Raw genomic sequence first — 72,089 nt, forward strand, 5'->3', positions numbered from 1 at the left:
GTATTCCTTGAAGCCTCCTGTTGACGGTGCAACACACACATTGCGTCGCGAGTTAATAATGCACTCTCCAGATGACTTCTCACAAAGCGACTAACGTGGCTATGGTCACCGCATGAAAGTCCTCCAGGGAGATAAGTTAATTGCTTTCGACGATCAATTCACAGTTTACTGTATTCCTTGAAGCCTCCTGTTGACGGTGAAACACACAAATTGCGTCACGAGTTAATATTGCACTCTCCAGATGACTTCTCACAAAGCGACTAACGTGGCTGTGGTCACCTTATGAAAGTCCTCCTGGGAGATAAGTTAATTGCTTTCGAAGCGCAATTCACAGTTTACTGTATTCCTTGAAGCCTCCTGTTGATGGTGGAACACACAAATTGCGTCGCGAGTTAATAATGCACTCTCCAGATGACTTCTCACAAAGCGACTAACTTGGCTGTGGTCACCTTATGAAAGTCCTCCTGGGAGATAAGTTAATTGCTTTCGACGCGCATTTCACAGTTTACTGTATTCCTTGAGGCCTCCTGTTGACGGTGGAACACACAAATTGCGTCGCGAGTTAATAATGCACTCTCCAGATGACTTCACACAAAGCGACTAACGTGGCTATGGTCACCTTATGAAAGTCCTCCTGGGAGATAAGTTAATTGCTTTCGACGAGCAATTCACAGTTTACTGCATTCCTTGAAGCCTTCTCATGAGGGTGGAACACACAAATTGCGTCGCGAGTCAATAATGCACTCTCCAGATGACATCTCACATAGCGACTAACGTGCCAATGGTCACCTTATGAAAGCCCTCCTGGGAGATAATTTAATTGCTTTCGACGCGCTATTACAGTTTACTGTATTCCTTGAAGTCTCCTGTTGACGGTGGAACACACACATTGCGTCGCGAGTCAATAATGCACTCTCCAGATGACTTCTCACAAAGCGACTAACGTGGCTGTGGTCACCTTATGAAAGTCCTCATGGGATATAAGTTAATTGCCTTCAACGCGCAATTCACAGTTTACTGTATTCCTTGAAGCCTCGTGTTGTCAGTGGAATACACAAATTGCGTCGCGAGTCAATAATGCAGTCCCCAGATACTTCTTAGAAAGCGACTAACGTGGCTATGGTGACGTATGGAAGTCCTCCTGGAAGTTAAATGCTTCCGATGCGCAATTCACAGTTTACCGTGTTCCTTGGAGCCTTCTGTTCATGGCGGAACCCACAAATTGCGTCGCGAGTCAATAATGCACTCTCCAGATGACTTCTCACAAAGCGACTAACGTGGCTATGTTCACTGTATGAAAGTCCTCCTGGGAGATAAGTTAATTGCTTTCCACGCGCAATTCACATTTTACTGTATTCCTTGAAGCCTCCTGTTGACAGTGGAACACAGAATTTGCGTCGCGAGTTAATAATGCACTCTCCAGATGACTTCTCACAAAGCGACTAACGTGGCTACGGTCACCTTATGAAAGTCCTCATGGGAGATAAGTTAATTGCTTTCCACGCGCAATTCACAGTTTACTGTATTCCTTGAAGCCTCATGTTGACAGTGGAACACACAAATTGCGTCGCGAGTTAATAATGCACTCTCGAGATGAGTTCTCACAAAGCGACTAACGTGGCTATGTTCACTGTATGAAAGTCCTCCTGGGAGATAAGTTAATTGCTTTCCACGCGCAATTCACATTTTACTGTATTCCTTGAAGCCTCCTGTTGACAGTGGAACACACAATTTGCGTCGCGAGTTAATAATGCACTCTCCAGATGACTTCTCACAAAGCGACTAACGTGGCTACGGTCACCTTATGAAAGTCCTCCTGGGAGATAAGTTAATTGCTTTCGACGCGCAATTCACAGTTTACTGAATTGCTTGAAGCCTCCTGTTGACAGTGGAACACACAAATTGCGTCGCGTGTTAATAATGCACTCTCGAGATGACTTCACACAAAGCGACTAACGTGGCTACGGTCACCTTATGAAAGTCCTCCTGGGAGATAAGTTAATTGCTTTCGACACGCAATTCACAGTTTACTGAAATCCTTGGAGCCTCCTGTTGACAGTTGAACACACATATTGTGCCGCGAGTTAATAATGCACTCTCCAGATGACTTCTCACATAGCGACTAACGTGGCTATGTTCACTGTATGAAAATCCTCATGGGAGATAAGTTAATTGCTTTCCACGCGAAATTCACAGTTTACTGTATTCCTTGAAGCCTCCTGTTGACAGTGGAACACACAAATTGCGTCGCGTGTTAATAATGCACTCTCGAGATGACTTCACACAAAGCGACTAACGTGGCTATGGTCACCTTATGAAAGTCCTCCTAGGAGATAAGTTATTTGCTTTCCACGCGCAATTCACAGTTTACTGTATTCCTCGAAGCCTCCTGTTGACAGTGGAACACACAAATTGCGTCGCGAGTTAATAATGCACTCTCCAGATGACTTCTCACAAAGCGACTAACGTGGCTATATTCACTGTATGAAAATCCTCATGGGAGATAAGTTAATTGCTTTCCACGCGCAATTCACAGTTTACTGTATTCCTTGAAGCCTCATGTTGACAGTGGAACACACAAATTGCGTCGCGAGTTAATAATGCACTCTCCAGATGACTTCTCACAAAGCGACTAACGTGGCTATGTTCACTGTATGAAAGTCCTCCTGGGAGATAAGTTAATTGCTTTCCACGCGCAATTCACAATTTACTGTATTCCTTGAAGCCTCCTGTTGACAGTGGAACACACAATTTGCGTCACGAGTTAATAATGCACTCTCCAGATGACTTCTCTCAAAGCGACTAACGTGGCTACGGTCACCTTATGAAAGTCCTCCTGGGAGATAAGTTAATTGCTTTCGACGCGCAATTCACAGTTTACTGAATTCCTTGAAGCCTCCTGTTGAGAGTGGAACACACAAATTGCGTCGCGTGTTAATAATGCACTCTCGAGATGACTTCACACAATGCGACTAACGTGGCTACGGTCACCTTATGACAGTCCTCCTGGGAGATAAGTTAATTGCTTTCGACACGCAATTCACAGTTTACTGAAATCCTTGAAGCCTCCTGTTGACAGTGGAACACACAAATTGCGTCGCGAGTCAATAATGCAGTCCCCAGATACTTCTTACAAAGCGACTAATGTGGCAATGGTCACGTATGGAAGTCCTCCAGGAAGTTAAATGCTTCCGATGCGCAATTAACAGTTTACCGTGTTCCTAGAAGCCTTCTGTTCACGGCGGAACCCACAAATTGCGTCGCGAGTCAATAATGCACTCACCAGATGACTTCACACAAAGCGACTAACGTGGCTATGGTCACCTTATGAAAGTCCTCCTGGGAGATAAGTTAATTGCTTTCGACGCGCATTTCACAGTTTACTGCATTCCTTGAAGCCTTCTCATGACGGTGGAACACACAAATTGCGTCGCGATTCAATAATGCACTCTCCAGATGAATTCACACAAAGCGACTAACGTGGCTATGGTCACCTTATGAAAGTCATCCTGGGAGATAAGTTAATTGCTTTCGACACGCAATTCACAGTTTACTGTATTCCTTGAAGCCTCCTGTTGACGGTGGAACACACCAATTGCGTCGCGAGTTAATAATGCACTCTCCAGATGACTTCTCACAAAGCGACTAACTTGGCTGTGGTCACCTTATGAAAGTCCTCCTGGGAGATAAGTTAATTGCTTTCGACGCGCAATTCACAGTTTACTGTATTCCTTGAGGCCTCCTGTTGACGGTGGAACACACAAATTGCGTCGCGAGTTAATAATGCACTCTCCAGATGACTTCACACAAAGCGACTAACGTGGCTATGGTCACCTTATGAAAGTCCTCCTGGGAGATAAGTTAATTGCTTTCGACGCGCAATTCACAGTTTACTGCATTCCTTGAAGCCTTCTCATGACGGTGGAACACACAAATTGCGTCGCGAGTTAATAATGCACTCTCCAGACGACATCTCACATAGCGACTAACGTGGCTATGGTCACCTTATGAAAGCCCTCCTGGGAGATAATTTAATTGCTTTCGACGCGCAATTACAGTTTACTGTATTCCTTGAAGTCTCCTGTTGACGGTGGAACACACACATTGCGTCGCGAGTTAATAATGCACTCTCCAGATGACTTCTCACAAAGCGACTAACGTGGCTGTGGTCACCTTATGAAAGTCCTCATGGGATATAAGTTAATTGCCTTCGACGCGCAATTCACAGTTTACTGTATTCCTTGAAGCCTCGTGTTGACAGTGGAATACACAAACTGCGTCGCGAGTCAATAATGCAGTCCCCAGATACTTCTTACAAAGCGACTAACGTGGCTATGGTGACGTATGGAAGTCCTCCTGGAAGTTAAATGCTTCCGATGCGCAATTCACAGTTTACCGTGTTCCTTGGAGCCTTCTGTTCATGGCGGAACCCACAAATTGCGTCGCGAGTCAATAATGCACTCTCCAGATGACTTCTCACAAAGCGACTAACGTGGCTGTGGTCACCTTATGAAAGTCCTCCTGGGAGATAAGTTAATTGCTTTCGAAGCGCAATTCACAGTTTACTGTATTCCTTGAAGCCTCCTGTTGATGGTGGAACACACAAATTGCGTCGCGAGTTAATAATGCACTCTCCAGATGACTTCTCACAAAGAGACTAACTTGGCTGTGGTCACCTTATGAAAGTCCTCCTGGGAGATAAGTTAATTGCTTTCGACGCGCAATTCACAGTTTACTGTATTCCTTGAGGCCTCCTGTTGACGGTGGAACACACAAATTGCGTCGCGAGTTAATAATGCACTCTCCAGATGACTTCACACAAAGCGACTAACGTGGCTATGGTCACCTTATGAAAGTCCTCCTGGGAGATAAGTTAATTGCTTTCGACGCGCAGTTCACAGTTTACTGCATTCCTTGAAGCCTTCTCATGACGGTGGAACACACAAATTGCGTCGCGAGTCAGTAATGCACTCTCCAGATGACATCTCACATAGCGACTAACGTGGCTATGGTCACCTTATGAAAGCCCTCCTGGGAGATAATTTAATTGCTTTCGACGCGCAATTACAGTTTACTGTATTCCTTGAAGTCCCGTGTTGACGGTGGAACACACACATTGCGTCGCGAGTTAATAATGCACTCTCCAGATGACTTCTCACAAAGCGACTAACGTGGCTGTGGTCTCCTTATGAAAGTCCTCATGGGATATAAGTTAATTGCCTTCGACGCGCAATTCACAGTTTACTGTATTCCTTGAAGCCTCGTGTAGACAGTGGAATACACAAATTGCGTCGCGAGTCAATAATGCAGTCCCCAGATACTTCTTACAAAGCGACTAACGTGGCTATGGTGACGTATGGAAGTCCTCCTGGAAGTTAAATGCTTCCGATGCGCAATTCACAGTTTACCGTGTTCCTTGGAGCCTTCTGTTCATGGCGGAATTCACAAATTGCGTCGCGAGTCAATAATGTACTCTCCAGATGACTTCTCACAAAGCGACTAACATGGCTGTGGTCACCTTATGAATGTCCTCCTGGGAGATAAGTTAATTGCTTTCGAAGCGCAATTCACAGTTTACTGTATTCCTTGAAGCCTCCTGTTGTTGGTGGAACACACAAATTGCGTCGCGAGTTAATAATGCACTCTCCAGATGACTTCTCACAAAGCGACTAACGTAGCTGTGGTCACCTTATGAAAGTCCTCCTGGGAGATAAGTTATTTGCTTTCGACGCGCAATTCACAGTTTACTGTATTTATTGAAGCGTCCTGTTTACGGTGGAACACACAAATTGCATCGCGAGTCAATAATGCACTCTCCAGATGACTTCTCACAAAGCGACTAATGTGGCTGTGGTCATCTTATGAAAGTCATCCTGGGAGATAAGTTAATTGCTTTCGACGCGCAATTCACAGTTTACTGTATTCCTTGAAGCCTCCTGTTGATGGTGGAACACATAAATTGCGTCGCGAGTTAATAATGCTCTCTCCAGATGACTTCACACAAAGCGACTAACGTGGTTATGGTCACCTTATGAAAGCCCTCCTGGGAGATCAGATAATTGCTTTCGACGCGCAATTCACAGTTTACTGCATTCCTTGAAGCTTTCTCATGACGGTGGAACACAAAAATTGCTTCGCGAGTCAATAATGCACTCTCCAGATGACTTCTCACAAAGGGACTAACGTGGCTATGGCCACCGTATGAGAGTCCTCCTGGGAGATACGTTGATTGCTTTCGACGCTCAATTCACAGTTTACTGTATTGCTTGATGCCTCCTGTTGACAATGGAACACAGAAATTGCGTCGCGAGTTAATAATGCAGTCCCCAGATAATTCTCACAAAGCGACTAACGTGGCTATGGTCACCGTATGAAAGTCCTCCTGGGAGATAAGTTAATTGCTTTCGACGCGCAATTCACAGTTTACTGTATTCCTTGAAGCCTCCTGTTGACGGTGGAACACACAAATTGCGTCGGGAGTTAGTAATGCACACTCCAGGTGACTTCTCACAAAACGACTAACGTGGCTATGGTCACCTTATGAAAGTCAACCTGGGAGATAAGTTAATTGCTTTCGACGCGCAATTCACAGTTTACTGTATTCCTTGAAGCCTCCTGTTGACGGTGGAACACACAAATTGCGTCGCGAGTTAATAATGCACTCTCCAGATGACTTCTCACAAAGCGACTAACGTGGCTATGGTCACCTTATGAAAGTCCTTCTGGGAGATAAGTTAATTGCTTTCGACGCGCAATTCGCTGTTTACTGTATTCCTTGAACACTCCTGTTGACGGTGGAACACACAAATTGCGTCGCGAGTTAATTATGGACCCTCCAGATGACTTCTCACAAAGCGACTAACGTGGCATTGGTCACCTTATGAAAGTCCTACTGGGAGATAAGTTCATTGCTTTCGACGCGCAATTCACAGTTTACTGTATTACTTGAAGCCTCCTGTTGACGGTGGAACACACAAATTGCGTCGCGAGTTAATAATGCAATCTCCAGACGACTTCTCACAAAGCGACTAATGTGGCTATGGTCACCTTATGAAAGTCCTCCTGGGAGATAATTTAATTGCTTTTGACGCGCAATTACAGTTTACTGTATTCCTTGAAGCCTCCTGTTGACGGTGGAACACACAAATTGCGTCGCGAGTTAATAATGCACTCTCCAGATGACTTCTCACAAAGCGACTAACGTGGCTATGGTCACCTTATGAAAGTCCTCCTGTGAGGTTAGTTAATTGGTTACGACGCGCAATTCACAGATTACTGTATTCCTTGAAACCTCCTGTTGACGGTGGAACACACAAATTGCGTCGCAGTTAATGATGCACTCCCCAGATGACTTCTCACAAAGCGACTAACATGGCTGTGGTCACCTTATGAAAGTCCTCTTGGGAGATAATTGCTTTCGACGCGCAATTCTCAGTTTACTGTATTCCTTGAAGCCTCCTGATGACGGTGGGACACACAAATTGCGTCGCGAGTTAATAATACACTCTCCAGATGACTTCTCACAAAGCGATTATCGTGGCTGTGGTCACCTTATGAAAATCCTCCTGGGAGATAAGTTAATTGCTTTCGACGCGCAATTCACAGTTTACTGTATTCCACGAAGCCTCCTGTTGACGGTGGAACACACAAATTGCGTCGCGAGTTAATAATGCACTCACCAGATGACTTCTCCCAAAGCGATTAACGTGGCTGTGGTCACCTTATGAAAGTCCTCCTGGGACATAATTGCTTTCGTCGCGCAATTCACAGTTTACTGTATCCCTTGAAGCCTCCTGTTGACGGGGGAACACTCAAATTGCGTCGCGAGTTAATAATGCACTCTCCAGATGACTTCTCACAAAGCGACTAATGTGGCTATGGTCACCTTATGAACGTTGGCGGGGTCAGGGATTTTTCCCTGCCTCGAGATGACTGGGTGTTTGTGTTGTCCTCATCATTTCATCATCATCCAGGAAAGTGGCGAAATTGGACTGAGCAAAGATTGGGTAATTGTACGGGCGCTGATAACCACGCAGTTGAGCGCCCCACAGATCAAACATCATCATCATCACCCTAGAACAAGATAGCGAACCTTATGAACGTCCTCCTGGGAGATAAGTTAATTGCTTTCGACGCGCAATTCACAGTTTACTGTATTCCTTGAAGCCTCCTGTTGACGGTGGAACACACAAATTGCGTCCCGAGTTAATAATGCACTCACCAGATGACTTCTTACAAAGCGACTAACGTTGCTGTGGTCACCTTATGAAAGTCCTCCTGGGAGATAATTTAATTGCTTTCGACGCGCAATTCACAGTTTACTGTGTTCCTTGAGGCCTCCTGTTGATGGTGGAACACACAAATTGCGTCGCGAGTTAAAATGCACTCTCCAGATGACTTCTCACAAAGCGACTAACGTGGCTGTGGTAACCTTATGAAAGTCCTCCTGGGAGATAAGTTAATCGCTTTCGACGCGCAATTCACAGTTTACTGTAATATTTGAAGCCTCCTGTTGACGCTGGAACACACAAATTGCGTCGCGAGTCAATAATGCAGTCCCCAGGTACTTCTCACAAAGCGACTAACGTGGCTATGGTCACGTATGGAAGTCCTCCTGGAAGTTAAATGCTTCCAATGCGCAATTCACAGTTTACTGTGTTCCTTGAAGCCTTCTGTTGATGGTGAAACACACAAATTGCGTCGCAAGTCAATAATGCACTCTCCAGATGATTTCTCACAAAGCGACTAACGTGGCTGTGGTCACCTTATGAAAGTCCTCCTGTGAGATAAGTTAATTGCTTTCGATTCGCAATTCACAGTTTACTGTATTCCACGAAGCCTCCTGTTGACGGTGGAACACACAAATTGCGTCGCTAGTTAATATTGCACTCTCCAGATGACTTCTCACAAAGCGACTAACGTGGCTATGGTCACTTTAAGAAAGTTCTCCTGTGAGATAAGTTAATTGGTTTCGACGCGCAATTCACAGTTTACTGTATTCCTTGAAGCTTCCTGTTGACGGTGAAACACACAAATTGCGTCGCGAGTTAATAATGCACTCTCCAGATGACTTCTCACAAAGCGACTAACATGGCTGTGGTCACCTTATGAAAGTCCTCTTGGGAGATAATTGCTTTCGACGCGCAATTCTCAGTTTACTGTATTCCTTGAAGCCTCCTGATGACGGTGGAACACACAAATTGCGTCGCGAGTTAATAATGCACTCTCCAGATGACTTCTCACAAAGCGATTAACGTGGCTGTGGTCACCTTATGAAAGTCCTCCTGGGAGATAAGTTAATTGCTTTCGACGCGCAATTCACAGTTTACTGTAATATTTGAAGCCTCCTGTTGACGGTGGAACACACAAATTGCGTCGCGAGTTAATAATGCACTCTCCAGATGACTTTTCACAAAGAGACTAACGTGGCTGTGGTCACCTTATGAAAGTAGTCCTGGGAGATAAGTTAATTGCTTTCGACACGCAATTCACAGTTTACTGTATTCCTTGAAGCCTCCTGTTGACGGTGGAACACACAAATTGCGTCGCGAGTTAGTAATGCACTCTTTAGATGACTTCTCACAAAACGATTAACGTGGCTATGGTCACATTATGAAAGTCGTCCTGGGAGATAATTAAATTGCTTTCGACGCGCAATTCACAGTTTACTGTATTCCTTGAAGCCTCCTGTTGACGGTGGAACACTTAAAATGAGTCGCAAGTCAATAGTGCACTCTCCAGATGACTTCTCACAAAGCGACTAACGTGGCTATGGTCACCGTATGAAACTCCTCCTGGGAGATAAGTTAATTGCTTTCGACGCGCAATTCACAGTTTACTGTATTCCTTGAAAGCTCCTGTTGACAGTAGAACACAAAAATTGCGTCGCGAGTCAATAATGCACTCTCCAGATGACTTCTCACAAAGCGACTAACGTGGCTGTGGTCACCTTATGAAAGTCCTCCTGGGACATAATTGCTTTCGACGCGCAATTCACAGTTTTCTGTATCCCTTGAAGCCTCCTGTTGACAGTGGAACACACAAATTGCGTCGCGAGTTAATAATGCACTCTCCAGATGACTTCTCACAAAGCGACTAACGTTGCTATGGTCACCTTATGAAAGTCCTCCTGGGAGATAAGTTAATTGCTTTCGACGCGCAATTCACAATTTACTGTATTCCTTGAAGCCTCCTGTTGACGGTGGAACACACAAATTGCGTCGCGAGTTAATAATGCACTCTCCAGATGACTTCTCACAAAGCGACTCACGTGGCTATGGTCACCTTATGAAAGTCCTCCTGGGAGAAAAGTTAATTGATTTCGACGCGCAATTCACACTTTACTGTATTCCTTGAAGCCTCCTGTTGACGGTGGAACACACAAATTACACCGCGAGTTAATAATGCGCTCTCCAGATGACTTCTCACAAAGCGACTAACGTGGCTATGGTCACCTTATGAAAGTCCTCCTGGGAGAAAAGTTAATTGCTTTCGACGCGCAATTCACACTTTACTGTATTCCTTGAAGCCTCCTGTTGACGGTGGAACACATATATTGCGTCGCGAGTTAATAATGCACTCACCAGATGACTTCTCACAAAGCAACTAACGTGGCTATGGTCACCTTATGAAAGTCCTCCTGGGAGAAAAGTTAATTGCTTTCGACGCGCAATTCACACTTTACTGTATTCCTTGAAGCCTCCTGTTGACGGTGGAACACACAAATTGCGTCGCGAGTTAATAATGCACTCTCCAGATGACTTTTCACAAAGAGACTAACGTGGCTGTGGTCAACTTATGAAAGTAGTCCTGGGAGATAAGTTAATTGCTTTCGACACGCAATTCACAGTTTACTGTATTCCTTGAAGCCTCCTGTTGACGGTGGAACACACAAATTGCGTCGCGAGTTAGTAATGCACTCTTTAGATGACTTCTCACAAAACAATTAACGTGGCTATGGTCACATGATGAAAGTCCTCCTGGGAGATAAGTAAATTGCTTTCCACGCGCAACTCACAGTTCACTGTATTCCTTGAAGCCTCCTGTTGACGGAGGAACACTTAAATTGAGTCGCAAGTCAATAGTGCACTCTCCAGATGACTTCTCACAAAGTGACTAACGTGGCTATGGTCACCGTATGAAAGTCCTCCTGGGAGATAAGTTAATTGCTTTCGACGCGCAATTCACAGTTTACTGTATTCCTTGAAACCTCCTGTTGACAGTAGAACACAAAAATTGCGTCGCGAGTCAATAATGCACTCTCCAGATGACTTCTCACAAAGCGACTAACGTGGCTGTGGTCACCTTATGAAAGTCCTCCTGGGACATAATTGCTTTCGACGCGCAATTCACAGTTAACTGTATCCCTTGAAGCCTCCTGTTGACGGTGGAACACACAAATTGCGTCGCGAGATAATAATGCACTCTCCAGATGACTTCTCACAAAGCGACTAACGTGGCTATGGTCACCTTATGAAAGTCCTCCTGGGAGAAAAGTTAATTGCTTTCGACGCGCAATTCACACTTCACTGTATTCCTTGAAGCCTCCTGTTGACGGTGGAACACATATATTGCGTCGCGAGTTAATAATGCACTCACCAGATGAATTCTCACAAAGCGACTAACGTGGCTATGGTCACCTTATGAAAGTCCTCCTGGGAGATAAGTTAATTGCTTTCGACGCGCAATTCTCAGTTTACTGTATTCCTTGAAGCCTCCTGATGACGGTGGGACACACAAATTGCGTCGCGAGTTAATAATGCACTCTCCAGATGACTTCTCACAAAGCGATTATCGTGGCTGTGGTCACCTTATGAAAATCCTCCTGGGAGATAAGTTAATTGCTTTCGACGCGCAATTCACAGTTTACTGTATTCCACGAAGCCTCCTGTTGACGGTGGAACACACAAATTGCGTCGCGAGTTAATAATGCACTCACCAGATGACTTCTCCCAAAGCGATTAACGTGGCTGTGGTCACCTTATGAAAGTCCTCCTGGGACATAATTGCTTTCGTCGCGCAATTCACAGTTTACTGTATCCCTTGAAGCCTCCTGTTGACGGGGGAACACTCAAATTGCGTCGCGAGTTAATAATGCACTCTCCAGATGACTTCTCACAAAGCGACTAATGTGGCTATGGTCACCTTATGAACGTTGGCGGGGTCAGGGATTTTTCCCTGCCTCGAGATGACTGGGTGTTTGTGTTGTCCTCATCATTTCATCATCATCCAGGAAAGTGGCGAAATTGGACTGAGCAAAGATTGGGTAGTTGTACGGGCGCTGATAACCACGCAGTTGAGCGCCCCACAGATCAAACATCATCATCATCACCCTAGAACAAGATAGCGAACCTTATGAACGTCCTCCTGGGAGATAAGTTAATTGCTTTCGACGCGCAATTCACAGTTTACTGTATTCCTTGAAGCCTCCTGTTGACGGTGGAACACACAAATTGCGTCGCGAGTTAATAATGCACTCACCAGATGACTTCTTACAAAGCGACTAACGTTGCTGTGGTCACCTTATGAAAGTCCTCCTGGGAGATAATTTAATTGCTTTCGACGCGCAATTCACAGTTTACTGTGTTCCTTGAGGCCTCCTGTTGATGGTGGAACACACAAATTGCGTCGCGAGTTAAAATGCACTCTCCAGATGACTTCTCACAAAGCGACTAACGTGGCTGTGGTAACCTTATGAAAGTCCTCCTGGGAGATAAGTTAATCGCTTTCGACGCGCAATTCACAGTTTACTGTAATATTTGAAGCCTCCTGTTGACGCTGGAACACACAAATTGCGTCGCGAGTCAATAATGCAGTCCCCAGGTACTTCTCACAAAGCGACTAACGTGGCTATGGTCACGTATGGAAGTCCTCCTGGAAGTTAAATGCTTCCAATGCGCAATTCACAGTTTACTGTGTTCCTTGAAGCCTTCTGTTGATGGTGAAACACACAAATTGCGTCGCAAGTCAATAATGCACTCTCCAGATGATTTCTCACAAAGCGACTAACGTGGCTGTGGTCACCTTATGAAAGTCCTCCTGTGAGATAAGTTAATTGCTTTCGATTCGCAATTCACAGTTTACTGTATTCCACGAAGCCTCCTGTTGACGGTGGAACACACAAATTGCGTCGCTAGTTAATATTGCACTCTCCAGATGACTTCTCACAAAGCGACTAACGTGGCTATGGTCACTTTAAGAAAGTTCTCCTGTGAGATAAGTTAATTGGTTTCGACGCGCAATTCACAGTTTACTGTATTCCTTGAAGCTTCCTGTTGACGGTGAAACACACAAATTGCGTCGCGAGTTAATAATGCACTCTCCAGATGACTTCTCACAAAGCGACTAACATGGCTGTGGTCACCTTATGAAAGTCCTCCTGGGAGATAAGTTAATTGCTTTCGACGCGCAATTCACAGTTTACTGTAATATTTGAAGCCTCCTGTTGACGGTGGAACACACAAATTGCGTCGCGAGTTAATAATGCACTCTCCAGATGACTTTTCACAAAGAGACTAACGTGGCTGTGGTCACCTTATGAAAGTAGTCCTGGGAGATAAGTTAATTGCTTTCGACACGCAATTCACAGTTTACTGTATTCCTTGAAGCCTCCTGTTGACGGTGGAACACACAAATTGCGTCGCGAGTTAGTAATGCACTCTTTAGATGACTTCTCACAAAACGATTAACGTGGCTATGGTCACATTATGAAAGTCGTCCTGGGAGATAATTAAATTGCTTTCGACGCGCAATTCACAGTTTACTGTATTCCTTGAAGCCTCCTGTTGACGGTGGAACACTTAAAATGAGTCGCAAGTCAATAGTGCACTCTCCAGATGACTTCTCACAAAGCGACTAACGTGGCTATGGTCACCGTATGAAACTCCTCCTGGGAGATAAGTTAATTGCTTTCGACGCGCAATTCACAGTTTACTGTATTCCTTGAAAGCTCCTGTTGACAGTAGAACACAAAAATTGCGTCGCGAGTCAATAATGCACTCTCCAGATGACTTCTCACAAAGCGACTAACGTGGCTGTGGTCACCTTATGAAAGTCCTCCTGGGACATAATTGCTTTCGACGCGCAATTCACAGTTTTCTGTATCCCTTGAAGCCTCCTGTTGACAGTGGAACACATAAATTGCGTCGCGAGTTAATAATGCACTCTCCAGATGACTTCTCACAAAGTGACTAACGTTGCTATGGTCACCTTATGAAAGTCCTCCTGGGAGATAAGTTAATTGCTTTCGACGCGCAATTCACAATTTACTGTATTCCTTGAAGCCTCCTGTTGACGGTGGAACACACAAATTGCGTCGCGAGTTAATAATGCACTCTCCAGATGACTTCTCACAAAGCGACTAACGTGGCTATGGTCACCTTATGAAAGTCCTCCTGGGAGAAAAGTTAATTGATTTCGACGCGCAATTCACACTTTACTGTATTCCTTGAAGCCTCCTGTTGACGGTGGAACACACAAATTACACCGCGAGTTAATAATGCGCTCTCCAGATGACTTCTCACAAAGCGACTAACGTGGCTATGGTCACCTTATGAAAGTCCTCCTGGGAGAAAAGTTAATTGCTTTCGACGCGCAATTCACACTTTACTGTATTCCTTGAAGCCTCCTGTTGACGGTGGAACACATATATTGCGTCGCGAGTTAATAATGCACTCACCAGATGACTTCTCACAAAGCGACTAACGTGGCTATGGTCACCTTATGAAAGTCCTCCTGGGAGAAAAGTTAATTGCTTTCGACGCGCAATTCACACTTTACTGTATTCCTTGAAGCCTCCTGTTGACGGTGGAACACACAAATTGCGTCGCGAGTTAATAATGCACTCTCCAGATGACTTTTCACAAAGAGACTAACGTGGCTGTGGTCAACTTATGAAAGTAGTCCTGGGAGATAAGTTAATTGCTTTCGACACGCAATTCACAGTTTACTGTATTCCTTGAAGCCTCCTGTTGACGGTGGAACACACAAATTGCGTCGCGAGTTAGTAATGCACTCTTTAGATGACTTCTCACAAAACAATTAACGTGGCTATGGTCACATGATGATAATCCTCCTGGGAGATAAGTAAATTGCTTTCCACGCGCAACTCACAGTTCACTGTATTCCTTGAAGCCTCCTGTTGACGGAGGAACACTTAAATTGAGTCGCAAGTCAATAGTGCACTCTCCAGATGACTTCTCACAAAGTGACTAACGTGGCTATGGTCACCGTATGAAAGTCCTCCTGGGAGATAAGTTAATTGCTTTCGACGCGCAATTCACAGTTTACTGTATTCCTTGAAACCTCCTGTTGACAGTAGAACACAAAAATTGCGTCGCGAGTCAATAATGCACTCTCCAGATGACTTCTCACAAAGCGACTAACGTGGCTGTGGTCACCTTATGAAAGTCCTCCTGGGACATAATTGCTTTCGACGCGCAATTCACAGTTAACTGTATCCCTTGAAGCCTCCTGTTGACGGTGGAACACACAAATTGCGTCGCGAGATAATAATGCACTCTCCAGATGACTTCTCACAAAGCGACTAACGTGGCTATGGTCACCTTATGAAAGTCCTCCTGGGAGAAAAGTTAATTGCTTTCGACGCGCAATTCACACTTCACTGTATTCCTTGAAGCCTCCTGTTGACGGTGGAACACATATATTGCGTCGCGAGTTAATAATGCACTCACCAGATGAATTCTCACAAAGCGACTAACGTGGCTATGGTCACCTTATGAAAGTCCTCCTGGGAGATAAGTTAATTGCTTTCGACGCGCAATTCACACTTTACTGTATTCCTTGAAGCCTCCTGTTGACGGTGGAACACACATATTGCGTCGCGAGTTAATAATGCACTCTCCTGATGACTTCTCACAAAGCGACTAACGTGGCTGTGGTAACCCTATGAAAGTCCTCCTGGGAGATAAGTTAATTGCTTTCGACGCGCAATTCACAGTTTACTGTATCCCTGAAGCCTCCTGTTGACGGTGGAACACACAAATTGCGTCGCGAGTTAATAATGCACTCTCCAGATGACTTCTCACAAAGCGACTAACGTTGCTATGGTCACCTTATGAAAGTCCTCCTGGGAGATAAGTTAATTGCTTTCGACGCGCAATTCACAATTTACTGTATTCCTTGAAGCGTCCTGTTGACGGTGGAACACACAAATTGCGTCGCGAGTTAATAATGCACTCTCCAGATGACTTCTCACAAAGCGACTAACGTGGCTGTGGTCACCTTATGAAATTTCTCCTGGGAGATAAGTTAATTGTTTCCGACGTGAAGTTCTAAGTTTACTGTATTCCTTGAAGCCTCTTGTTGACGGTGGAACACACAAATTACACCGCGAGTTAATAATGCACTCTCCAGATGACTTCTCACAAAGCGACTAACGTGGCTATGGTCACCTTATGAAAGTCCTCCTGGGAGAAAAGTTAATTGCTTTCGACGCGCAAATCACACTTTACTGTATTCCTTGAAGCCTCCTGTTGACGGTGGAACACATATATTGCGTCGCGAGTTAATAATGCACTCACCAGATGACTTCTCACAAAGCGACTAACGTGGCTATGGTCACCTTATGAAAGTCCTCCTGGGAGAAAAGTTATTTGCTTTCGACGCGCAATTCACACTTTACTGTATTCCTTGAAGCCTCCTGTTGACGGTGGAACACACATATTGCGTCGCGAGTTAATAATGCACTCTCCAGATGACTTCTCACAAAGCGACTAACGTGGCTGTGGTAACCTTATGAAAGTCCTCCTGGGAGATAAGTTAATTGCTTTCGACGCGCAATTCACACTTTACTGTATTCCTTGAAGCCTCCTGTTGACGGTGGAACACACAAATTGCGTCGCGAGTTAATAATGCACTCTCCAGATGACTTTTCACAAAGAGACTAACGTGGCTGTGGTCAACTTATGAAAGTAGTCCTGGGAGATAAGTTAATTGCTTTCGACACGCAATTCACAGTTTACTGTATTCCTTGAAGCCTCCTGTTGACGGTGGAACACACAATTTGCGTCGCGAGTTAGTAATGCACTCTTTAGATGACTTCTCACAAAACAATTAACGTGGCTATGGTCACATTATGAAAGTCCTCCTGGGAGATAAGTAAATTGCTTTCCACGCGCAATTCACAGTTTACTGTATTCCTTGAAGCCTCCTGTTGACGGAGGAACACTTAAATTGAGTCGCAAGTCAATAGTGCACTCTCCAGATGACTTCTCACAAAGTGACTAACGTGGCTATGGTCACCGTATGAAAGTCCTCCTGGGAGATAAGTTAATTGCTTTCGACGCGCAATTCACAGTTTACTGTATTCCTTGGAACCTCCTGTTGACAGTAGAACACACAAATTGCGTCGCGAGTCAATAATGCACTCTCCAGATGACTTCTTACAAAGCGACTAACGTGGCTATGGTCAGCTTATGAAAGTCCTCCTGGGAGATAAGTTAATTGCCTTCGACGCGCAATTCACAGTTTACTGTATTCCTTGAAGCCTCCTGTTGACGGTGGAACACACATATTGCGTCTCGAGTTAATAATGCACTCACCAGATGACTTCACACAAAGCGACTAACGTGGCTGTGGTAACCTTATGAAAGCCCTCCTGGGAGATAAGTTAATTGCTTTCGACGCGCAATTCACAGTTTACTGTAATCCTTGAAGCCTCCTGTTGATGGTGGAACACACAAATTGCGTCGCGAGTCAATAATGCAGTCCCCAGATACTTCTCACAAAGCGACTAACGTGGCTATGGTCATCTTATGAAAGTCCTCCTGGGAGATAAGTTAATTGCTTTCGACGCGCAATTCACAGTTTACTGTAATATTTGAAGCCTCCTGTTGACGGTGGAACACACAAATTGCGTCGCGAGTCAATAATGCAGTCTCCAGGTACTTCTCACAAAGCGACTAACGTGGCTATGGTCACGTATGGAAGTCCTCCTGGAAGTTAAATGCTTCCAATACGCAATTCACAGTTTACTGTGTTCCTTGAAGCCTTCTGTTGATGGTGGAACACACAAATTGCGTCGCAAGTCAATAATGCACTCTCCAGATGATTTCTCACAAAGCGACTAACGTGGCTGTGGTCACCTTATGAAAGTCCTCCTGTGAGATAAGTTAATTGCTTTCGACGCGCAATTCACAGTTTACTGTATTCCACGAAGCCTCCTGTTGACGGTGGAACACACAAATTGCGTCGCGAGTTAATAATGCACTCTCCAGATGACCTCTCACAAAGCGACTAACGTGGCTATGGTCACCTTATGAAAGTCTTTCTGTGAGATAAGTTAATTGGTTTCGACGCGCAATTCACAGTTTACTGTATTCCTTGAAGCCTCCTGTTGATGGTGGAACACACAAATTGCGTCGCGAGTTAATAATGCACTCTCCAGATGACTTCTCAATAAGCGACTAACATGGCTGTGGTCACCTTATGAAAGTCCTCTTGGGAGATAATTGCTTTCGACGCGCAATTCTGAGTTTACTGTATTCCTTGAAGCCTCCTGATGACGGTGGAACACACAAATTGCGTCGCGAGTTAATAATGCACTCTCCAGATGACTTCTCACAAAGCGATTAACGTGGCTGTGGTCACCTTATGAAAGTCCTCCTGGGAGATAAGTTAATTGCTTTCGACGCGCAATTCACAGTTTACTGTATTCCTTGAAGCCTCCTGTTGACGGTGGAACACACAAATTGCGTCGCGAGTTAATAATGCACTCTCCAGATGACTTTTCACAAAGAGACTAACGCGGCTGTGGTCACCTTATGAAAGTAGTCCTGGGAGATAAGTTAATTGCTTTCGACACGCAATTCACAGTTTACTGTATTCCTTGAAGCCTCCTGTTGACGGTGGAACACACAAATTGCGTCGCGAGTTAGTAATGCACTCTTTAGATGACTTTTCACAAAACGATTAACGTGGCTATGGTCACATTATGAAAGTCCTCCTGGGAGATAATTAAATTGCTTTCGACGCGCAATTCACAGTTTACTGTATTCCTTGAAGCCTCCTGTTGACGGTGGAACACTTAAATTGAGTCGCAAGTCAATAGTGCACTCTCCAGATGACTTCTCACAAAGCGACTAACGTGGCTATGGTCACCGTATGAAAGTCCTCCTGGGAGATAAGTTAATTGCTTTCGACGCGCAATTCACAGTTTACTGTATTCCTTGAAAGCTCCTGTTGACAGTAGAACACAAAAATTGCGTCGCGAGTCAATAATGCACTCTCCAGATGACTTCTCACAAAGCGACTAACGTGGCTGTGGTCACCTTATGAAAGTCCTCCTGGGACATAATTGCTTTCGACGCGCAATTCACAGTTTACTGTATCCCTTGAAGCCTCCTGTTGACGGTGGAACACACAAATTGCGTCGCGAGTTAATAATGCACTCTCCAGATGACTTCTCACAAAGCGAATAACGTTGCTATGGTCACCTTATGAAAGTCCTCCTGGGAGATAAGTTAATTGCTTTCGACGCGCAATTCACAATTTACTGTATTCCTTGAAGCCTCCTGTTGACGGTGGAACACACAAATTGCGTCGCGAGTTAATAATGCACTCTCCAGATGACTTCTCACAAAGCGACTAACGTGGCTGTGGTCACCTTATGAAATTCCTCCTGGGAGATAAGTTAATTGTTTCCGACGTGGAGTTCTAAATTTACTGTATTCCTTGAAGCCTCCTGTTGACGGTGGAACACACGAATTACACCGCGAGTTAATAATGCACTCTCCAGATGACTTCTCACAAAGCGACTAACGTGGCTATGGTCACCTTATGAAAGTCCTCCTGGGAGAAAAGTTAATTGCTTTCGACGCGCAATTCACACTTTACTGTATTCCTTGAAGCCTCCTGTTGACGGTGGAACACATATATTGCGTCGCGAGTTAATAATGCACTCACCAGATGACTTCTCACAAAGCGACTAACGTGGCTATGGTCACCTTATGAAAGTCCTCCTGGGAGAAAAGTTAATTGCTTTCGACGCGCAATTCACACTTTACTGTATTCCTTGAAGCCTCCTGTTGACGGTGGAACACACATATTGCGTCGCGAGTTAATAATGCACTCTCCAGATGACTTCTCATAAAGCGACTAACGAGGCTGTGGTAACCTTATGAAAGTCCTCCTGGGAGATAAGTTAATTGATTTCGACGCGCAATTCACAGTTTACTGTATTCCTTGAAGCCTCCTGTTGACGGAGGAACACACAAATTGCGTCGCGAGTTAATAATGCACTCTCCAGATGACTTTTCACAAAGGGACTAACGTGGCTGTGGTCACCTTATGAAAGTAGTCCTGGGAGATAAGTTAATTGTTTTCGACACGCAATTCACAGTTTACTGTATTCCTTGAAGCCTCCTGTTGACGGTGGAACACACAAATTGCGTCGCGAGTTAGTAATGCACTCTTTAGATGACTTCTCACAAAACAATTAACGTGGCTATGGTCACATTATGAAAGTCCTCCTCGGAGATAAGTAAATTGCTTTCCACGCGCAATTCACAGTTTACTGTATTCCTCGAAGCCTCCTGATGACGGTGGAACACTTAAATTGAGTCGCAAGTCAATAGTGCACTCTCCCGATGACTTCTCACAAAGTGACTAACGTGGCTATGGTCACCGTATGAAAGTCCTCTTGGGAGATAAGTTAATTGCTTTCGACGCGCAATTCACAGTTTACTGTATTCGTTGAAACCTCCTGTTGACAGTAGAACACAAAAATTGCGTCGCGAGTCAATAATGCACTCTCCAGATGACTTCTCACAAAGCGACTAACGTGGCTGTGGTCACCTTATGAAAGTCCTCCTGGGGCATAATTGCTTTCGACGCGCAATTCACAGTTTACTGTATCCCTTGAAGCCTCCTGTTGACGGTGGAACACACAAATTGCGTCGCGAGATAATAATGCACTCTCCAGATGACTTCTCACAAAGCGACTAACGTGGCTATGGTCACCTTATGAAAGTCCTCCTGGGAGATAAGTTAATTGCTTTCGACGCGCAATTCACAGTTTATTGTATTCCTTGAAGCCTCCTGTTGACGGTGGAACACACAAATTGCGTCGCGAGTTAATAATGCACTCTCCAGATGACTTCTCACAAAGCGACTAACGTGGCTGTGGTCACCTTATGAAATTCCTCCTGGGAGATAAGTTAATTGTTTCCGACGTGGAGTTCTAAGTTTACTGTATTCCTTGAAGCCTCATGTTGATGGTGGAACAGACAAATTACACCGCGAGTTAATAATGCACTCTCCAGATGACTTCTCACAAAGCGACTAACGTGGCTATGGTCACCTTATGAAAGTCCTCCTGGGAGAAAAGTTAATTGCCTTCGACGCGCAATTCACAGTTTACTGTATTCCTTGAAGCCTCCTGTTGACGGTGGAACACACATATTGCGTCGCGAGTTAATAATGCACTCACCAGATGACTTCTCACAAAGCGACTAACGTGGCTGTGGTAACCTTATGAAAGTCCTCCTGGGAGATTAGTTAATTGCTTTCGACGCGCAATTCACAGTTTACTGTAATCCTTGAAGCCTCCTGTTGATGGTGGGACACACAAATTGCGTCGCGAGTCAATAATGCAGTCCCCAGATACTTCTCACAAAGCGACTAACGTGGCTATGGTCACGTATGGAAGTCCTCCTGGAAGATAATTGCTTTCGACGCGCAATTCACAGTTTACTGTGTTCCTTGAAGCCTCCTGTTGACGGTGGAACACACAAATTGCGTCGCGAGTTAATAATGCACTCTCCAGATGACTTCTCACAATGGGGCTAACGTGGCTATGGTCACCCTACGAAAGTCCACCTGGGTCATAAGTTAATTGTTCTCGACGCGCAATTCACAGTTTACTGTATTCCTTGAAGCCTACTGTTGACAATGGAACACAAAAATTGCGTCGCGAGACAATAATGCACTCTGCAGATGACTTCTCACAAAGCCACTAACGTGGCTATGGTCACCTTATGAAAGTCCTCCTGGGAGATTAGTTAATTGCTTTCGACGGGCAATTCACAGTTTACTGTATTCCTTGAAGCCTCCTGTTGATGGTGGCCCACACAAATTGCGTCGCGAGTTAATAATGCACTCTCCAGATGACTTCTCACAAAGCGGCTAACGTGGTTATGGCCACCTTATGAAAGTCCTCCTGGGATATAAGTTAATTGCTTTCGACGCGCAAATCACAGTTTACTGTATTCCTTGAAACCTCCTGTTGACAGTGGACCACACAAATTGCGTCGCGAGTCAATAATGCACTCTCCAGACGATTCTCACAAAGCGACTAACGTGGCTATGGTCACCGTATGAAAGTCCTCCTGGGAGATTAGTTAATTCCTTTCGACGCGCAATTCACAGTTTACTGTATTCATTGAAGCCTCCTGTTGACGGTGGAACAGACAAATTACACCGCGAGTTAATAATGCACTCTCCAGATGACTTCTCACAAAGCGACTAACGTGGCTATGGTCACCTTATGAAAGTCCTCCTGGGAGAAAAGTTAATTGCCTTCGACGCGCAATTCACAGTTTACTGTATTCCTTGAAGCCTCCTGTTGACGGTGGAACACACATATTGCGTCGCGAGTTAATAATGCACTCACCAGATGACTTCTCACAAAGCGACTAACGTGGCTGTGGTAACCTTATGAAAGTCCTCCTGGGAGATTAGTTAATTGCTTTCGACGCGCAATTCACAGTTTACTGTATTCCTTGAAGCCTCCTGCTGACGGAGGAACTCACAAATTGCGTCGCGAGTTGATAATGAACCCTCCAGATGACTTCTCACAAAGCGACCAACGTGGCTATGTTCACCTTATGGAAGTTCTCCTAGGAGATAAGTTAATTGCTTTCGACGCGCAATTGCAGTTTACTCTATTCCTTGAAGCCTCCTGTTGACGGTGGAACACACAAATTGCGTCGCGAGTTAATAATGCACAATCCAGATGACTTCTCACGAAGCGACTAACGTGGCTGTGGTCACCTTATGAAAGTCCTCCTAGGAGATAAGTTAATTGCTTCCGACGCGCATTCACAATTTACTGTATTCCTTGAAGCCTCCTGTTGACGGTGGAACACAAAAATTGCGGCGCGAGTTAATAATGCACTCTCGAGATGATTTCTCACAAAGCGACTAACGTGGCTGTGGTCACCTTATGAAAGTCCTCCTGGAAGATAAGTGAATTGCTTTCGACGCGCAATTCACAGTTTACTGTATTCCTTGAAACCTCCTGTTGACGGTGGAACACACAAATTGCGTCGCGAGTTAATAATGCACTCTCCAGATGACTTCTCACAAAGCGACTAACGTGTGTATGGTCACCTTATGAAAGTCCTCCTGTGAGATAAGTTAATTGCTTTCGACGCGCAATTCACAGGTTACTGTATTCTACGAAGCCTCCTGTCGACGGTGGAACACACAAATTGCGTCGCGAGTTAATAATGCACTCTCCAGATGACTTCTCCCAAAGCGACTAACGTGGCTGTGGTCACCTTATGAAAGTCCTCCTGGGACATAATTGCTTTCGACGCGCAATTCACAGTTTACTGTATCCCTTGAAGCCTTCTGTTGACGGTGGAACACACAAATTGCGTCGCGAGTTAATAATGCACTCTCCAGATGACTTCTCACAAAGAGATTAACGTGGCTATGGTCACCTTATGAAAGTCCTCCTGGGAGATACGTTAATTGCTTTCGACGCGCAATTCACAGTTTACTGTATTCCTTGAAGCCTCCTGTTGACGGTGGAACACACAAATTGCGTCGCGAGTTAATAATGCACTCTCCAGATGACTTCCCACAAAGCGACTAACGTCTCTGTGGTCACCTTATGAAAGTCCTCCTGGGAGATAAGTTAATTGCTTTCGACGCGCAATTCACAGTTTAAAGTAATCCTTGAAGCCTCCTGTTGACGGTGGAACACACAAATTGCGTCGCGAGTCAATGATGCAGTCCCCAGATACTTCTCACAAAGCGACTAACGTGGCTATGGTCACGTATGGAAGTCCTCCTGGAAGTTAAATGCTTCCGATGCGCAGTTCACAGTTTACTGTGTTCCTTGATGCCTTCTGTTGATGGTGGAACACACAAATTGCGTCGCGAGTTAATAATGCCTTCCCCAGATGACTTCACACAATGCGGCTAACGTGGCTATGGTCACCCTACGAAAGTCCTCCTGGGTCATAAGTTAATTGTTCTCGACGCGCAATTCACAGTCTACTGTATTCCTTGAAGCCTACTGTTGACAATGGAACACAAAAATTGCGTCGCGAGTTAATAATGCACTCTCCAGATGATTTCTCACAAAGCGACGAACGTGGCTGTGGTCACTTTATGAAAGTCCTCCTGGGAGATAAGTTATTTGCTTTCGACGCGCAATTCACAGTTTACTGTGTTCCTTGAGGCCCCCTGTTGATGGTGGCCCACACAAATTGCGTCGCGAGTTAATAATGCACTCTCCAGATGACTTCTCACAAAGCGGCTAACGTGGCTATGGCCACCTTATGAATGTCCTCCTGGGAGATAAATTAATTGCTTTCCACGCGCAATTCTCAGTTTACTGTATTCCTTGAAACCTCCTGTTGACAGTGGAACACACAAATTGCGTCGCGAGTCAATCATGCACTCTCCAGACGACTTCTCACAAAGCGACTAACATGGCTATGGTCAACGTATGAAAGTCCACCTGGGAGATGAGATAATTGCTTTCGACGCGCAATTCAAAGTTTACTGTATTCCTTGAAGCCTCGTGTTGAAAGTGCAACACACAAATTGTGTCGCGAGTCAATAGTGCAGTCCCCAGGTACTTCTCACAAAGAGACTAACGTGGCTATGGTCACGTATGGAAGTCCTCCTGGAAGTTAAATGCTGCCAATGCGCAATTCACAGTTTACTGTGTTCCTCGAAGCCTCCTGTTGACGGTGGAACAAACAAATTGCGTCGCGAGTCAATAATGCACTCTCCAGATGACTTCTCACAAAGCGACTAACGTGGCTGTGGTCACCTTATGAAAGTCCTCCTGGGAGATAAGTTAATTGCTTTCGACGCGCAATTCACAGTTTACTGTATTCCTTGAAGCCTCCTGTTGACGGAGGAACACACAAATTGCGTCGGGAGTTAATAATGCAATCTCCAGATGACTTCTGACAAAGCGACTAACGTGGCTATGTTCACCTTATGGAAGTCCTCCTAGGAGATAAGTTAATAGCTTTCGACGCGCAATTGCAGTTTACTCTATTCCTTGAAGCCTCCTGTTGACGGTGGAACACACAAATTGCGTCGCGAGTCAATAATGCACTCTCCAGACGATTCTCACAAAGCGACTAACGTGGCTATGGTCACCGTATGAAAGTCCTCCTGGGAGATTAGTTAATTGCTTTCGACGCGCAATTCACAGTTTACTGTATTCCTTGAAGCCTCCTGTTGACGGTGGAACACACAAATTGCGTCTCGAGTTAATAATGCACTCTCCAGATGATTTCTCACAAAGCGACGAACGTGGCTGTGGTCACTTTATGAAAGTCCTCCTGGGAGATAAGTTATTTGCTTTCGACGCGCAATTCACAGTTTACTGTATTCCTTGAAACCTCCTGTTGACAGTGGACCACACAAATTGCGTCGCGAGTCAATAATGCACTCTCCAGACGATTCTCACAAAGCGACTAACGTGGCTATGGTCACCGTATGAAAGTCCTCCTGGGAGATTAGTTAATTGCTTTCGACGCGCTATTCACAGTTTACTGTATTCCTTGAAGCCTCCTGTTGACGGTGGAACACACAAATTGCGTCGCGAGTTAATAATGCACTCTCCAGATGATTTCTCACAAAGCGACGAACGTGGCTGTGGTCACTTTATGAAAGTCCTCCTGGGAGATAAGTTATTTGCTTTCGACGCGCAATTCACAGTTTACTGTGTTCCTTGAAGCCTTCTGTTGACGGTGGAACACACAAATTGCGTCGCCGGTCAATTATGCAATCTCCAGATGACTTCTCACAAAGCGACTAACGTGGCTGTGGTCACCTTATGAAAGTCCTCCTGGGAGATAAGTTAATTGCTTTCGACGCGCAATTCACAGTTTACTGTATTCCTTGAAGCCTCCTGCAGACGGAGGAACTCACAAATTGCGTCGCGAGTTGATAAAGAACCCTCCAGATGACTTCTCACAAAGCGACCAACGTGGCTATGTTCACCTTATGGAAGTTCTCCTAGGAGATAAGTTAATTGCTTTCGACGCGCAATTGCAGTTTACTCTATTCCTTGAAGCCTCCTGTTGACGGTGGAACACACAAATTGCGTCGCGAGTTAATAATGCACAATCCAGATGACTTCTCACGAAGCGACTAACGTGGCTGTGGTCACCTTATGAAAGTCCTCCTAGGAGATAAGTTAATTGCTTTCGACGCGCATTCACAATTTACTGTATTCCTTGAAGCCTCCTGTTGACGGTGGAACACAAAAATTGCGGCGCGAGTTAATAATGCACTCTCGAGATGATTTCTCACAAAGCGACTAACGTGGCTGTGGTCACCTTATGAAAGTCCTCCTGGAAGATAAGTGAATTGCTTTCGACGCGCAATTCACAGTTTACTGTATTCCTTGAAACCTCCTGTTGACGGTGGAACACACAAATTGCGTCGCGAGTTAATAATGCACTCTCCAGATGACTTCTCACAAAGCGACTAACGTGTGTATGGTCACCTTATGAAAGTCCTCCTGGGAGATAAGTTAATTGTTTTCGACGCGCAATTCACAGTTTACTGTATTCCTTGAAGCCACCTGTTGACGGTGGAACACACAAATTGCGTCGCGACTCAATAATGCATTCTCCAGATGACTTCTCACAAAGCGACTAACGTAGCTGTGGTCACCTTATGAAAGTCCTCCTGGGAGACAAGTAAATTGCTTTCGACGCGCAATTCACAGTTTACTGTATTCCTTGAAGCCTCCTGTTGACGGTGGTACACTTAAATTGAGTCGCAAGTCAATAGTGCACTCTCCAGATGACTTTTCACAAAGAGACTAACGTGGCTGTGGTCACCTTATGAAAGTAGTCCTGGGAGATAAGTTAATGGCTTTCGACACGCAATTCACAGTTTACTGTATTCCTTGAAGCCTCCTGTTGACGGTGGAACACACAAATTGCGTCGCGAGTTAGTAATTCACTCTTTAGATGACTTCTCACAAAACGACTAACGTGGTTTTGGGCACCTTATGAAAGTCCTCCTGGGAGATAAGTTAATTGCTTTCGACGCGCAATTCACAGTTTACTGTATTCCTTGAAGCCTCCTGTTGACGGTGGAACACTTAAATTGAGTCGCAAGTCAATAGTGCAATCTCCAGATGACTTCTCACAAAGCGACTAACGTGGCTATGGTCACCGTATGAAAGTCCTCCTGGGAGATAAGTTAATTGCTTTCGACGCGCAATTCACAGTTTACTGTATTCCTTGAATGCTCCTGTTGACAGTAGAACATAAAAAATGCGTCTCGAGTCAATAATGCACTCTCCAGATGACTTCTCACAAAGCGACTAACGTGGCTATTGTCAGCGTATGAAAGTCCAAATGGGAGATGAGTAAATTGCTTTCGACGCGCAATTCACAGTTTACTGTATCCCTTGAAGCCTCGTGTTGACAGTGGAACACACAAATTGCGTCGCGAGTCAATAATGCAGTCCCCAGGTACTTCTCACAAAGCGACTAACGTGGCTATGGTCACGTATGGAAGTCCTCCTGGAAGTTAAATGCTTCCAATGCGCAATTCACAGTTTACTGTGTTCCTTGAAGCCTTCTGTTGATGGTGGAACACACAAATTGCGTCGCGAGTTAATAATGCCTTCCCCAGATGACTTCTCACAATGGGGCTAACGTGGCTATGGTCACCCTACGAAAGTCCTCCTGCGTCATAAGTTAATTGTTCTCGACGCGCAAGTCACAGTCTACTGTATTCCTTGAAGCCTACTGTTGACAATGGAACACAAAAATTGCGTCGCGAGACAATAATGCACTCTGCAGATGACTTCTCACAAAGCGACTAACGTGGCTATGGTCACCTTATGAAAGTCCTCCTGGGACATAATTGCTTTCGACGCGCAATTCACAGTTTACTGTATCCCTTGAAGCCCTCTGTTGACGGTGGAACACACAAATTGCGTCGCGAGTTAATAATGCACTCTCCAGATGACTTCTCACAAAGCGACTAACGTGGCTATGGTCACCTTATGAAAGTCCTCCTGGGAGATACGTTAATTCCTTTCGACGCGCAATTCACAGTTTACTGTATTCCTTGAAGCCTCCTGTTGACGGTGGAACACACAAATTGCGTCGCGAGTTAATAATGCACTCTCCAGATGACTTCTCACAAGGCGACTAACGTCTCTGTGGTCACCTTATGAAAGTCCTCCTGGGAGATAAGTTAATTGCTTTCGACGCGCAATTCACAGTTTACTGTAATCCTTGAAGCCTCCTGTTGACGGTGGAACACACATATTGCGTCGCGAGTCAATGATGCAGTCCCCAGATACTTCTCACAAAGCGACTAACGTGGCTATGGTCACGTATGGAAGTCCTCCTGGAAGATAAATGCTTCCGATGCGCAGTTCACAGTTTACTGTGTTCCTTGAAGCCTTCTGTTGATGGTGGAACACACAAATTGCGTCGCGAGTTAATAATGCCTTCCCCAGATGACTTCTCACAATGGGGCTAACGTGGCTATGGTCACCCTACGAAAGTCCTCCTGCGTCATAAGTTAATTGTTCTCGACGCGCAAGTCACAGTCTACTGTATTCCTTGAAGCCTACTGTTGACAATGGAACACAAAAATTGCGTCGCGAGACAATAATGCACTCTGCAGATGACTTCTCACAAAGCGACTAACGTGGCTATGGTCACCTTATGAAAGTCCTCCTGGGAGATTAGTTAATTGCTTACGACGCGCAATTCACAGTTTACTGTATTCCTTGAGGCCCCCTGTTGATGGTGGCCCACACAAATTGCGTTGCGAGTTAATAATGCACTCTCCAGATGACTTCTCACAAAGCGGCTAACGTGGCTATGGCCACCTTATGAATGTCCTCCTGGGAGATAAATTAATTGCTTTCCACGCGCAATTCACAGTTTACTGTATTCCTTGAAACCTCCTGTTGACAGTGGAACACACAAATTGCGTCGCGAGTCAATAATGCACTCTCCAGACGACTTCTCACAAAGCGACTAACATGGCTATGGTCAACGTATGAAAGTCCACCTGGGAGATGAGATAATTGCTTTCGACGCGCAATTCAAAGTTTACTGTATTCCTTGAAGCCTCGTGTTGAAAGTGCAACACACAAATTGTGTCGCGAGTCAATAGTGCAGTCCCCAGGTACTTCTCACAAAGAGACTAACGTGGCTATTGTCACGTATGGAAGTCCTCCTGGAAGTTAAATGCTGCCAATGCGCAATTCACAGTTTACTGTGTTCCTTGAAGCCTCCTGTTGACGGTGGAACAAACAAATTGCGTCGCGAGTGAATAATGCACTCTCCAGATGACTTCTCACAAAGCGACTAACGTGGCTGTGGTCACCTTATGAAAGTCCTCCTGGGAGATAAGTTAATTGCTTTCGACGCGCAATTCACAGTTTACTGTATTCCTTGAAGCCTCCTGTTGACGGAGGAACACACAAATTGCGTCGCGAGTTAATAATGTACAATCCAGATGACTTCTCACGAAGCGATTAACGTGGCTGTGGTCACCTTATGAAAGTCCTCCTGGGAGATAAGTTAATTGCTTTCGACGCGCATTCACAATTTACTGTATTCCTTGAAGCCTCCTGTTGACGGTGGAACACAAAAATTGCGGCGCGAGTTAATAATGCACTCTCGAGATGATTTCTCACAAAGCGTCTAACGTGGCTGTGGTCACCTTATGAAAGTCCTCCTGAAAGATAAGTGAATTGCTTTTGACGCGCAATTCACAGTTTACTGTATTCCTTGAAGCCTCCTGTTGACGGTGGAACACACAAATTGCGTCGCGAGTTAATAATGCACTCTCCAGATGACTTCTCACAAAGCGACTAACGTGGCTATGGTCACCTTATGAAAGTCCTCCTGGGAGATAAGTTAATTGTTTTCGACGCGCAATTCACAGTTTACTGTGTTCCTTGAAGCCTCCTGTTGACGGTGGAACACACAAATTGCGTCGCGACTCAGTAATGCACTCTCCAGATGACTTCTCACAAAGCGACTAACGTAGCTGTGGTCACCTTATGAAAGTCCTCCTGGGAGATAAGTTAATTGCTTTCGACGCGCAATTCACAGTTTACTGTATTGCTTGAAGCCTCTTGTTAACGGTGGTACTCACAAATTGCGTCGCGAGTTAATAATGCATTCTCCACATGACTTCTCGCAAAGCGACTAACGTGGCTGTGGTCACCTTATGAAAGTCCTCATGGGAGATAATTGCTTTCGACGCGCAATTCACAGATTACTGTATTCCTTGAAGCCTCCTGTTGACGGTGGAACAAACAAATTGAGTCGCGAGGCTATCATGCAGAACCCACATACTTCTCACAAAGCGACTAACGTGGCTATGGTCACGTATGGAAGTCCTCCTGGAGGTTAAATGCTTCCGATGCGCAATTCACAGTTTACTGTATTGCTTGAAACCTCCTGTTGATGGTGGAACACACAAATTGCGTCGCGAGTCAATAGTGCACTCTCCAGATGACTTCTCACAAAGTGACTAACGTGGCTATGGTCACCGTATGAAAGTACTCCTGAGAGATAAGTTAATTGCTTTCGACGCGTAATTCACAGTTTACTGCAATCCTTGTAACCTCCTGTTGACAGTGGAACACAGAAAATGCGGCTCGAGTCAATAAAGCACTCTCCAGATGACTTCTCACAAAGCGACTAACGTGGCTATGGTCACCGTATGAAAGTCCACCTGGGAGATGAGTTAATTGCTTTCGACGCGCAATTCATTGTTTACTGTATTCCTTGAAGCCTCGTGTTGACAGTGGAACACACAAATTGTGTCGCGAGTCAATAAAGCAATCCTCAGGTACTTCTCACAAAGCGACTAACGTGGCTATGGTAACGTATGGAAGTCCTCCTGGAAGTTAAATGCTTCCAATGCGCAATTCACAATTTACTGTGTTCCTTGAAGCCTTCTGTTCACTGTGGAACACACAAATTGCGTCGCGAGTTAATAATGCAATCTCCAGATGATTTCTCACAAAGCGACTACCGTGGCTGTGGTCACCTTATGAAAGTCCTCCAGGGAAATAATTGCTTTCGACGCGCAATACACAGTCTACTGTATTCCTTGAAGCCTCCTGTTGATGGTGGAACACACAAATTGCGTCGCGAGTTATTAATGCACTCTCCATATGACTTCTCACAAAGCGACTAACGCGGCTGTGGTCACCTTATGAAAGTCCTCCTGGGAGATAAGTTATTTGCTTTCGACGCGCAATTCACAGTTTACTGTATTCCTTGAAGCCTCCTGTTGACGGTGGAACACACAAATTGCGTCGCGAGTCAATTATGCACTCTCCAGAAGACTTCTCACAAAGCGACTAACGTGGCTATGGTCACCTTATGAAAGTCCTCCTGGGAGATAAGTTATTTGATTTCGACTCTCAATTCACAGTTTACTGTATTCCTTGAAGCCTCCTGTTGACGGTGGAACACACAAATTGCGTCGCGAGTTAATAATGCTTTCTCCAGGTGACTTCTCACAAAGCGACTAACGTGGCTGTGGTCACTTATGGAAGTCCTCCTGGAAGTTAAATGCTTACGATGCGCAATTCACAGTTTACTGTATTCCTTGAAGCCTTCTGTTGACGGTGGAACACACAAATTGCGTCGCGAGTTAATAATGCGGTCTCCAGATGACTTCTCACAAAGCGACTAACGTGGCTGTTGTCACCTCATGAAGGTCCTACTGGGAGATAAGTTAATTGCTTTCGACGTGCAATTCACAGTTTACTGTATTCCATGAAGCCTCCTGTTGTCGGTGGAACACACAAATTGCGTCGCGAGTCAATAATGCACTCTCCAAATGACTTCTCACAAAGTGACTAACGTGGCTGTGGTCACCCTATGAAAGTCCTCCAGGGAGATAAGTTAATTGCTTTCGACGCGCAATTCACAGTTTACTGTATTCCTTGAAGCCTCCTGTTGACGGTGGAACACACAAATTGCGTCGCGAGTTAATAATGCACTCTCCAGATGACTTCTCACAGAGCGACTAACGTGGCTGTGGTCACCTTATGAAAGTCCTCCTGGGACATAAGTTAATTGCTTTCGACTCGCAATACACAGTTTACTGTATTTCTTGAAGCCTCCAGTTGACGGTGGAACACACAAATTGCGTCGCGAGTTAATAATGCACTCTCCAGATGACTTCTCTTAAACGCGACTAACGTGGCTGTATTCACCTTATGAAAGTTCTCCTGGGAGATAAGTTAATTGCTTTCGACGTGCAATTCACAGTTTACTGTATTCCTTGAAGCCTCCTGTTGACGGTGGAACACACAAATTGCGTCGCGAGTTAATAATGCACTCTCCAGATGACTTCTCACAAAGCGACTAACGTGGCTGTGGACACTTAATGAAAGTCCTCCTGGGAGATAAGTTAATTGCTTTCCACACGCAATTCACAGTTTACTCTATTACTTGAAGCCTCCTGTTGACGGTGGAACACACACAATTGCATCGCGAGTTAATAATGCACTCTCCAGATGACTTCTCACAAAGTGACTAACGTGGCTATGGCCACCTTATGAAAGTCCTCCTGGGAGATAAGTTAATTGTTTTCGACGCGCAATTCACAGTTTACTGTATTCCTTGAGCCTCCTGTTGATGGTGGAACACACAAATTGCGTCGCGAGTTAATAAAGCACTCTCCAGATGACTTCTCACAAAGCGACTAACGTGGCTGTGGTCACCTTATGAAAGTCCTCATGGGATATAGGTTAATTGCTTTCGACGTGCAAACCAAAGTTTACTGTATTCCTTGAAGCCTCCTGTTGACGGTGGAACGCACAAATTGCGTCGCGGCTTAATATTGCACTCTCCAGATGACTTCTCACAAAGCGACTAACGTAGCTGTGCTCACCTTATGAAAGTCCTCCTGGGAGATAAGTTAATTGCTTTCGACGCGCAATTCACAGTTTACTGTATTCCTTGAAGCCTCTTGTTAACGGTGGTACTCACAAATTGCGTCGCGAGTTAATAATGCATTCTCCACATGACTTCTCACAAAGCGACTAACGTGGCTGTGGTCACCTTATGAAAGTCCTCATGGGAGATAATTGCTTTCGACGCGCAATTCACAGTTTACTATATTCCTTGAAGCCTCCTGTTGACGATGGAACAAACAAATGGCGTCGCGAGGCTATCATGCAGAACCCAGATACTTCTCACAAAGCGACTAACGTGGCTATGGTCACGTATGGAAGTCCTCCTGGAGGTTAAATGCTTCCGATGCGCAATTCACAGTTTACTGTATTCCTTGAAACCTCCTGTTGATGGTGGAACACACAAATTGCGTCGCGAGTCAATAGTGCACTCTCCAGATGACTTCTCACAAAGCGACTAACGTGGCATTGGTCACCGTATGAAAGTCCTCCTGAGAGATAAGTTAATTGCTTTCGACGCGTAATTCACAGTTTACTGTAATCCTTGAAGCCTCCTGTTGACAGTGGAACACAGAAATTGCGTCGCGAGTCAATAAAGCACTCTCCAGATGACTTCTCACAAAGCGACTAACGTGGCTATGGTCACCGTATGAAAGTCCACCTGGGAGATGAGTTAATTGCTTTCGACGCGCAATTCATTGTTTACTGTATTCCTTGAAGCCTCGTGTTGACAGTGGAACACACAAATTGTGTCGCGAGTCAATAAAGCAATCCTCAGGTACTTCTCACAAAGCGACTAACGTGGCTATGGTAACATATGGAAGTCCTCCTGGAAGTTAAATGCTTCCAATGCGCAATTCACAATTTACTGTGTTCCTTGAAGCCTTCTGTTCACTGTGGAACACACAAATTGCGTCGCGAGTTAATAATGCAATCTCTAGATGACTTCTCACAAAGCGACTAACGTGGCTATGGTCACCGTATGAAAGTCCACCTGGGAGATGAGTTAATTGCTTTCGACGCGCAATTCATTGTTTACTGTATTCCTTGAAGCCTCGTGTTGACAGTGGAACACACAAATTGTGTCGCGAGTCAATAAAGCAATCCTCAGGTACTTCTCACAAAGCGACTAACGTGGCTATGGTAACATATGGAAGTCCTCCAGGGAGATAATTGCTTTCGACGCGCAATTCACAGTCTACTGTATTCCTTGAAGCCTCCTGTTGATGGTGGAACACACAAATTGCGTCGCGAGTTATTAATGCACTCTTCATATGACTTCTCACAAAGCGACTAACGTGGCAGTGGTCACCTTATGAAAGTCCTCCTGGGAGATAAGTTATTTGCTTTCGACGCGCAATTCACAGTTTACTGTATTCCTTGAAGCATCCTGTTGACGGTGGAACACACAAATTGCGTCGCGAGTCAATTATGCACTCTCCAGAAGACTTCTCACAAAGCGACTAACGTGGCTATGGTCACCTTATGAAAGTCCTCCTGGGAGATACGTTATTTGATTTCGACTCTCAATTCACAGTTTACTGTATTTCTTGAAGCCTCCTGTTGACGGTGGAACACACAAATTGCGTCGCGAGTTAATAATGCACTCTCCAGGTGACTTCTCACAAAGCGACTAACGTGGCTGTGGTCACCTATGGAAGTCCTCCTGGAAGTTAAATGCTTCCGATGCGCAATTCACAGTTTACTGTATTCCTTGAAGCCTTCTGTTGACGGTGGAACACACAAATTGCGTCGCGAGTTAATAATGCGGTCTCCAGATGACTTCTCACAAAGCGACTAACGTGCCTGTTGTCACCTTATGAAGGTCCTCCTGGGAGATAAGTTAATTGCTTTCGACGTGCAATTCACAGTTTACTGTATTCCATGAAGCCTCCTGTTGACGGTGGAACACACAAATTGCGTCGCGAGTTAATAATGCACTCTCCAAATGACTTCTCACAAAGCGACTAACGTGGCTGTGGTCACCTTATGAAAGTCCTCCAGGGAGATAAGTTAATTGCTTTCGACGCGCAATTCACAGTTTACTGTATTCCTTGTAGCCTCCTGTTGACGGTGGAACACACAAATTGCGTCGCGAGTTAATAATGCACTCTCCAGATGACTTCTCACAAAGCGTCTAACGTGGCTGTGGTCACCTTATGAAAGTCCTCCTGGGACATAAGTTAATTGCTTTCGACTCGCAATACACAGTTTACTGTATTTCTTGAAGCCTCCTGTTGACGGTGGAACACACAAATTGCATCGCAAGTCAATTATGCACTCTCCAGATGACTTCTCACAAAGCGACTAACGTGGCATTGATCACCTTATGATAGTCCTCCTGGGAAATAAATTAATTGCTTTCAACGCGTAATTCACAGTTTGCTGTATTCCTTGAAGCCTCCTGTTGACGGTGGAACACACAAATTGCGTCGCGAGTTAATAATGCACTCTCCAGATGACTTCTCATAAACGCGACTAACGTGGCTGTGGTCACCTTATGAAAGTTCTCCTGGGAGATAAGTTAATTGCTTTCGACGTGCAATTCACAGTTTACTGTATTCCTTGAAGCCTCCTGTTGACGGTGGAACACACAAATTGCGTCGCGAGTTAATAATGCACTCTCCAGATGACTTCTCACAAAGCGGCTAACGTGGCTGTGGACACTTTATGAAAGTCCTCCTGGGAGATAAGTTAATTGCTTTCCACACGCAATTCACAGTTTACTGTATTACTTGAAGCTTCCTGTTGACTGTGGAACACACACAATTGCATCGCGAGTTAATAATGCACTCTCCAGATGACTTCTAACAAAGCGACTAACGTGGCTATGGTCACCTTATGAAAGTCCTCCCGGGAGATAAGGTAATTGATTTCGTCGCGCAATTCACAGTTTAGTGTATTCCTTGAAGCCTCCTGTTGACGGTGGAACACACAAATTACGTCGCGAGTTAAAATTGCACTCTCCATATGACTTTTCACAAAGCGACTAACGTGGCTGTGGTCACCTTATGAAAGTCCTCCTGGGAGAAAAGTTAATAGCTTTCGACGCGCAAATCACAGTTTACTGTATTCCTTGAAGCTTCCTGTTGACGGTGGAACACAGAAATTGCGTCGAGATTTAATAATGCACTCTCCAGATGACTTCTCACGAAGCGACTAACGTGGCTGTGGTCACCTTATGAAAGTCCTCCTGGGAGATAAGTTAATTGCTTTCGACGCGCATTCACAATTTACTGTATTCCTTGAAGCCTCCTGTTGACGGTGGAACACACAAATTCCAGCGCGAGTTAATAATGCACTCTCGAGATGATTTCTCACAAATCGACTAACGTGGCTGTGGTCACCTTATGAAAGTCCTCTTGGGAGATAAGTGAATTGCTTTCGATGCGCAACTCACAGTTTACTGTATTCCTTGAAGCCTCCTGTTGACGGTGGAACACACAAATTGCGTCGCGAGTTAATAATGCACTCTCCATATGACTACTCACAAAGCGACTAACGTGGCTATGGTCACCTTATGAAAGTCCTCCTGGGAGATAAGTTAATTGTTTTCGACGCGCAATTCACAGTTTACTGTAGTCCTTGAAGCCTCCTGTTGACGGTGGAACACACAAATTGCGTCGCGAGTCAATAATGCACTCTCCAGATGACTTCTCACAAAGCGACTAACGTAGCTGTGGTCATCTTATGAAAGTCCTCCTGGGAGATAAGTTAATTCCTTTCGACGCGTAAGTCACAGTTTACTGTATTCCTTGAAGCCTCCTGTTGATGGTGGAACACACAAATTGCGTCGCGAATTAATAATGCACACTCCAGTTAACTTCTCACAAAGCGAATAACGTGGCTGTGGTCACCTTATGAAAGTCCTCCTGGGAGATAAGTTAATTGCTTTCGACGCGCAATTCACAGTTTACTGTAATCCTTGAAGCCTCCTGTTGACGGTGGAACACACAAATTGCGTCGCGAGTTAATAATGCACTCTCCAGATGACTTCTCACAAATCGACTAACGTGGCTGTGGTCACCTTATGAAAGTCCTCCTGGGAGATAAGTTAATTGCTTTCGACGCGCAATTCACTGTTTACTGTAATCCTTGAAGCCTCCTGTTGACGGTGGAACACACAAATTGCGTCGCGAGTTAATAATGCACTCTCCAGATGACTTCTCACAAAGCGACTAACGTAGCTGTGGTCACCTTATGAAAGTCCTCCTGGGAGATAAGTTAATTGCTTTCGACGCGCATTCACAATTTACTGTATTCCTTGAACCCTCCTGTTGACGGTGGAACACAAAAATTGCGGCGCGAGTTAATAATGCACTCTCGAGATGATTTCTCACAAAGCGACTAACGTGGCTGTGGTCACCTTATGAAAGTCCTCCTGGGAGATAAGTTAATTGCTTTCGACGCGCAATTCAAAGTTTACTGTATTCCTTGAAGCCTCCTGTTGACGGTGGAACACACAAATTGCGTCGCGAGTTAATAATGCACTCTCCAGATGACTTCTCACAAAGCGACTAACGTGGCTGTGGTCACCTTATGAAAGTCCTCCTGTGAGATAAGTTAATTGCTTTCGACGCGCAATTCACAGTTTACTGTAATCCTTGAAGCCTCCTGTTGATGGTGGAACACACAAATTGCGTCGCGAGTTAATAATGCACTCTCCAGATGACTTCTCACAAAGCGACTAACGTAGCTGTGGTCACCTTATGAAAGTCCTCCTGGGAGATAAGTTAATTGCTTTCGACGCGCAATTCACAGTTTACTGTATTCCTTGAAGCCTCCTGTTCACGGTGGAACACACAAATTGCGTCGCGAGTTAATAATGCACACTCCAGTTAACTTCTCACAAAGCGACTAACGTGGCTGTGGTCACCTTATGAAAGTCCTCCTGGGAGATAAGTTAATTGCTTTCGACGCGCAATTCAAAGTTTACTGTATTCCTTGAAGCCTCCTGTTGACGGTGGAACACACAAATTGCGTCGCGAGTTAATAATGCACTCTCCAGATGACTTCTCACAAAGCGATTAACGTGGCTGTGGTCACCTTATGAAAGTCCTCCTGTGAGATAAGTTAATTGCTTTCGACGCGCAATTCACAGTTTACTGTAATCCTTGAAGCCTCCTGTTGACGGTGGAACACACAAATTGCGTCGCGAGTTAATAATGCACTCTCAAGATGACTTCTCACAAAGCGACTAACGTAGCTGTGGTCACCTTATGAAAGTCCTCCTGGGAGATAAGTTAATTGCTTTCGACGCGCAATTCACAGTTTACTGTATTCCTTGAAGCCTCCTGTTCACGGTGGAACACACAAATTGCGTCGCGAGTTAATAATGCACTCTCCAGATGACTTCTCACAAAGCGACTAACGTGGCTGTGGTCACCTTATGAAAGTCATCCTGGGAGATAAGTTAATTGCTTTCGACGCGCAATTCACAGTTTACTGTAATCCTTGAAGCCTCCTGTTGACGGTGGAACACACAAATTGCGTCGCGAGTTAATAATGCACTCTCCAGATGACTTCTCACAAAGCGACTAACGTGGCTGTGGTCACCTTATGAGAGTCCTCCTGGGAGGAAAGTTAATTGCTTTCGACGCGCAATTCACAGTTTACTGAATTCCTTGACGCCTCCTGTTGACGGTGGAACACACAAATTGCGTCGCGAGTCAATAATGCACTCTCCAGATGACTTCTCACAAAGCGACTAATGTAGCTGTGGTCACCTTATGAAAGTCCTCCTGGGAGATAAGTTAATTGCTTTCGACGCGCAATTCTCTATTTACTGTATTCCTTGAAGCCTCCTGTTGACGGTGGAACACACAAATTGCGTCGCGAGTTAATAATGCACACTCCAGTTAACTTCTCACAAAGCGACTAACGTGGCTGTGGTCACCTTATGAAAGTCCTCCTGGGAGATAAGTTAATTGCTTTCGACGCGCAGTTCACAGTTTACTGTAATCCTTGAACCCTCCTGTTGACGGTGGAACACACAAATTGCGTCGTGAGTTAATAATGCACTCTCCAGATGACTTCTCACAAAGCGACTTACGTGGCTGGGGTCACCTTATGAAAGTCCTCCTGGGAGATAAGTTAATTGCTTTCAACGCGCAATTCACAGTTTACTGTAATCCTTGAAGCCTCCTGTTGACGGTGGAACACACAAATTGGGTCGCGAGTTAATAATGCACTCTCCAGATGACTTCACACAAAGCGACTAACGTGGCTGTGGTCACCTTATGAAAGTCCTCCTGGGAGATAAGTTAATTGCTTTCGACGCGCAATTCACAGTTTACTGTAATCCTTGAAGCCTCCTGTTGACGGTGGAACACACAAATTGCGTCGCGAGTCAATAATGCACTCTCCAGATCACTTCTCACAAAGCGACTAACGTAGCTGTGGTCACCTTATGAAAGTCCTCCTGGGAGATAAGTGAATTGCTTTCGACGCGCAATTCACAGTTTACTGTATTCCTTGAAGCCTCCTGTTGACGGTGGAACACACAAATTGCGTCGCGAGTTAATAATGCACTCTCCAGATGACTTCTCACAAAGCGACTAACATGGCTATGGTCACCTTATGAAAGTCCTCCTGGGAGATAAGTTAATTGTTTTCGACGCGCAATTCACAGTTTACTGTATTCCTTGAAGCCTCCTGTTGACGGTGGAACACACAAATTGCGTCGCGACTCAATAATGCACTCTCCAGATGACTTCTCACAAAGCGACTAACGTGGCTGTGGTCACCTTATGAAAGTCCTCCTGGGAGAAATGTTAATTCCTTTCGACGCGCAATTCACAGTTTACTGTATTCCTTGAAGCCTCCTGTTGACGGTGGAACACACTAATTGCGTCGCGAGTCAATAATGCACTCTCCAGATGACTTCTCACAAAGCGACTAACGTAGCTGTGGTCACCTTATGAAAGTCCTCCTGGGAGATAAGTTAATTGCTTTCGACGCGCAATTCACAGTTTACTGTATTCCTTGAAGCCTCCTGTTGACGGTGGAACACACAAATTGCGTCGCGAGTTAATAATGCACACTGCAGTTAACTTCTCACAAAGCGACTAACGTGGCTGTGGTCACCTTATGAGCGTCCTCCTGGGAGATAAGTTAATTGCTTTCGACGCGCAATTCACAGTCTACTGTAATCCTTGAAGCCTCCTGTTGACGGTGGAACACACAAATTGCGTCGCGAGTTAATAATGCACTCTCCAGATGACTTCTCACGAAGCGACTAACGTGGCTGTGGTCACCTTATGAAAGTCCTCCTGGGAGATAAGTTAATTGCATTCGAGGCGCATTCACAATTTACTGTATTCCTTGAAGCCTCCTGTTGACGGTGGAACACACAAATTGCGGCACGAGTTAATAATGCACTCTCGAGATGATTTCTCACAAAGCGACTAACGTGGCTGTGGTCACCTTATGAAAGTCCTCCTGGGAGGAAAGTTAATTGCTTTCGACGCGCAATTCACAGTTTACTGTATTCCTTGAAGCCTCCTGTTGACGGTGGAACACACAAATTGCGTCGCGAGTCAATAATGCACTCTCCAGATGACTTCTCACAAAGCGACTAACGTAGCTGTGGTAACCTTATGAAAGTCCTCCTGGGAGATAAGTTAATTGCTTTCGACGCGCAATTCACAGTTTACTGTATTCCTTGAAGCCTCCTGTTCACGGTGGAACACACAAATTGCGTCGCGAGTTAATAATGCACACTCCAGTTAACTTCTCACAAAGCGACTAACGTGGCTGTGGTCACCTTATGAAAGTCCTCCTGGGAGATAAGTTAATTGCTTTCGACGCGCAATTCAAAGTTTACTGTATTCCTTGAAGCCTCCTGTTGACGGTGGAACACACAAATTGCGTCGCGAGTTAATAATGCACTCTCCAGTTGACTTCTCACAAAGCGACTAACGTGGCTGTGGTCACCTTATGAAAGTCCTCCTGTGAGATAAGTTAATTGCTTTCGACGCGCAATTCACAGTTTACTGTAATCCTTGAAGCCTCCTGTTGACGGTGGAACACACAAATTGCGTCGCGAGTTAATAATGCACTCTCCACATGACTTCTCACAAAGCGACTAACGTAGCTGTGGTCACCTTATGAAAGTCCTCCTGGGAGATAAGTTAATTTCTTTCGACGCGCAATTCACAGTTTACTGTATTCCTTGAAGCCTCCTGTTCACGGTGGAACACACAAATTGCGTCGCGAGTTAATAATGCACACTCCAGTTAACTTCTCACAAAGCGACTAACGTGGCTGTGGTCACCTTATGAAAGTCCTCCTGGGAGATAAGTTAATTGCTTTCAACGCGCAATTCACAGTTTACTGTAATCCTTGAAGCCTCCTGTTGACGGCGGAACACACAAATTGCGTCGCGAGTTAATAATGCACTCTCCAGATGACTTCTCACAAAGCGACTAACGTGGCTGTGGTCACCTTATGAAAGTCATCCTGGGAGATAAGTTAATTGCTTTCGACGCGCAATTCACAGTTTACTGTAATCCTTGAAGCCTCCTGTTGACGGTGGAACACACAAATTGCGTCGCGAGTTAATAATGCACTCTCCAGATGACTTCTCACAAAGCGACTAACGTGGCTGTGGTCACCTTATGAAAGTCCTCCTGGGAGGAAAGTTAATTGCTTTCGACGCGCAATTCACAGTTTACTGAATTCCTTGAAGCCTCCTGTTGACGGTGGAACACACAAATTGCGTCGCGAGTCAATAATGCACTCTCCAGATGACTTCTCACAAAGCGACTAATGTAGCTGTGGTCACCTTATGAAAGTCCTCCTGGGAGATAAGTTAATTGCTTTCGACGCGCAATTCACTATTTACTGTATTCCTTGAAGCCTCCTGTTGACGGTGGAACACACAAATTGCGTCGCGAGTTAATAATGCACACTCCAGTTAACTTCTCACAAAGCGACTAACGTGGCTATGGTCACCTTATGAAAGTCCTCCTGGGAGATAAGTTAATTGCTTTCGACGCGCAGTTCACAGTTTACTGTAATCCTTGAAGCCTCCTGTTGACGGTGGAACACACAAATTGCGTCGTGAGTTAATAATGCACTCTCCAGATGACTTCTCACAAAGCGACTAACGTGGCTGGGGTCACCTTATGAAAGTCCTCCTGGGAGATAAGTTAATTGCTTTCAACGCGCAATTCACAGTTTACTGTAATCCTTGAAGCCTCCTGTTGACGGTGGAACACACAAATTGGGTCGCGAGTTAATAATGCACTCTCCAGATGACTTCACACAAAGCGACTAATGAGGCTGTGGTCACCTTATCAAAGTCCTCCTGGGAGATAAGTTAATTGCTTTCGACGCGCAATTCACAGTTTACTGGAATCCTTGAAGCCTCCTGTTGACGGTGGAACACACAAATTGCGTCGCGAGTCAATAATGCACTCTCCAGATGACTTCTCACAAAGCGACTAACGTAGCTGTGGTCAAATTATGAAAGTCCTCCTGGGAGATAAGTGAATTGCTTTCGACGCGCAATTCACAGTTTACTGTATTCCTTGAAGCCTCCTGTTGACGGTGGAACACACAAATTGCGTCGCGAGTTAATAATGCACTCTCCAGATGACTTCTCACAAAGCGACTAACGTGGCTATGGTCACCTTATGAAAGTCCTCCTGGGAGATAAGTTAATTGTTTTCGACGCGCAATTCACAGTTTACTGTATTCCTTGAAGCCTCCTGTTGACGGTGGAACACACAAATTGCGTCGCGACTCAATAATGCACTCTCCAGATGACTTCTCACAAAACGACTAACGTGGCTGTGGTCACCTTATGAAAGTCCTCCTGGGAGAAATGTTAATTCCTTTCGACGCGCAATTCACAGTTTACTGTATTCCTTGAAGCCTCCTGTTGACGGTGGAACACACTAATTGCGTCGCGAGTCAATAATGCACTCTCCAGATGACTTCTCACAAAGCGACTAACGTAGCTGTGGTCACCTTATGAAAGTCCTCCTGGGAGATAAGTTAATTGCTTTCGACGCGCAATTCACAATTTACTGTATTCCTTGAAGCCTACTGTTGACGGTGGAACACACAAATTGCGTCGCGAGTTAATAATGCACACTGCAGTTAACTTCCCACAAAGCGACTAACGTGGCTGTGGTCACCTTATGAGAGTCCTCCTGGGAGATAAGTTAATTGCTTTCGACGCGCAATTCGCAGTCTACTGTAATCCTTGAAGCCTCCTGTTGACGGTGGAACACACAAATTGCGTCGCGAGTTAATAATGCACTCTCCAGATGACTTCTCACGAAGCGACTAACGTGGCTGTGGTCACCTTATGAAAGTCCTCCTGGGAGATAAGTTAATTGCATTCGAGGCGCATTCACAATTTACTGTATTCCTTGAAGCCTCCTGTTGACGGTGGAACACACAAATTGCGGCACGAGTTAATAATGCACTCTCGAGATGATTTCTCACAAAGCGACTAAAGTGGCTGTGGTCACCTTATGAAAGTCCTCCTGGGAGGAAAGTTAATTGCATTCGACGCGCAATTCACAGTTTACTGTATTCCTTGAAGCCTCCTGTTCACGGTGGAACACACAAATTGCGTCGCGAGTTAATAATGCACACTCCAGTTAACTTCTCACAAAGCGACTAACGTGGCTGTGGTCACCTTATGAAAGTCCTCCTGGGAGATAAGTTAATTGCTTTCGACGCGCAATTCAAAGTTTACTGTATTCCTTGAAGCCTCCTGTTGACGGTGGAACACACAAATTGCGTCGCGAGTTAATAATGCACTCTCCAGATGACTTCTCACAAAGCGACTAACGTGGCTGTGGTCACCTTATGAAAGTCCTCCTGTGAGATAAGTTAATTGCTTTCGACGCGCAATTCACAGTTTACTGTAATCCTTGAAGCCTCCTGTTGACGGTGGAACACACAAATTGCGTCGCGAGTTAATAATGCACTCTCCACATGACTTCTCACAAAGCGACTAACGTAGCTGTGGTCACCTTATGAAAGTCCTCCTGGGAGATAAGTTAATTGCTTTCGACGCGCAATTCACAGTTTACTGTATTCCTTGAAGCCTCCTGTTCACGGTGGAACACACAAATTGCGTCGCGAGTTAATAATGCACACTCCAGTTAACTTCTCACAAAGCGACTAACGTGGCTGTGGTCACCTTATGAAAGTCCTCCTGGGAGATAAGTTAATTGCTTTCAACGCGCAATTCACAGTTTACTGTAATCCTTGAAGCCTCCTGTTGACGGCGGAACACACAAATTGCGTCGCGAGTTAATAATGCACTCTCCAGATGACTTCTCACAAAGCGACTAACGTGGCTGTGGTCACCTTATGAAAGTCATCCTGGGAGATAAGTTAATTGCTTTCGACGCGCAATTCACAGTTTACTGTAATCCTTGAAGCCTCCTGTTGACGGTGGAACACACAAATTGCGTCGCGAGTTAATAATGCACTCTCCAGATGACTTCTCACAAAGCGACTAACGTGGCTGTGGTCACCTTATGAAAGTCCTCCTGGGAGGAAAGTTAATTGCTTTCGACGCGCAATTCATAGTTTACTGAATTCCTTGAAGCCTCCTGTTGACGGTGGAACACACAAATTGCGTCGTGAGTCAATAATGCACTCTCCAGATGACTTCTCACAAAGCGACTAATGTAGCTGTGGTCACCTTAAGAAAGTCCTCCTGGGAGATAAGTTAATTGCTTTCGACGCGCAATTCACTATTTACTGTATTCCTTGAAGCCTCCTGTTGACGGTGGAACACACAAATTGCGTCGCGAGTTAATGATGCACACTCCAGTTAACTTCTCACAAAGCGACTAACGTGGCTGTGGTCACCTTTTGAAAGTCCTCCTGGGAGATAAGTTAATTGCTTTCGACGCGCAGTTCACAGTTTACTGTAATCCTTGAAGCCTCCTGTTGACGGTGGAACACACAAATTGCGTCGTGAGTTAATAATGCACTCTCCAGATGACTTCTCACAAAGCGACTAACGCGGCTGGGGTCACCTTATGAAAGTCCTCCTGTGAGATAAGTTAATTGCTTTCGACGCGCAATTCACAGTTTACTGTAATCCTTGAAGCCTCCTGTTCACGGTGGAACACACAAATTGCGTCGCGAGTTAATAATGCACTCTCCAGTTAACTTCTCACAAAGCGACTAACGTGGCTGTGGTCACCTTATGAAAGTCCTCCTGGGAGATAAGTGAATTGCTTTCGACGCGCAATTCACAGTTCACTGTATTCCTTGAAGCCTCCTGTTGACGGTGGAACACACAAATTGCGTCGCGAGTTAATAATGCACTCTCCAGATGACTTCTCACAAAGCGACTAACGTGGCTATGGTCACCTTATGAAAGTCCTCCTGGGAGATAAGTTAATTGTTTTCGACGCGCAATTCACAGTTTACTGTATTCCTTGAAGCCTCCTGTTGACGGTGGAACACACAAATTGCGTCGCGACTCAATAATGCACTCTCCAGATGACTTCTCAAAAAGCGACTAACGTGGCTGTGGTCACCTTATGAAAGTCCTCCTGGGAGAAATGTTAATTCCTTTCGACGCGCAATTCACAGTTTACTGTATTCCTTGAAGCCTCCTGTTGACGGTGGAACACACTAATTGCGTCGCGAGTCAATAATGCACTCTCCAGATGACTTCTCACAAAGCGACTAACGTAGCTGTGGTCACCTTATGAAAGTCCTCCTGGGAGATAAGTTAATTGCTTTCGACGCGCAACTCACAGTTTACTGTATTCCTTGAAGCCTCCTGTTGACGGTGGAACACACAAATTGCGTCGCGAGTTAATAATGCACACTCCAGTTAACTTCTCACAAAGCGACTAACGTGGCTGTGGTCACCTTATGAAAGTCCTCCTGGGAGATAAGTTAATTGCTTTCAACGCGCAATTCACAGTTTACTGTAATCCTTGAAGCCTCCTGTTGACGGTGGAACACACAAATTACGTCGCGAGTTAATAATGCACTCTCCAGATGACTTCTCACAAAGCGACTAACGTGGCTGTGGTCACCTTATGAAAGTCCTCCTGGGAGATAAGTTAATTGCTTTCGACGCGCAATTCACAGTTTACTGTAATCCTTGAAGCCTCCTGTTGACGGTGGAACACACAAATTGCGTCGCGAGTTAATAATGCACTCTCCAGATGACTTTTCACAAAGCGACTAACGTGGCTGTGGTCACCTTATGAAAGTCCTCCTGGGAGGAAAGTTAATTGCTTTCGACGCGCAATTCACAGTTTTCTGTATTCCTTGAAGCCTCCTGTTGACGGTGGAACAGACAAATTGCATCGCGAGTCAATAATGCACTCTCCAGATGACTTCTCACAAAGCGACTAACGTAGCTGTGGTCACCTTATGAAAGTCCTCCTGGGAGATAAGTTAATTGCTTTCGACGCGCAATTCACTATTTACTGTATTCCTTGAAGCCTCCTGTTGACGGTGGAACACACAAATTGCGTCGCGAGTTAATAATGCACACTCCAGTTAACTTCTCACAATGCGACTAACGTGGCTGTGGTCACCTTATGAAAGTCCTCCTGGGAGATAAGTTAATTGCTTTCGACGCGCAGTTCACAGTTTACTGTAATCCTTGAAGCCTCCTGTTGATGGTGGAACACACAAATTGCGTCGTGAGTTAATAATGCACTCTCCAGATGACTTCTCACAAAGCGACTAACATGGCTGGGGTCACCTTATGAAAGTCCTCCTGGGAGATAAGTTAATTGCTTTCAACGCGCAATTCACAGTTTACTGTAATCCTTGAAGCCTCCCGTTGACGGTGGAACACACAAATTGGGTCGCGAGTTAATAATGCACTCTCCAGATGACTTCACACAAAGCGACTAACGTGGCTGTGGTCACCTTATGAAAGTCCTCCTGGGAGATAAGTTAATTGCTTTCGACGCGCAATTCACAGTTTACTGTATTCCTTGAAGCCTCCTGTTGACGGTGGAACACACAAATTGCGTCACGAGTTAATAATGCACACTCCAGTTAACTTCTCACAAAGCGACTAACGTGGCTGTGGTCACCTTATGAAAGTCCTCCTGGGAGATAAGTTAATTGCTTTCGACGCGCAATTCACAGTTTACTGTAATCCTTGAAACCTCCTGTTGACGGTGGAACACACAAATTGCGTCGCGTATTAATAATGCACTCTCCAGATGACTTCTCACAAAGCGACTAACGTGGCTGTGGTCACCTTATGAAAGTCCTCCTGGGAGATAAGTTAATTGCTTTCGACGCGCAATTCACAGTTTATTGTAATCCTTGAAGCCTCCTGTTGACGGTGGAACACACAAATTGCGTCGCGAGTTAATAATGCACTCTCCAGATGACTTCTCACAAAGCGACTAACGTAGCTGTGGTCACCTTATGAAAGTCCTCCTGGGAGATAAGTTAATTGCTTTCGACGCGCAATTCACAGTTTACTGTATTCCTTGAAGCCTCCTGTTGACAGTGGAACACACAAATTGCGTCGCGAGTTAATAATGCACTCTCGAGATGACTTCTCACAAAGCGACTAACGTGGCTGTGGTCACCTTATGAAAGTCCTCCTGGGAGATAAGTTAATTGCTTTCGACGCGCAATTCATAGTTTACTGTAATCCTTGAAGCCTCCTGTTGACGGTGGAACACACAAATTGCGTCGCGAGTCAATAATGCAGTCCCCAGATACTTCTCACAAAGCGACTAACGTGGCTATGGTCACGTATGGAAGTCCTCCTGGAAGTTAAATGCTTCCGATGCGCAATTCACAGTTTACTGTATTCCTTGAAGCCTTCTGTTGACGGTGGAACACACAAATTGCGTCGCGAGTTAATAATGCACTCTCCAGATGACTTCTCACAATGGGACTAACGTGGCTATGGTCACCCTATGAAAGTCCTCCTGGGTCATAAGTTAATTGTTCTCGACGCGCAATTCTTTGTTTACTGTATTCCTTGAAGCCTACTGTTGACAATGGAACACAAAAAATGCGTCGCGAGACAATAATGCACTCTGCAGATGACTTCTCACAAAGCCACTAACGTGGCTATGGTCACCTTATGAACGTCCTCCTGGGAGATTAGTTAATTGCTTTCGATGCGCAATTCACAGTTTACTGTATTCCTTGAAGCTCCTGTTGATGGTGGACCACACAAATTGTGTCGCGAAATAATAATGCATTCTCCAGATGACTTCTCACAAAGCGGCTAACGTGGCTGTGGTCACCTTATGAAAGTCCTCCTGGGAGATAAGTTAATTGCTTTCGACGCGCAATTCACAGTTTACTGTATTCCTTGAAACCTCCTGTTGACAGTGGAACACACAAATTGCGTCGCGAGTCAATAATGCACTCTCCAGATGACTTCTCACAAAGCGACTAACGTGGCTATGGTAACCGTATGAAAGTCCACCTGGGAGATGAGTTAATTGGTTTCGACGCACACTTCACAGTTTACTGTATTCCTTGAAGCCTTGTGTTGACAGTGGAACACACAAATTGTGTCGCGAGTCAATAATGCAGTCCCCAGGTACTTCTCACAAAGCGACTAACGTGGCTATGGTCACGTATGGAAGTCCTCCTGGAAGTTAAATGCTTCCAATGCGCAATTCACAGTTTACTGTGTTCCTTGAAGCCTTCTGTTGACGGTGGAACACACAAATTGCGTCGCGAGTCAATAATGCAATCTCCAGATGACTTCTCAGAAAGCGACTAACGTGGCTGTGGTCACCTTATGAAAGTCCTCCTGGGAGATAAGTTAATTGCTTTCGACGCGCAATTCACAGTTTACTGTATTCCTTGAGGCCTCCTGTTGACGGTGGAACACACAAATTGCGTCGCGAGTTAATAATGCACACTCCAGTTAACTTCTCACAAAGCGACTAACGTGGCTGTGGTCACCTTATGAAAGTCCTCCTGGGAGATAAGTTAATTGCTTTCGACGCGCAGTTCACAGTTTACTGTAATCCTTGAAGCCTCCTGTTGACGGTGGAACACACAAATTGCGTCGTGAGTTAATAATGCACTCTCCAGATGACTTCTCAGAAAGCGACTAACATGGCTGGGGTCACGTTATGAAAGTCCTCCTGGGAGATAAGTTAATTGCTTTCAACGCGCAATTCACAGTTTACTGTAATCCTTGAAGCCCCCTGTTGACGGTGGAACACACAAATTGGGTCGCGAGTTAATAATGCACTCTCCAGATGACTTCACACAAAGCGACTAACGTGGCTGTGGTCACCTTATGAAAGTCCTCCTGGGAGATAAGTTAATTGCTTTCGACGCGCAATTCACAGTTTACTGTAATCCTTGAAGCCTCCTGTTGACGGTGGAACACATAAATTGCGTCGCGAGTTAATAATGCACTCTCCAGATGACTTCTCACAAAGCGACTAACGTGGCTGTGGTCACCTTATGAAAGTCCTCCTGGGAGATAAGTTAATTGCTTTCGACGCGCAATTCACAGTTTACTGTAATCCTTGAAGCCTCCTGTTGACGGTGGAACACACAAATTGCGTCGCGAGTTAATAATGCACTCTCCAGATGACTTCTCACAAAGCGACTAACGTAGCTGTGGTCACCTTATGAAAGTCCTCCTGGGAGATAAGTTAATTGCTTTCGACGCGCAATTCACAGTTTACTGTATTCCGTGAAGCCTCCTGTTGACATTGGAACACACAAATTGCGTCGCGAGTTAATAATGCACTCTCGAGATGACTTCTCACAAAGCGACTAACGTGGCTGTGGTCACCTTATGAAAGTCCTCCTGGGAGATAAGTTAATTGCTTTCGACGCGCAATTCATAGTTTACTGTAATCCTTGAAGCCTCCTGTTGACGGTGGAACACACAAATTGCGTCGCGAGTCAATAATGCAGTCCCCAGATACTTCTCACAAAGCGACTAACGTGGCTATGGTCACGTATGGAAGTCCTCCTGGAAGTTAAATGCTTCCGATGCGCAATTCACAGTTTACTGTATTCCTTGAAGCCTTCTGTTGACGGTGGAACACACAAATTGCGTCGCGAGTTAATAATGCACTCTCCAGATGACTTCTCACAATGGGACTAACGTGGCTATGGTCACCCTATGAAAGTCCTCCTGGGTCATAAGATAATTGTTCTCGACGCGCAAATCTTTGTTTACTGTATTCCTTGAAGCCTACTGTTGACAATGGAACACAAAAATTGCGTCGCGAGACAATAATGCACTCTGCAGATGACTTCTCACAAAGCCACTAACGTGGCTATGGTCACCTTATGAACGTCCTCCTGGGAGATTAGTTAATTGCTTTCGATGCGCAATTCACAGTTTACTGTATTCCTTGAAGCCTCCTGTTGACAGTGGAACACACAAATTGCGTCGCGAGTCAATAATGCACTCTCCAGATGACTTCTCACAAAGCGGCTAACGTGGCTGTGGTCACCTTATGAAAGTCCTCCTGGAGATAAGTTAATTTCTTTCGACGCGCAATTCACAGTTTACTGTATTCCTTGAAGCCTCGTGTTGACAGTGGAACACACAAATTGTGTCGCGAGTCAATAATGCAGTCCCCAGGTACTTCTCACAAAGCGACTAACGTGGCTATGGTCACGTATGGAAGTCCTCCTGGAAGTTAAATGCTTCCAATGCGCAATTCACAGTTTACTGTGTTCCTTGAAGCCTTCTGTTGACGGTGGAACACACAAATTGCGTCGCGAGTCAATAATGCAATCTCCAGATTTCTTCTCACAAAGCGACTAACGTGGCTGTGGTCACCTTATGAAAGTCCTCCTGGGAGATAAGTTAATTGCTTTCGACGCGCAATTCACAGTTCACTGTATTCCTTGAAGTCTCCTGTTGACGGAGGAACACACAAATTGCGTAGCGAGTTAATAATGCAATCTCCAAATGACTTCTCACAAAGCGACTAACGTGGCTGTTATAAAGGCACATTTGCATGCCGAGCGTGAGCTTCCTCGGAAACTCGATATATTAATTAAATAAATAATCAGTGAAAAATAAATAAAGCCTATGGCACACAACTGCAGCGCTGTGTCGCTGATAAAACAAAAGCACAATTACGTTACTCTTATGTTTGATTAAGAAAAGAGAGAGCTCTGGTAGAAGTGGTGCGAGAAGCACGTATTTTATTCTATTGGTTGGCACACCGCCATATTTCATGTTATAGAAGAATACTGCGAGTTGCAACCAGACTACGCACTCGATTCTGTAAAGAATTTATATTTATAAAAGTAAGTAGGATTGTGAACTGTAGGTTTATTCATTGAATATATCTGATTTAACTAACTGTGTAACTTTTTTATGTTTAGTAGACAATCACCTCTGTACGACGTTTTGGCATGGCTGGCAAATTATTGTAATATTGAGATTTAGATTATGAGTCCGCACCTACCGCAGCAGTCTTTGGAAACGATTTAATTACGAAGTCCGATTATTTCAGTTTTATTTCACGGTCAACTACGAGTAACATTGCCTTTACGAAAAAGCCATTGTCAAGCGTCTGATACCGAATAATTAAACGTCCACGTTCCAGATAAGCAAATATCAATTACAATTACAATCACCATCATACAGATAGAATAATTAATATTTAAACAATATTTTTATTTTATTTATTTTATATTGGCGACTGCGTGTCGGACTTGTTATTTTGTCATTTGTTACATTGTTCTCTTTGTTTCATGCGAAAAATCAACTTTCTGGACCTGGACGTGAATGTATGAGAGATAACAAAAAAAAAAAAAATCTGAAGATATTTTCCAATTCTAAAATTTTGCGGGAAGACGCAATGAAACTTCCAGCAAAATAAGGTAAGACGCAGCATCTTTGCATTAGCAGGCTTGACCAGACGTATAATTCAGTGTATTAGCTTTTCAGTAGATTCTGTAGTGTTTCTTTCGTGCATAACAGTTTTCAGTGATAAATTTCATTCTCAGTACTTTTCCTTAAACAATAACGTATGCAACAATACCAATACACGAGTGTACAATATGGCCGACTTCTGTACGATACGTAGTAACATGGACAGCAGCCATTACCAATAATCTCAAATTCAGTTTATATTTTTAAATTAACAGACAGCCATTGTTGCTACGAGCGATTCATGCTCAACTGCATTTTATTTTAAAATCAGTGTCAAATATTTTCTTGAAACATATATCACGTGTGGCATGGTAATAACTAGAAATCAATACGCAAAAATGGAACAGCAAAGACGTACTATTCAGACGCAATCCGACTCGGACGAGAGACAAATGTTAGAAAATGACTTTACGACAGCAACCGGTAGTGACGATTTATCAAACATTGACGCAAGTGTTGACGGAAATTTTGGCAATAGGCCGTCCACTACAAAAATTTCAAAGTCTCAGTCAGAGCCCATGTTGATGCATGACGTCACGTCTAATGACGCGACGGGGGCACAGACCTTGCAAACAGTAAACATTGCCGACATGTTACAAATGCTAATGAAACAAAACGCAGAAAATATGGCATACATAAGGAAACAGAACGCCGAAAACATGGCAACCTTACAGACACAAAATGACGCAATTAAATCTGACCTCATAGCACTCAAGACAGGTAATGGCACTTTATGTAAACGTGTGGAACTTATAGACGCCACACTGACCAAACAGATGACTGAACTCAGTACTAAATTTTCCCAGCTTAATACGAGACAAGAAAAGACTACAACTGACGTAGCACTTTTACAGACACAAGTAAAAAACCTTAATGTCACGTGTGAAGTTCTTACTGAACAAATTCAAACATATCCTTCAGTACATGACAACCTTGAAAAACGAATTACTGACGTACAGAATAAATTTGACAATGTTGAACAACACCTGACTGACATCTTACAATCTGATGCCACGGCTCATTTTCAAAATATTAATAAAGAATTTCATGATTGGGTAGTGAACAAAGACAAACATTTTGATAGATGCTTACGTGAAAATTTACCAACAATTGTGCACGACTCCGTAGCGCAATACATTACTAATAACAAACAGCTGATCAGTGACGCAGTACAATCCGTCACTGCACCCATGAGACAATTCACTGATCGACCACAGTCTGAATGTAACGAAAATTTCAGTCAAAATGCACAGTTCAGGGACCAATATACATTCGAGTATGACACACACATACCGCACTCGACAAACACACAAGAACAAAACACACCACGACTACAACACATACCATGATGTGCAAACACAAACACAAGCTATTATCATGGTAAACCACAGCAACATTATCGTAATTACTCGCCAGCTGAACATACCAGTAATTACAGTGGAATAAATCCATATCACAATGCGAAGGAAGAAGAAAGCTTAATGAAACACAGGCAATTTCAGATTTTTATCCCAGAAAAACGAACCATTCATCCGGTGATTTTTCTTAAATCTTTTAGTAACGCATTTCCACGCACTTGGAGTGACCGGAAAAAGATTTCATATATTGTCGGTTACATCCAAGGCGATGCAGCTGTCTGGGCATACAGTCAAGCTGACGTATGTACCACGTACAGTGAGTTTGAGCGTGCTTTTCTGAACAAATTCTGGTCGCAATCCGTCCAGGAGCGACTCAGAAGACAAATTTTAGAACCTGAAACTTTTAACAGTAAAAATGGCAACTTACGCAGATATTTTGAAAAATACTTGAACATGGGACACTTTTTAGACGAACCAGTCGCAACGCGTGATATACTCCGTGCGTTGAAGGCCAAATTGCCTTTCAACATTAAAGAAAAACTCCTACATATCCCGGATGACGATTCAGATTATTTTTTAACAGCCTTAGATTCGGTTGACATGTTACTTGAAGATCAGCGCTTCGCGCGGCAAAACAGCAGCCACAATGTTTACACTAGTGGTATGCAAAACATGCAGGCTTGCCAACTCAATTCTGGCGCGCCCACAGTTGGATACGCGGTACAGCAAAAACAGCAAACTCACATGCCGTCTCAATACGAAAATCAAAATCAACACGCGTATTCCAATACAAACAATAGTTACAACAGTAATAACACTTCATGCGGCAATCCATACAAAAGGCACCGCGGTAATAACTACAACGGTAACAACGGATACAAAGGCAACAACAAAAACACAAACAGAAATAGAAATAATAATAACTACGAGCCAAGACAGCATCAAGGTTGGACTCGTAACGATCAGTACTTTCATTCAAACTCTGCTTTACCACAGCAGCCACCAGGACAAAATTGGAGCATACCTTACGACCGACAGGTAAGTTATAATGCGCAACAGCAACAACAACCGCAAAAGTTTGGAGATCATAATAGGCAATATCCGAATGTGAATATAATAGAAATGACACCTGATGCACAACCTCAATCTGTGTCAGTACCTAGTACAAATGCTGATCCAACAAACTAGAAACAGTCACTTCTATGCCCCAGGTCATGGCTGAAGAATTCTTGGGGGGCGACTTCAATGTTAATCAGTTATTTGACACCACACTTGAACAACAGAATAATGATATGCCGAATAATTCTAAACAAAAATTACCTGTTTTATTTAGAAGATACAACTACAATAACAATATATCAGATGAACTTGTACAAGACAGTACACAATGTCGTTCAAACACGAATGAAATTGTTTTAGCATCTACTACTGGTGTAGTAGGTGGGATTCCAACTACTATTATCCTAGATACAGGTGCAGCTGTGAGCGTTTTGTCTTTTAATTTCTATAAAAAGATGTGTGAATTGGAACCTGTGCCTGAGTTTCCTGCCCAAAACTGTAAAATAACTACTGCACTAGGTAATAAGTCATGTAGGGTTACGAAGCAAGTTTTTGTAAACATTAAAATAGGTAATGGAACCGTACAATGGCCATTCCTGGTTGTACAAAACCTTGTGACAAATTGCATATTAGGAATAGATATTATGAGCGAGAAGGACTCTATTATAGACTTCTCCAAAGGTAAATGTATTTTAAATGATAAAGGCAGTGTAATTATTATTGATTTGGACAGGAGAACTCTAAAGCATGACAAACACTGTACAGGGTACAAGGTTCAGTTAGTACTTGACAATGACATTCAAGATATGCAAACACACTCATCTGACACAGAGATAATGGACTTGAAAACATTGCTTGATCATAAGATAAGTGAAGCTACAGCTCTCAGTGTACATGAACGTATAAAACTACAGGAAGTGTTATCCAAATATTTACAAGTTTTTACCAAACGATTAGGTGTTATCAACACGTATGTATACAAGATTGAAGTTAAGCCTCACAAGATCTTCTACCATAAGACATATAACGTACCGTTATCTCAACGACCTGCTGTGTGGCAAGAATTAAAACAAATGTTAGACTGGAAGGTCATTGAACCATCCACCTCACCTTATTGTAGTCCTCTACTTGTTGTCAAAAAATCAAATGGAAGCATTAGGTTAGTGTTAGACGCTCAAGCAATTAATGAAATCATTTTACCGGTTCACACAAAACCCGAAAATTTAGAAGAGCAATTACAGAAATTTCTAGATGCAAAATATTTTTCCACAATAGATCTCGCTAATTCGTTTTGGCAGGTGGGTATCACTCCTGATTCACGGAAATATACTGCATTTATGTTCGGGGGGCGAACCTATCAGTTTTGTGTTCTACCTTTCGGACTGAATGTCAGCTCTGGGGTATTCATTACAGCCCTGGATACCGTGCTTGGCGACGATTTAGTTGAGACAGTCACACACTATGTAGATGATATACTGATAGCTACACAGTCTTGGAAGGAACACGTTGACACACTTCAAAGAATTTTAGAAAAATACGCACACCGAGATCTTAGAGCATTTCATGCTGAATAATGTCAAAGTCATACCCATCAAAATATTGCTAAGCAACTCGAAAAACTCTGTTGTTACAACACAGATAATAAGTAGTGTAGAAATTTTCTTTTCAGCGGTTCCAGAGTCGCAGTTGAAGGCAGAAGAACTCTTCTTTCAGCGCGCGCCACCACCTGGAAGACGAAATATCAAAATAAAATTTATGATTACGTACCAGTGAATGATATATTAATTTTTCACGGAACATTTGTTATTGTAGGTACCACTGACTTGGTATGACACCTGACGAACCGACAGATGTCATCTGTGAAGCGATCTTTTACTTTGAGAAATAGATTAGACGCACATCTCTCAACACGAAAAGCATCTATCAGTAGTCAAGGCCACACAGACACTCTACACACACGCACAAAACGCGAGGAATCGAACATTTTCTCTCTCTTACTATTTTGAATATTTATTGAGCAGTGAAAACGCCTGGTCTTGCCTACTGATGTAATGAATGTTGTGTCTAACCTATCTTAATTTCAGATGACATCACGTGACACAATGTAATAACCTATAGCTATGTAATGATGATGCAAACATGTTTATGTGCAACTGTATTATGTTTATGCTAAGAAAATATGTCACGTGTGTATGTATAATTACTTATTTTTTTTAACTGATGTATCATGTAACTGTTACTATGTAAAAATTTGAACAAAACGAGTGCCAAAAAGACATTGCATAGTGAACCTCTGTTCACGGACATTAACGAACATTACTAACTCTGCAACTACGCAGAAACCTATGTGAAGGAAACGGTTAATGCCATTCATTATGCATCGTACCTATGTAAACGCGATGAACGATTTCTTTGATTAATAACTACGAACATTTAGGTGAGCTATATTCAGCAAAAAACTGAAAATGTGAAGGGCATAATTCGTGCATCGTCTAGTGACATTACTACAGTACCTAACTTCAAGATGTTAACTGGATTAAATGGACACAAAGTGCCTGTCCAGAAAACAACACGACGGGTGGAAGAATTTTGGTTGGAACTTCAGGGAATGAAATGTTCTCGAAATGTGACAGACACTCTTACCTGGACTGTCCAAGGATCGACGCCAGCTATGTGCCGTCCGAGGTTCTGCAACCAAGCTTCCACGGAATGTAAAAAACGAACTGCACGTGGACCAATTACTCGACGGGTCACGTCTGATCTGTAATAAGCAATGCTTTTAGTCACAACGAACTGCATCACAACGACTATAATGGAAATGGGAATGGACACGCTTATGTATTAATCACGTTGTTATACAACGATGTTACTGTGATCAAAAAAACTTTACCACGACGATACTAACCTGTAAAAAATTATTGTGCAGCAGATGAATATGAACTGTAATAACGACACGATGTGTATAGGTCAACGCACCTGAAACATACGGACATTTTTCTTTGAAGTATTTCAAAACAATACTATGTAACTAAGAACATTCAACAATCTAAGTTGTATTGTGTTATAACAAATATTGTAAATTTAAAACTAAGTTACCTGTCATAGAATGTAGTCTTCATATGTAATCTTGGTTGAATATTTTCATTGTGCAACGACTGAGAAACGCGCGCACACGAACAATATGAACTGCAATACTGTGCCGCGTGATCTAACTGTACGATATAACGGCAGTGCCGGAGTCACACAGACGCTTCTGCGCATGCGTGCACTCTATCTGCCAACATAAGAACTTTTACGGCGCACCCGCGTCATTCAAATTTTGTATATAATGTGTATAATGTGTATAATGTAGGTCATGTAAATAGTTGTAGATAACTTAGATTTTCTTGTGCCTTTAGGTGAATTGCTCGCCTGCAGGTGTGTCCTTTCGCCTCGCAATTCAGGGGGCAATATAAAGGCACATTTGCATGCCGAGCGTGAGCTTCCTCGGAAACTCGAAATATTAATTAAATAAATAATCAGTGACAAATAAATAAAGCCTATGGCACACAACTGCAGCGCTGTGTCGCTGATAAAACAAAAGCACAATTACGTTACTCTTATGTTTGATTAAGAAAAGAGAGAGCTCTGGTAGAAGTGGTGCGAGAAGCACGTATTTTATTCTATTGTCTGGCACACCGCCATATTTCATGTTATAGAAGAATACTGCGAGTTGCAACCAGACTACGCACTCGATTCTGTAAAGAATTTATATTTATAAAAGTAAGTAGGATTATGAACTGTAGGTTTATTCATTGAATATATCTGATTTAACTAACTGTGTAACTTTTTTATGTTTAGTAGACAATCACCTCTGTACGACGTTTTGGCATGGCTGGCAAATTATTGTAATATTGAGATTTAGATTATGAGTCCGCACTTACCGCAGCAGTCTTTGGAAACGATTTAATTACAAAGTCCGATTATTTCAGTTTTATTTCACGGTCAACTACGAGTAACATTGCCTTTACGAAAACGCCATTGTCAAGCGTCTGATACCGAATAATTAAACGTCCACGTTCCAGATAAGCAAATAACAATTACAATTACAATCACCATCATACAGATAGAATAATTAATATTTAAACAATATTTTTTATTTTATTTATTTTATACTGTGGTCACCTTATGAAAGTCCTCCTGGAAGATCAGTTAATTGCTTTCGACGCGCAATTCACAGTTTACTGTATTCCTTGAAGCCTCCTGTTGACGGTGGAACACACAAATTGAGTCGCGAGTTAATAATGCACTCTCCAGATGACTTCTCACAAAGCGACTAACGTGGCTATGGTCACCTTATGAAAGTCCTCCAGGGAGATAAGTTATTTGATTTCGACGCGCAATTCAAAATTTACTGTATTCCTTGAAGCCTCCTGTTGACGGTGGAACACAGAGATTGCGTCGCGAGTTAATAATGCACTCTCCAGGTGACTTCTCACAAAGCGACTAACATGACTGTGGTCACCTTATGAAAGACCTCCTGGGAGATGAGTTAATTGCTTTCGACGCGCAATTCACAGTTTACTGTATTCCTTGAAGCATCCTGTTAACGGTGGTACAGACAAATTGCGTCGCGAGTTAATATTGCACTCTCCACATGACTTCTCACAAAGCGACTAACGTGGCTGTGGTCACCTTATGAAAGTCCTCATGGGATATAAGTTAATTGCTTTCGACGCGCAATTCACAGTTTACTGTATTCCTTGAAGCCTCCTGTTGACAGTGGAACACACAAATTGCATCGCGAGGCAATAATGCAGAACCCAGATACTTCTCACAAAGCGACTAACGTGGCTATGGTCACGTATGGAAGTCCTCCTGGAGGTTAAATGCTTCCGATGCGCAATTCACAGTTTACTGTATTCCTTGAAACCTCCTGTTGATGGTGGAACACACAAATTGCGTCGCGAGTCAATAGTGCACTCTCCAGATGACTTCTCACAAAGCGACTAACGTGGCTATGGTCACCGTATGAAAGTCCTCCTGGGAGATAAGTTAATTGCTTTCGACACGCAATTCACAGTTTACTGTAATCCTTGAAACCTCCTGTTGACAGTGGAACACAGAAATTGCGTCGCGAGTCAATAAAGCACTCTCCAGATGACTTCTCACAAAGCGACTAACGTGGCTATGGTCACGGTATGAAAGTCCACCTGGGAGATGAGTTAATTGCTTTCGACGCGCAATTCACAGTTTACTGTATTCCTTGAAGCCTCGTGTTGACAGTGGAACACACAAATTGTGTCGCGAGTCAATAATGCAGTCCTCAGGTACTTCTCACAAAGCGACTAACGTGGCTATGGTCACGTATGGAAGTCCTCCTGGAAGTTAAATGCTTCGAATGCGCAATTCACAATTTACTGTGTTCCTTGAAGCCTTCAGTTCACGGTGGAACACACAAATTGCGTCGCGAGTTAATAATGCAATCTCCAGATGACATCTCACAAAGCGACTAACATGGCTGTGGTCACCTTATGAAATTCCTCCTGGGAGATAATTGCTTTCGACGCGCAATTCACAGTCTACTGTATTCCTTGAAGCCTCCTGTTGATGGTGGAACACACAAATTGCGTCGCGAGTTAATAATGCACTCTCCAGATGACTTCTCACAAAGCGACTAACGTGGCTATGGTCACCTTATGAAAGTCCTCCTGGGAGATAAATTAATTGCTTTCGACACGCAATTACAGTTTACTGTACTCCTTGAAGCATCCTGTTGACGGTGGAACACACAAATTGCGTCGCCAGTTAATAATGCACTCTCCAGATGACTTCTCACAAAGCGACTAACGTGGCTATGGTCACCTTATGAAAGTCCTCCTGGGAGATAAGTTATTTGATTTCGACGCGCAATTCACAGTTTACTGTATTCCTTGAAGCCTCCTGTTGACGATGGAACACACAAATTGCGTCGCGAGTTAATAATGCAGTCCCCAGATACTTCTCACAAAGCGACTAACGTGGCTGTGGTCACGTATGGAAGTCCTCCTGGAAGTAAAATGCTTCCGATGCGCAATTCACAAATTACTGTATTCCTTGAAGCCTTCTGTTGACGGTGGAACACACAAATTGCGTCGCGAGTTAATTATGCACTCTCCAGATGACTTCTCACAAAGCGACTAACGTGGCTGTGGTCACCTTATGAAAGTCCTCCTGCGAGATAAGTTAATTGCTTTCGATGTGCAATTCACAGTTTACTTTATAATTTGAAGCCTCCTGTTGACGGTGGAACACACAAATTGCGTCGCGAGTTAATAATGCACTCTCCAGATGACTTCTCACAAAGCGACTAACGTGGCTGTGGTCACCTTATGAAAGTCCTCCTGGGAGATTAGTTAATTGCTTTCGACGCGCAATTCACAGTTTACTGTATTCCTTGAAGCCTCCTGTTGACGGTGGAACACACAAATTGCGTCGCGAGTTAATAATGCACTCTCCAGATGACTTCTCACAAAGCGACTAACGTGGCTGTGGTCACCTTATGAAAGTCCTCCTGGGAGATAAGTTAATTGCTTTCGACGCGCAATACACAGTTTACTGTATTCCTTCAAGCCTCCTGTTGACGGTGGAACACACAAATTGCATCGCGAGTCAATTATGCACTCTCCAGATGACTTCTCACAAAGCGACTAACGTGGCTGTGGTCACCTTATGAAAGTTCTACTGGGAGATAAGCTAATTGCTATCAACGCGTAATTCACAGTTTACTGTATTCCTTGAAACCTCCTGTTGACGGTGGAACACACAAATTGCATCGCGAGTCAATTATGCACTCTCCAGATGACTTCTCACAAAGCGACTAACGTGGGTGTGGTCATCTTATGAAATTCCTCCTGGGAGATTTAATTGTTTTTGACGTGCAGTTCTAAGTTTACTGTATTCCTTGAATCTTCCTGTTGACGGTGGAACACACAAATTGCGTCACGAGTTAATAAAGCACTCTCCAGATGACTTCTAACAAAGCGACTAACGTGGCTATGGTAACCTTATGAAAGTCTTCCTGGGAGATAAGGTAATTGATTTCGCCGCGCAATTCACAAATTAGTGTATTCCTTGAAGCCTCCTGTTGACGGTGGAACACACAAATTACGTCGCGTGTTAAAATTGCACTCTCCAGATGACTTTTCACAAAGCGACTAACGTGGCTCTGGTCACCTTATGAAAGTCCTCCTGGGAGATAAGTTAATTGCTTTCGACGCGCAATTCACAGTTTACTGTATTCCTTGAAGCCTCCTGTTGACGGTGGAACACAGAAATTGCGTCGATATTTAATAATGCACTCTCCAGATGACATCTCACAAAGCGACTAACGTGGCTGTGGTCACCTCATGAAAGTCCTCCTGGGAGATAAGTTAATTGCTTTCGACGCGCAATTCACAGTTTACTGTATTCGTTCAAGCCTCCTTTTGACGGTGGAACACACAAATTGCGTCGCGAATTAATAATGCACTCTCCAGATGACTTCTCCAAAGCGACTAACGTGGCTGTGAGCACCGTATGAAAGTCCTCCTGGAAGATAAGTTAATTGCTTTGGACGCGCAATTCACAGCTTACTGTATTCCTTGAAGCCTCCTGTTGACGGTGGAACACACAAATTGCGTCGCGAGTCAATAATGCATTCTCCAGATGACTTCTGACAAAGCGACTAACGTAGCTGTGGTCACCTTATGAAAGTCCTCCTGGAAGATAAGTTAATTACTTTCGACGCGCAATTCACAGTTTACTGTATTCCTTGAAGCCTCCTGTTGACGGTGGAACACACAAATTGCGTCGCGAGTTAATAATGCACTCTCCAGATGACTTCTCACAAAGCCGCCAACGTGGCTATGGTCACCATAAAAAGTCCTCCTGGGACATAAGTTAATTGCTTTCGACGCGCACTTCACAGTTTACTGTATTACTTCAAGCCTCGAACTGACAGTGGAACACACAAATTGCGTCGCGAGTCAATAATGCAGTCCCCAGATACTTCTCGCAAAGCGACTAACATGGCTATGGTCACGTATGGAAGTCCTCCTGGAAGTTAAATGCTTCCGATGCGCAATTCACAGTTTACTGTGTTCCTTGAAACCTCCTGTTGACGGTGGAACACACAAATTGCGTCGCGAGTTAAAAATGCACTCTCCAGATGACTTCTCACAAAGCGACTAAAGTGGCTGTGGTCACCTTATGAAAGTCCTCCTGGGAGATAAGTTAATTGCTTTCGACGTGCAATTCACAGTTAACTATACTCCTTGAAGCCTCCTGTTGATGGTGGAACACACAAATTGCGTCGCGAGTTAATAATGCACTCTCCAGATGACTTCTCACAAAGCGACTAACGTGGCTGTGGTCACCTTATGAAAGTCCTCCTGGGAGATAAGTTAATTGCTTTCGACGCGCATTTCACAGTTTACTGTATTCTTTGAAGCCTCCTGTTGACGGTGGAACACACAAATTGCGTCGCGAGTTAATAATGCAGTCCCCAGATACTTCTCACAAAGCGACTAACGTGGCTGTGGTCACGTATGGAAGTCCTCCTGGAAGTAAAATGCTTCCGATGCGCAATTCACAGTTTACTGTATTCCTTGAAGCCTTCTGTTGACGGTGGAACACACAAATTGCGTCGCGAGTTAATTATGCACTCTCCAGATGACTTCTCACAAAGCGACTAACGTGGCTGTGGTCACCTTATGAAAGTCCTCCTGCGAGATAAGTTAATTGCTTTCGACATGCAATTCACAGTTTACTTTAGAAATTGAAGCCTCCTGTTGACGGTGGAACACACAAATTGCGTCGCGAGTTAATAATGCACTCTCCAGATGACATCTCACAAAGCGACTAACGTGGCTGTGGTCACCTTATGAAAGTCCTCCTGGGAGATAAGTTAATTGCTTTCGACGCGCAATTCACAGTTTACTGTATTCCTTGAAGCCTCCTGTTGACGGTGGAACACACAAATTGAGTCGCGAGTTAATAATGCACTCTCTAGATGACTTCTCACAAAGCGACTAACGTGGCTGAGGTCACCTTATGAAAGTCCTCCTGGGAGATAAGTTAATTGCTTTCGACGCGCAATACACAGTTTACTGTATTCCTTGAAGCCTCCTGTTGACGGTGGAACACACAAATTGCATCGCGAGTCAATTATGCACTCTCCAGATGACTTCACACAAAGCGACTAATGTGGCTGTGATCACCTTACGAAAGTCCTACTGGGAGATAAGTTAATTGCTTTCAACGCGTAATTCACAGTTTGCTGTATTCCTTGAAGCCTCCTGTTGACGGTGGAACACACAAATTGCGTCGCAAGTTAATAATGCACTCTCCAGATGACTTCTCACAAAGCGACTAACGTGGCTGTGGTCACCTTATGAAAGTTCTACTGGGAGATAAGATAATTGCTTTCAACGCGTAATTCACAGTTTACTGTATTCCTTGAAGCCTCCTGTTGATTGTTGAACACACAAATTGCGTCGCGAGTTAATATGCACTCTCCAGATGACTTCCCACAAAGCGACTAACGTGGCTATGGTCACCTTTTGAAAGTCCTCCTGGGAGATAAGTTAATTGCTTTCGCGCGCAATTCAAAGTTTACTGTATTCTTTGAAGCCTCCTGTTGACGGTGGAACACACAAATGGCGTCTCGAGTTAATAATGCACTCTCCAGATGACATCTCACAAAGTGACTAACGTGGCTGGGGTCACCTTATGAAAGTCCTCATGGGATATAAGTTAATTGTTTTCGACGCTCAATTCACAGTTTACTGTATTACTTCAAGCCTCGAACTGACAGTGGAACACACAAATTGCGTCGCGAGTCAATAATGCAGTCCCCAGATACTTCTCGCAAAGCGACTAACATGGCTATGGTCACGTATGAAAGTCCTCCTGGAAGTTAAATGCTTCCGATGCGCAATTCACAGTTTACTGTGTTCCTTGATGCCTCCTGTTGACGGTGGAACACACAAATTGCGACGCGAGTTAAAAATGCACTCTCCAGATGACTTCTCACAAAGCGACTAACGTGGCTGTGGTCATCTTATGAAAGTCCTCCTGGGAGATAAGTTAATAGCTTTCGACGTGCAATTCACAGTTTACTATATTCCTTGAAGCCTCCTGTTGACGGTGGAACACACAAATTGCGTCGCGAGTTAATAATGCACTCTCCAGATGACTTCTCACAAAGCGACTAACGTGGCTTTGGTCACCTTATGAAAGTCCTCCTGGGAGATAAGTTAATTGCTTTCGACGCGCAATTCACAGTTTACTGTATTCCTTGAAGCCTCCTGTTGACGGTGGAACACACAAATTGCGTCGCGAGTAAATAATGCACTCTCCGGATGACTTCTCACAAAGCGACTAACGTGGCGGTGGTCACCTTATAAAGGTCTTCCTGGGAGATAAGTTAATTGCTTTCGACGCGCAATTCACAGTTTACTGTATTCCTTGAAGCCTCCTCTTGATGGTGGAACATACAAATTGCGTCGCGAGTTAATAATGCACTCTCTAGATGACTTCTCACAAAGCGACTAACGTGGCTGTGGTCACATTATGAAAGTCCTCCTGGGAGATACGTTAATTGCTTTCGTCGTGCAATTCACAGTTTACTGTATTCCTTGAAGCCTCCTGTTGAGGGTGGAACACACAAATTGCGTCGCGAGTTAATAATGTACTCTCCATATGCCTTCTCACAAAGCGACTAACGTGGCTGTGGTCACCTTATGAAAGTCCTCCTGGGAGATAAGTTAATCGCTTTCCACGCGCAATTCACAGTTTACTGTATTCCTTGAAGCCTCCTGTTGACGGTGGAACACACAAATTGCGTCGCGAGTTAATAATGGACTCTCCAGATGAGTTCTCACAAAACGACTAACGTGGCTTTGGTCATCTTATGAAAGTCCTCTTGGGAGATAAGTTAATTGCTTTCGTCGCGCAATTCACAGTTTACTGTATTCCTTGAAGCCTCCTGTTGACGGTGGAACACACAAATTGCGTCGCGAGTTAATAATGCACTCTCCAGATGACTTCTCACAAACCGACTAACGTGGCTGTGTGTCACCTTATGAAAGTACTCCTGGGAGATAAGTTAATTGCTTTCGACGCGCAAGTCACAGTTTACTGTAGTCCTTGAAGCCTCCTGTTGACGGTGGAACACACAAATTGCGTCGCGAGTTAATAATGCACTCTCCAGATGACTTCTCACAAAGCGACTAACGTGGCTGTGGTCACCTTATGAAAGTCCTCCTGGGAGATAAGTTAATAGCTTTCGACGCGCAATACACAGTTTACTGTATTCCTTGAGGCCTCCAGTTGACGGTGGAACACACAAATTGCATCGCGAGTCCATTATGCACTCTCCAGATGACTTCTCACAAAGCGACTAACGTGGCTGTGATCACCTTATGAGAGTCCTCCTGGGGGATAAGTTAATTGCTTTCAACGCGAAATTCACAGTTTGCTGTATTCCTTGAAGCCTCCTGTTGACGGTGGAACACACAAATTGCGTCGCGAGTAATAATGCACTCTCCAGATGACTTCTCAGAAAGCGACTAACGTGGCTGTGGTCACCTTATGAACGTTCTCCTGGGAGATAAGTTAATTGCTTTCGACGCGCAATTCAGAGTTTACTGTATTCCTTGAAGCCTCCTGTTGTCGGTGGAACACACAAATTGCGTCGCGAGTTAATAATGCACTCTCCAGATGACTTCTCACAAAGCGACTCACGTGGCTGTGGACACTTTATGAAAGACCTCCTGGGAGATAAGTTAATTGCTTTCGACACGCAATTCACAGTTTACTGTATTACTTGAAGCCTCCTGTTGACGGTGGAACACACACAATTGCGTATGAGTTAATAATGCACTCTCCAGATGACTTCTCACAAAGCGAATAACGTGGCTATGGCCACCTTATGAAAGTCCTCCTGGGAGATAAGTTAATTGCTTTCGCCGCGCAATTCAAAGTTTACTGTATTCCTTGAAGTATCCTGTTGATGGTGGAACACACAAATTGCGTCACGAGTTAATAATGCACTCTCCAGATTACTTCTCACAAAGCGACTAACGTCTCTGTGGTCACCTTTTGAAAGTCCTCATGGGATATAAGTTAATTGCTTTCGACATTCAATTCACAGTTTACTGTATTCCTTGAAGCCCCCTGTTGAGAGTGGAACGCACAAATTGCGTCGCGAGTTAATAATGCACTCTCCAGATGACTTCTCACAAAGCGACTAACGTGGCTGTGGTCATCTTATGAAATTCCTCCTGGAAGATTTAATTGCTTTTGACGTGCAGTACTAAGTTTATTGTATTCCTTGAAGCTTCCTGTTGACGGTGGAACACACAAATTGCGTCACGAGTTAATAATGTACTCTCCAGATGACTTCTAACAAAGCGACTAACGTGGCTATGGTCACCTTATGAAAGTCCTCCTGGGAGATAAGGTAATTGATTTCGACGCGCAATTCACAGTTTAGTGTATTCCTTGAAGCCTCCAGTTGACGGTGGAACACACAAATTACGTCGCGAATTAAAATTGCACTCTCCAGATGACTTTTCACAAAGCGACTAACGTGGCTGTGGTCACCTTATGAAAGTCCTCCTGGGAGAAAAGTTAATTGCTTTCGACGCGCAATTCACAGTTTACTGTATTCCTTGAAGCCTCCTGTTGATGGTGGAACACACAAATTGCATCGCGAGTAATAATGCACTCTCCAGATGACTTCTCAGAAAGCGACTAACGTGGCTGTGGTCACCTTATGAAAGTCCTCCTGGAAGATAAGTTAATTGCTTTCGACGCACAATTCACAGTTTACTGTATTCCTTGAAGCCTCCTGTTGACGGTGGAACACACAAATTGCGTCGCGAGTTAATAATTCACTCTCCAGATGACTTCTCACAAAGCCGCTAACGTGGCTATGGTCACCTTATAAAAGTCCTCCTGGGAGATAAGTTAATTGCTTTCGACGCGCAATTCACAGTTTACTGTATTCCTTGAAGCCTCCTGTTGACGGTGGAACGCACAAATTGCGTCGCGAGTTAATAATGCACTCTCCAGATAACATCTCTAAAGCGACTAACATGGCTGTGGTCACGTTATGAAAGTCCTCCTGGGAGATAAGTTAATTGCTTTCCACGCGCAATTCACAGTTTACTGTATTCCTTGAAGCCTCCTGTTGACGGTGGAACACACAAATTGCGTCGCGAGTAAATAATGCACTCTCCAGATGACTTCTCACAAAACGACTAACGTGGCTTTGGTCATCTTATGAAAGTCCTCTTGGGAGATAAGTTAATTGCTTTCGTCGCGCAATTCACAGCTTACTGTATTCATTGAAGCCTCCTGTTGATGGTGGAACACACAAATTGCGTCGCGAGTTAATAATGCACTCTTCAGATGACTTCTCACAAAGCGACTAACGTGGATGTGGTCACCTTAACAAAGTCCTCCTGGGAGATGAGTTAATTGCTTTCGACGTGCAATTCACAGTTTACTGTAATCCTTGAAGCCTCCTGTTGACGGTGGAACACACAAATTGCGTCGCGATTTAATAATGCACTCTCCAGATGACTTCTCACAAACCGACTAACGTGGCTGTGTGTCACCTTATGAAAGTACTCCTGGGAGATAAGTTAATTGCTTTCGACGCGCAATTCACAGTTTACTGTAGTCCTTGAAGCCTCCTGTTGACGGTGGAACACACAAATTGCGTCGCGAGTTAATAATGCACTCTCCAGATGACTTCTCATAAAGCGACTAACGTGGCTGTGGTCACCTTATGGAAGTCCTCCTGGGAGATAAGTTAATTGCTTTCGACGCGCAATACACAGTTTACTGTATTCCTTGAAGCCTCCTGTTGACGGTGGAACACACAAATTGCATCGCGATTCAATTATGCACTCTCCAGATGACTTCTAACAAAGCGACTAACGTGGCTATTGTCACCTTATGAAAGTCCTCCTGGGAGATAAGGTAATTGATTTCGACGGGCAATTCACAGTTTACTGTATTCCTTGAAGCCTCCTGTTGCCGGTGGAACACACAAATTGCGTCGCGAGTTAATAATGCACTCTCCAGATGACTTCTCACAAAGCGACTAACGTGGCTATGGTCACCTTATGAAAGTCCTCCTGGGAGGTAAGTTAATTGCTTTCGACGCGCAATTCACAGTTTACTGTATTCCTTGAAGCCTCCTGTTGACGGTGGAACACACAAATTGCGTCGCGAGTTAATAACGCAATCTCCAGATGACTTCTCACAAAGCGACTAACGTAGCTGTGGTCACCTTATGAAAGTCCTCCTGGAAGATAAGATAATTGCTTTCGACGCGCAATTCACAGTTTACTGTATTCCTTGAAGCCTCCTGTTGACGGTGGAACACAACAATTGCGTCGCGATTTAATAATGCACTCTCCAGATGACATCTCACAAAGCCGCTAACGTGGCTATGGTCACCTTATAAAAGTCCTCCTGGGAGATAAGTTAATTGCTTTCGACACGCAATTCACAGTTTACTGTATTACTTGAAGCCTCCTGTTGACGGTGGAACACACACAATTGCGTATGAGTTAATAATGCACTCTCCAGATGACTTCTCACAAAGCGACTAACGTGGCTATGGCCACCTTATGAAAGTCCTCCTGGGAGATAAGTTAATTGCTTTCGCCGCGCAATTCAAAGTTTACTGTATTCCTTGAAGTATCCTGTTGATGGTGGAACACACAAATTGCGTCACGAGTTAATAATGCACTCTCCAGATTACTTCTCACAAAGCGACTAACGTCTCTGTGGTCACCTTTTGAAAGTCCTCATGGGATATAAGTTAATTGCTTTCGACATTCAATTCACAGTTTACTGTATTCCTTGAAGCCCCCTGTTGACAGTGGAACGCACAAATTGCGTCGCGAGTTAATAATGCACTCTCCAGATGACTTCTCACAAAGCGACTAACGTGGCTGTGGTCATCTTATGAAATTCCTCCTGGAAGATTTAATTGCTTTTGACGTGCAGTACTAAGTTTATTGTATTCCTTGAAGCTTCCTGTTGACGGTGGAACACACAAATTGCGTCACGAGTTAATAATGTACTCTCCAGATGACTTCTAACAAAGCGACTAACGTGGCTATGGTCACCTTATGAAAGTCCTCCTGGGAGATAAGGTAATTGATTTCGACGCGCAATTCACAGTTTAGTGTATTCCTTGAAGCCTCCAGTTGACGGTGGAACACACAAATTACGTCGCGAATTAAAATTGCACTCTCCAGATGACTTTTCACAAAGCGACTAACGTGGCTGTGGTCACCTTATGAAAGTCCTCCTGGGAGAAAAGTTAATTGCTTTCGACGCGCAATTCACAGTTTACTGTATTCCTTGAAGCCTCCTGTTGATGGTGGAACACACAAATTGCGTCGCGAGTAATAATGCACTCTCCAGATGACTTCTCAGAAAGCGACTAACGTGGCTGTGGTCACCTTATGAAAGTCCTCCTGGAAGATAAGTTAATTGCTTTCGACGCACAATTCACAGTTTACTGTATTCCTTGAAGCCTCCTGTTGACGGTGGAACACACAAATTGCGTCGCGAGTTAATAATGCACTCTCCAGATGACTTCTCACAAAGCCGCTAACGTGGCTATGGTCACCTTATAAAAGTCCTCCTGGGAGATAAGTTAATTGCTTTCGACGCGCAATTCACAGTTTACTGTATTCCTTGAAGCCTCCTGTTGACGGTGGAACACACAAATTGCGTCGCGAGTTAATAATGCACTCTCCAGATAACATCTCTAAAGCGACTAACATGGCTGTGGTCACGTTATGAAAGTCCTCCTGGGAGATAAGTTAATTGCTTTCCACGCGCAATTCACAGTTTACTGTATTCCTTGAAGCCTCCTGTTGACGGTGGAACACACAAATTGCGTCGCGAGTAAATAATGCACTCTCCAGATGACTTCTCACAAAACGACTAACGTGGCTTTGGTCATCTTATGAAAGTCCTCTTGGGAGATAAGTTAATTGCTTTCGTCGCGCAATTCACAGCTTACTGTATTCATTGAAGCCTCCTGTTGACGGTGGAACACACAAATTGCATCGCGATTCAATTATGCACTCTCCAGATGACTTCTCACAAAGCCGCTAACGTGGCTATGGTCACCTCATAAAAGTCCTCCTGGGAGATAAGTTAATTGCTTTCGACGCGCAATTCACAGTTTACTGTATTCCTTGAAGCCTCCTGTTGACGGTGGAACACACAAATTGCATCGCGATTCAATTATGCACTCTCCAGATGACTTCTAACAAAGCGACTAACGTGGCTATTGTCACCTTATGAAAGTCCTCCTGGGAGATAAGGTAATTGATTTCGACGGGCAATTCACAGTTTACTGTATTCCTTGAAGCCTCCTGTTGCCGGTGGAACACACAAATTGCGTCGCGAGTTAATAATGCACTCTCCAGATGACTTCTCACAAAGCGACTAACGTGGCTATGGTCACCTTATGAAAGTCCTCCTGGGAGGTAAGTTAATTGCTTTCGACGCGCAATTCACAGTTTACTGTATTCCTTGAAGCCTCCTGTTGACGGTGGAACACACAAATAGCGTCGCGAGTTAATAACGCACTCTCCAGATGACTTCTCACAAAGCGACTAACGTAGCTGTGGTCACCTTATGAAAGTCCTCCTGGAAGATAAGATAATTGCTTTCGACGCGCAATTCACAGTTTACTGTATTCCTTGAAGCCTCCTGTTGACGGTGGAACACAACAATTGCGTCGCGATTTAATAATGCACTCTCCAGATGACATCACACAAAGCCGCTAACGTGGCTATGGTCACCTTATAAAAGTCCTCCTGGGAGATAAGTTAATTGCTTTCGACGCGCAATTCACAGTTTACTGAAGTCCTTGAAGCCTCCTGTTGACGGTGGAACACACAAATTGCGTCGCGAGTTAATATGCACTCTCCAGATGACTTCCCACTAAGCGACTAACGTGGCTATGGTCACCTTATGAAAGTCCTCTTGGGAGATAAGTTAATTGTTTTCGACGCTCAATTCACAGTTTACTGTAATACTTCAAGCCTCGAACTGACAGTGGAACCTACAAATTGCGTCGCGAGTCAATAATGCAGTCCCCAGATACTTCTCGCAAAGCGACTAACATGGCTATGGTCACGTATGGAATTCCTCCTGGAAGTTAAATGCTTCCGATGCGCAATTCACAGTTTACTGTGTTCCTTGATGCCTTCTGTTGACGGTGGAACACAAAAATTGCGTCGCGAGTTAATAATGCACTCTCCAGATGACTTCTCACAAAGCGACTAACGTGGCTGTGGTCATCTTATGAAAGTCCTCCTGGGAGATAAGTTAATAGCTTTCGACGTGCAATTCACAGTTTACTATATTCCTTGAAGCCTCGTGTTGACGGTGGAACACACAAATTGCGTCGCGAGTTAATAATGCACTCTCCAGATGACTTCTCACAAAGCGACTAACGTGCCTGTGGTCACCTTATGAAAGTCCTCCTGGGAGATAAGTTAATTGCTTTCGACGCGCAATTCACAGTTTACTGTATTCCTTGAAGCCTCCTGTTGACGGTGGAACACAACAATTGCGTCGCGATTTAATAATGCACTCT

Source organism: Schistocerca cancellata, chromosome 3 (assembly GCF_023864275.1).
Source record: "Schistocerca cancellata isolate TAMUIC-IGC-003103 chromosome 3, iqSchCanc2.1, whole genome shotgun sequence".
NCBI lineage: Eukaryota > Metazoa > Arthropoda > Insecta > Orthoptera > Acrididae > Schistocerca > Schistocerca cancellata.